This window comes from the organism of the source record quoted next, unplaced genomic scaffold, assembly GCF_019419815.1.
Source record: "Pyrus x bretschneideri cultivar Hongxiangsu unplaced genomic scaffold, Pyrus_bretschneideri_v1 Contig5, whole genome shotgun sequence".
Classification (NCBI taxonomy): domain Eukaryota; kingdom Viridiplantae; phylum Streptophyta; class Magnoliopsida; order Rosales; family Rosaceae; genus Pyrus; species Pyrus x bretschneideri.
The window spans coordinates 5,026,917-5,098,678 of NW_025999787.1; the positions used below are offsets into that span (position 1 = coordinate 5,026,917).

The 71,762-nt window shown below is 36.6% G+C and overlaps 4 protein-coding genes, 1 non-coding gene and 1 pseudogene across 7 annotated transcripts; 1 reads left to right on the plus strand and 5 right to left on the minus strand.

Moving 5' to 3' along the window:
• Window positions 1-15,355: 15,355 nt before the first annotated feature.
• Window positions 15,356-21,901, minus strand: LOC125470414 (serine/threonine-protein kinase GRIK2-like). Its single transcript, XM_048569387.1, has 13 exons — window positions 21,745-21,901; window positions 21,082-21,290; window positions 20,325-20,709; window positions 20,173-20,247; window positions 20,039-20,083; window positions 19,719-19,793; window positions 19,309-19,396; window positions 18,121-18,245; window positions 17,301-17,396; window positions 16,705-16,771; window positions 16,144-16,259; window positions 15,952-16,030; window positions 15,356-15,803 (listed from the first exon to the last, which is right to left on the minus strand). Exons 3-13 carry the CDS (start codon window positions 20,643-20,645, stop codon window positions 15,643-15,645), a joined length of 1,248 nt encoding a protein of 415 aa, XP_048425344.1. The 5' UTR covers window positions 20,646-20,709; window positions 21,082-21,290; window positions 21,745-21,901; the 3' UTR covers window positions 15,356-15,642.
• Window positions 21,902-26,118: 4,217 nt separating this feature from the next.
• Window positions 26,119-28,382, minus strand: LOC125470349 (annotated as a pseudogene).
• TRNAK-CUU lies at window positions 27,260-27,332 on the minus strand. Its single transcript has one exon. It is a non-coding gene; the product is annotated as a tRNA-Lys (tRNA).
• LOC125470411 lies at window positions 27,990-32,177 on the minus strand. Its single transcript, XM_048569379.1, has 7 exons — window positions 31,949-32,177; window positions 31,448-31,503; window positions 30,462-31,351; window positions 30,064-30,259; window positions 29,779-29,961; window positions 28,769-29,145; window positions 27,990-28,522 (listed from the first exon to the last, which is right to left on the minus strand). Exons 1-7 carry the CDS (start codon window positions 32,125-32,127, stop codon window positions 28,382-28,384), a joined length of 2,022 nt encoding a protein of 673 aa, XP_048425336.1. The 5' UTR covers window positions 32,128-32,177; the 3' UTR covers window positions 27,990-28,381.
• Window positions 32,178-40,803: 8,626 nt separating this feature from the next.
• Window positions 40,804-46,773, plus strand: LOC103938725 (isovaleryl-CoA dehydrogenase, mitochondrial). Of its 2 annotated transcripts, none has more exons than XM_048568930.1 (14): window positions 40,804-41,088; window positions 41,703-41,844; window positions 42,531-42,655; window positions 42,755-42,799; window positions 43,352-43,400; window positions 43,513-43,622; window positions 44,273-44,349; window positions 44,610-44,660; window positions 44,767-44,831; window positions 45,430-45,584; window positions 45,675-45,715; window positions 45,820-45,874; window positions 45,985-46,055; window positions 46,339-46,562. In XM_048568930.1, the coding sequence occupies exons 1-14, from the start codon at window positions 40,981-40,983 to the stop codon at window positions 46,352-46,354; spliced, it is 1,110 nt and encodes a 369-aa protein (XP_048424887.1). In that variant the 5' UTR covers window positions 40,804-40,980; the 3' UTR covers window positions 46,355-46,562. The 2 variants fall into 2 exon arrangements, with proteins under 2 accessions (XP_048424887.1, XP_009347036.1); XM_009348761.3 differs by having other exon boundaries at window positions 40,810-41,088; window positions 45,999-46,055; window positions 46,339-46,773.
• A 147-nt stretch (window positions 46,774-46,920) lies between these two features.
• Window positions 46,921-52,149, minus strand: LOC103938724 (auxin response factor 4-like). 2 transcript variants are annotated; one of them, XM_048568929.1, is made up of 12 exons: window positions 51,262-52,149; window positions 51,117-51,173; window positions 50,758-50,940; window positions 50,581-50,665; window positions 50,414-50,504; window positions 49,752-49,916; window positions 49,278-49,397; window positions 49,115-49,184; window positions 48,627-48,789; window positions 47,805-48,550; window positions 47,528-47,718; window positions 46,921-47,380 (listed from the first exon to the last, which is right to left on the minus strand). In XM_048568929.1, exons 1-12 carry the CDS (start codon window positions 51,598-51,600, stop codon window positions 47,197-47,199), a joined length of 2,394 nt encoding a protein of 797 aa, XP_048424886.1. In that variant the 5' UTR covers window positions 51,601-52,149; the 3' UTR covers window positions 46,921-47,196. The 2 variants fall into 2 exon arrangements, with proteins under 2 accessions (XP_048424886.1, XP_009347035.2); XM_009348760.3 differs by having other exon boundaries at window positions 49,115-49,190; window positions 51,262-52,148.
• Window positions 52,150-71,762: the final 19,613 nt, after the last annotated feature.

Sequence of the window (71,762 nt, forward strand, 5' to 3'; positions counted from 1 at the left end):
CATCATCTTCTCAACTTTGATTATCGTGAATTGAAACTCACGAGGACATTGATTTTGTCGGATTACTTACTAAAATGCTATTTTGACTGACTGATGGCATAGATTTGTAATTGTCGAGGACGTTCCAAACTTTTTTTTGTGCATGACCTTTACCATTGTAACTCACTTTTTCTCAAAAGAAAAAAAAATGACTACTTTTGAAGAGTTTCTACAAATTTAATGTTGCTTACAAATTAAGGAGAGAAGTCTATTAACAAGAGGACTAATGACGAATGAAAATTAAGCTGATTGGGATAGAGGAACGTGTTCACTTGCAAACTCTACCTTTAAAGGAGAGATGGGTACAAGTTCCTAATTTTAATGGTAACATGGTGTGTAGTTGCAAAACCCAAAAACCCAGGGAAACTCAAAAACCCATATTCCAAACTTAGAAAAAAAAAAAAAATAATCAAACTAAAAAAAATTGCATAAATCGATTCATACCTGAGTTGGAGGGTTCAAAACTTCAAAAGCACCATCCATCGATAAAAAAAACTTGTTTTTCTGTATGGGAGCTTTCAGGGTTTTAGCAAATGAATGTAGGATAAAAATTGTGTGATGGTGGGGTTTAATTATTGAGTATGAGTTTATTTATGAATTTTAGTTTTGTTGTTATTTTCACATTGTACTTGATAGTAATTATGCAATAGGATAAAAAAAATTAAAAAAAAAATGGACAAGTCATATTTAAAATTTAAGTTAGGTATAGAAAGAGGTTATATGGGTTCAAATAAAATTTCTCTTTGATAAATTATAGCGTTAAAAGTGTTTTTAGCAAAAAAGGATGCGAGTAGGATTGTCAATATGAAAGTTTCATTAATTGGTATCGTTCACTTGTTTCTAATGACAAAATTTTTATTTTTATTTTTTATAGAATTATCTTCTACTTTCTGTTGTTTTGGACCTATATTTTGAAAAAAATTTAGGCAATCCCAAACCAGCTTTTCATTCAAAAAAAAAAAAAAAACCAATACATAGGCCTTGTGAAAATGAAACCAATGGAAGAGAGGTCATTGAACCTTGTGAACTAGAAACTTGAGATTGCCTTCAAACTTGTTGTGTGGTTGTGGATTAAGAGTAAGAGAGGCGATACTTGAATTCAATTGGCCAATATACACAATCCAGATACATAAATATAGATACATTAGTTATTATAAAACTTTAAAAGCTTACAATACAAAAGTAACAAAACACATTGAAAAATAAACAAAGAAAGCCTGCAATGTGAATTACCTTACATTGGTATTGTGGGACCATGATTTTCCAAGGCCAAAGTAAGACGGATAGGAGTTTGCCTACCTCAGAAGTCCAGTCATGGACTCAACAACCTCCATTGTGGGGCTGACTAAACGGATCAGTGGTGCCACCATCATTTGCTCCAGAATCAATGAGCGAAGTTCGTCAACTTCGTTGAGATAGACCATTCTTGTTCCACAAGTTTCAGGAACCTAATCTAGTATGGATTCAACATGATTTGGAGCCCTTACAATTTAAGAGTTAGTGTGCGCTGCAAGTAATCATACTCCTAAGATGATGTAATATCTACTTCATAGATATCCTTATGGACCCTTCTAGGTTCATCTTTGGTAACGTAAACGTTGCACACTTACTTTATTGCCCATTGCTTGAGTCATAATATTGCTTACTAACTTGATCATCTGAGATCCTTTAACCGGCACACCCTCCCCTGTCTTAGGCTTATTCACGGTTGTGTGTTCTTTTACACGTAAACCAATTCAAACATCTCCACCACTCATAGCGGTGCACGAAATTTGATTCCAACAATTGGTGCTTTCATTGAGAGTTGAACTGAAGAACCCCTCGACCAGATTACTCTACTACTATGACTGCAGTAATGCCCTCATGGTGTAATTGTACCAACGAATATGCTCCACCCATGGATAGAAGTTGGGTGAGTCTGCAACTGGTTTATGTAACTATAAACAAGCCACTAACTAATTATTGAACTAAATACAAATGTAATACGTCATTGGCATCCATGTCAATCAAACCATAGTTTACCAATTTTCTCCTTTTATATTAAGAGATCATTTCATATTATGGCATATATATCCATGACAAATTGTTTTAATTTCAAGAATGTATATATATGTTAAGCTACAAATTAAACAGTTGAATAATTAAATATTTTTCTAACTCCACTTTGTTCCCAATTCCCACACACGTGCATGGTGCATTTTCCTTCATTCGTAAAAGATTGAAAATTTAAATCATTTAAGGCTCCTTTTGGAAGGGTAAGAGGTTATAACTTAAGTGATTAAGAGTGTTTATATTGGCAGCCTAAGTTTGTACTCGAATCCCCCACATTTTTCTTGTGTAAAAAATGTATAAGAATTTGAATGAAATGATATGAATATGGAGAACTATGCTAAATTTGATACAAAATCCAAAAAAACATAGATTCTACGTATTTCAAGTAACTAGACGCGATATACATTTAATGAATTAATTTTAAACGACTACGTGTTTAGAATTTTTTCTGTAGTCCATAAGTTTATTCCTTTCATGCTAATGAGTAATTAGACTTATTCTAGTCAATAAATGTTAATATAATTTCTCAAATTTAAGAGAATTTTGTGAAATCACAATAAACCTCATCAAATGTAAGTGAAATTAACCCAAAAAAAAAATTTAATATGTTCGTTTAAACACATTACCGTAACGAGTTTAGTAATGCACTTCAAAATAAAGGTATAGATTGATTAACAAGACAACAAAAGTTAAATTTAATTAAAAAGAAGAACAACACTAATTATAGAAGAACCAACAAACAATGTTGATCAATTGTTCAATAGAAAACTATTGTGGTTTAATTAATCACGTACATAATTTATAACGAAACAACGAGTGAACTCGCCATCCACAAATGACCACAAGTCAATTGGAACGTCAGCCTCAAGGTGATTCCTGGAAACAACAGTTTCCCATTCACCCTCAGAACCCAAGGCATACCTCCCACCTCCCATTTTAACCAACTTGATTAGGGAAGTATAACCTTGTTCAATGAGCTTCATTGCCAATGTGTCTCCAACATTGGCGAGTTTTTCTTTGTCAGCCAGTGAGAGAATAAGACTCAGTAGAAGCTTTTCATGTATTATCAAACGCCTACTACATTATCCCTTTGGAACTTCAAATTAAGCCGTCCAACTAGTTTTATCTGGCCACCATTCATGTCATGGATCCTTTTCATGGTGTTCTTTGTCAAAACAAAACTAGCCATCTCTAAAACTTTATATATATATATATATATATATATATATATTCAAGATATAACCATGTGGAATCGAGAAGATTAATAAACAAACCATTGTACTATGTTCACACTGCCCAACCTTATTTATAGCTTCACCCTGGAAAAACTGACTACCAATCTTACTTGTCTAAATTAATTGCATGATCTTTTATATATTCATATATACAGAAGGAATGGTGACAAAGAAAAACTCAGTACAAAGTTTGATAATAATCTGGAGTATTGATTTTTTTAATCAAGCAACTTAGTATAAAAGTCACTAAACCTTAGATTATTTTCTTACAAATTGTACTGAGAGAAGATTATATTCCTTCTTTGTAATATGGATATACATGCATGCAAGATCATGCAATTAATTTAGACTACAAGGATTGGTGGTCGGTTTTTTCAGAGTCAAGCTATATTAGGTTGGGCATAGTGATCATATACAGTACAATAGTCAGTTTGCTTATTGATCTTCTCGATTCCACAAGGTTAATTATATTTTGAATATATATCAAATTTTAAAGACGCCTAATTTTGATTTGACAGAAGACACAAAGAAAAAGATCCAAGAGATGAACGGCAGCCACATAAATCTCGTTGGACGACTTAATTTAAAGTTTCAACGAGAAATATGTAGAAGGTGTTTAATAATACATGAAGCACTACTACCGAGTCTTATTCTCTCCCTGGATGACAAGATAAAACTCGCCATTGTCATAGATACACTGGCAGTGAAGCTCGTCGAACTAGAAGGTTACACTTCCCTAATAAAGTTGGTTAAAATGGGAGGTGGGAGATATGCCTTGGGTTCTAATGGTGAATGGAAAACTTTTGTTTCCAGGAATCACCCTGAGGTTGACGTTCCAATTGACTTATGGTCATTTGTGGACGGCGAGTCCACTCGTTGTTTCCTTATTGACTATCTACGTAGTTAATAAAACCACAATATTTTTCTATTGAACAATTGATTAGCATTGTTCTTTGGTTATTCTATAATTAGTATTGTTCTTCTTTTATTTAAGCAAATGCAAGTTTTTGTAGTCTTGTTAATCAACCTGTACCTTTATTTTGATGTGCATTAGTAAACTCATTATGGTAATGTGTTTAAACGAACACATTATTTTTACTAACACTTGATGAGGTTTATTGTATTTTAACAAAATCCCCTTATGTTTGAGAAATTATAGTAACATATCTTGATTAGAATAAGTTAATTAGAATGAAAGGAATAAAGTTATGGATTACCCAAAAAAATAAAAAATAAAGTCTTTTTTTCAATAATTAATTACACATATACCATTTCTAGCTACTTGAAATGCGTGGAATCATTTTTTTTTTTTTTGGATTTTCTAGAAAATTTAGCATAGTTTTCCAAATTTAAATATTTTCATTCAAATTCTTTTAAATTTTCTTTACAAGTAAAATGAGAGGGATTTGAGCACATACTTAGGGTGCCAAAATAAATGCTCTAACCCACTTAAGTTACTAGCCCTTGCCCATTCAAAAGGAGCCTTAAATGATTTAAATTTTCAACGTTTTACAAAATAAAGAAAAATGCATCATATATTATACCATATAAGTTTTAATTTGATATTTTTTTTCCATGTATTTATAAATATTTTCTTATTCAATAGAAAGTAGAGCTTTTCTTTAATTATAAGGGTAAATTAGTAAATTCATAAGAATATTTTTTTTACTCAAGGGGTTACGATACGTGAAAGGAAATTAAAATCTTAGGGACATTTTTTTGCTCAAGGGGTTACGATACGTGTTAGTGTAATTTCTCAAGGGGTTACTATACGTGTTAGTGTAATTACTCAAGGTCAAATATTTTTTGTAGTTCATGGGGTGATCCTAAACTTTTAGGCCAAATATTTTTCGCAGTTCATGTGGTGATATAGAAATTTTGAATTCATACTTTAGGTTGAAGTTCGTTAGCAATAATAGTCAAATCAAAATTTCATCTTTTGTAAAATGTAAGGGCAAAAACTAACCCATATCTCCCCCACCTTCATCTTATTCCCCACCCGACACGACCAACGGAAAACCTTCACCCTGACAACCCGATCTAGTTTCTACTCTCTTCACTAAGAGGCGCACAACCGTCAAGACAAAGAACCATTTAGTAGACTTTTCAAGCAAAAATGTGATGTTAAGAAGACCAATTTTGTAAATCATATGACGTGATTGTTGATGATTAGATTATTACTTAATTATTGATTGATGCTATTACTTATACTGTTGGCAGCTACTTTATCAAATCTGGATACACGCTCTACATTGTAGTTTCCTTTATGCAGTAGTAAATTAGTGAAGAGTTCATGAATAAAAATTTTGAAGTTATTAGGATTACAATTAATTTGAAATATTTTTTCTATTTAATTTAGGATTTCTTTCCTAAAATAAGTTTTTACTTCTATTTCTATTAGGCACTAGAAGTAAAGTAAGCAACAACGATCATAGCTAATAACTATTTTGAAAGTTGTCTTTGGGGTAATAATGATGTTGCTAATGAAAAAATGTGACAAAAAACCAAGAAGTAGGTAATAACTACCCCCACAATAATGATTACTGCATTAAAAAATAGGGAGCTTTATTGGAAATTGATTGAGTTAAGTTTATTTTAATAAAAAACTTTTTTTTTTAATGGGAAAACAATAAAAAACTTCATTAAAGAGAGAAGCCCCTTCAACAGCCAGAGGCCTTTTTTTTCCTTTTTTTTTTTTTTTTTTTTTGAGAGAAAGACGATATTAGATATTGAATTCAAACAACGCAGAACAAGTACAAACTGACAACAAACTAAGGATAGCATGCATACTAGGCCTCAATAAAACCTTGCCGAAACAACCCGGTTGAAGGAAAGAGTGTCCCGCACAAACAAGGACCTATCCTCAAATGTCAATATAAAGCAAATTACAAGGTATCCCTAAGCAAATCAGGGGAATTTTCCACCCACCAAACATGTAGCATATATCCATTGCTGTGCTGTGAGCGTCAACTGTGCGGCAGAGCAAGCGACCATGGCTTCCATAGTCCTCTCCACACGCTGCAAAACCAACCTGAACCACCAGTTGAAAGCCTTCATATAGGTGCACTCCACATAGAATCAAAATGACAGAACAAAGGCAAAAAGACAAAGTGAAATCTAACAAAAAAAAAGGCCACCACATGACTGGCCGCCTGAAAACCGAGAAAGTAATGGCTCATGAAAAGGAGAGATAGCTAGTGAGGCAAACAACGTCTCTACAAAGCCCAATACATTATTCAAATCCAATATAACTGGAAAACATGTGCCCATAATATTTTAATTATCTTGCTCCAACCCCCGACCCTCGCCGATCGACCCAACCATAAGCAACTTCCTGCCGCCACTCTCTTAGAGAAGCCTAGAAACTAGGGAACTCTAAAAAGCAATTAGGAACCTTTTAGCATAAAAAAAATAAAGAATTCAAAGAGGAGAAAAGCTCAGTGCAATCAAATAACAAGGCTAAGTTGGCTTTGACAGGAAGACAAGCATCCTATATACAAAGATTATTCGTTTTCAGCCCAATAAACGCCATTGCATCTGCAACAAAGTTCGCCTCCTTGAAAACATGCCCCCATTTGATATCCTGGAAAAATAAGGCACACCACCTGATATCTTCAATGATTGACCTTAAGTTCCACGACGCTTCACAAACTCCACAAACGGCATCAATGATAAGCTTAGGGCTGGTTCGATATTTTTCGGGACAAGGTTTCAGAAACCAAAACCAAACCGATATTTTGGTATTCCCAAATTTTTTCAGGATTTCGGTATGGTTTGGGATTCATCGACCTTCCACCTTTCCTGCCAGCCCACACGACCACTTTATCCCAAATTTTTCGATCTCCCCAACCCCATTTCCATCCCTCTCATTCCTGGGCTCGTCTTTGCTGCCTACGGGAGTCAGAGGGCTTTGCGAAGTGCATCGAATAGAATTAGGTACCGATCTTCGTCGATGTATGAGCTTTTCCACGTCTTATCGAACGAAATTGCCACAAACGGCTACTCTGCTTTGCAGCGATGGATCTGATGTCTTGGAAGAACGATTAGGTTCCTCAGACGAAGGCTGCAATGGGTATGGCTTTTGAGGAAGAACATGTTGCAAGTGTGGCTGTTTTTGAAGATTGGGAAAGCATTTGGAGGCCTTGGGCTTGCTTCTGCATTTGAGGGAGTCGGTGGACGGAGAGAGAAGGTGGCTATCTGTGCCTCTGTGGGAGTGCGAATGGTTATCAAAAAATAAAAATAAGGAAAGTAATGGTGAGTGAAGTCTATGAAGATGACAGACAATACATAGCCCCCTACCCCCTACTCTAGTTAGCTTTCTAACTCTTTCTCCAACCTTCGAAATGATAAAAAAAAGGAAAAGGTGGTGAAGAAAGATATCATTGGCTAGAGGAACGGCTTGGTTGATTAAATTATATATATATGGTAATTGTTATTGGCACTTCAAAAATTACATTCTACACTTCAAACTTTCTATATTTGGAAATAAAAATACACTTGTGAGGAGTGTAGAATAAGATTTTTAGAGTGTCAATAACACTTCCCATATATATATTGGTTTGGGATTCCCGAACAAAGAAAAGTGTGAGACCGATTCTTGTACCGAATGGTTAGGGAACCGTTTAGGATTGGTACTAAAAATTTTGGGATTTTTTTCGTTTGGGATTGGGATTTTTTCGGTATGGTTCGGGATTTCTAGGATTTTTTTTCCAGCCCTAGATAAGCTTAGAGTCACCCTCCACACACACATGCGTCAAGTTTCTCCTCTTAGCCCATATTAGGGCCTCACGTAACGCCATGGCCTCAACAACATTGATGGTGGAAGACTCCAAACTCATAGCACCAACGATAATAGGCTTACTACTCCAATTCCTGATAATAAAACCTCCCATCGCCATAAAGTTTGATACCGAGCAGTCGAAATTTATTTTAAAATATGGGTACGAAGGGTAAATCCATTTAATCACGTTATCATCACTTGTTACCTGCGTATTTTTCTGACTCTCCACATTTTCCTTGAAATAGTCATTAACCATAGCCATAGCACGGAGGAACGCTCTGTTATGAACAGGATTTACCTTCCTAAAAATGCTTCCATTTGTATCATTTCAAATTTGCCAGCAAATATAAACAGCTTTGTTACAACATTCGAATTATTGTGAGAGAGGTTCACAAGCCAATCACTTATCCTAATGTTGCTATCAAAATCTGACAAGGACATAGCACAACTCTAAACCTACATAGCATAATGGCAGTGGAGGAACAGATGATCGATCTCTTCCTCCTGGTTGTCACACATGGGGCATTGAGTATTTATGTTAGGAATGAACTTGTTGAGTTTCTTTCTAGTTTGAAGCTTACCTTTGATGAGACTCCAGGCAAATAACTTTAATTTAGGAGGCAAGACTTGCTTCCACACTCTATTTATAAGGTTTTGAGACGGGGAATGGCCAAGATCCTCCATTTAAAGCCAAGTAGCAGATTTAACTGAGAACTTACCATTATTACTAGGCCCCCAGACAACCGCATCCTTGGAGGAATAAATAGGAATAGGAATACTACAAATTTTATTTGATGTAAAGGTGTTTATTACTTGAATTAAACCGGCCTTGTCCCACTGCCCATCCACAATAAAATCAGCAACCTTGGTCCTCCATTGAATTTGATGTCTTTGATTTTTTGGGATGAGATGGAAGAGAGGGTGAGGAAAAACTCAGTTGTGAGTCCAAAACAAGATGTCCTTGCCATCACCTACCACCCACTTCATACCCCTACTGATAATGTCTCTTGACCCTAGGATTGCTTTCCAGGCAAGCAAGTGGTTTTATTAGTTTTGCTCTCTAAAAAACCCTCATGTCTAAGGTATTTTTTCCTGGCTATGTTAGCCCACCAATTATCCTTAAGAAAAGCACTTTCCAACCAAGTTTAGCAAGACAAGCCTTATTGAAATGGTCTACGTTCCTGATACCTAAACCACCTGCACTCTTTGGTCTACAAATTTCCTTCCAACTCACAGGGTTACACTTATGACTCTTGCCCCAAAAGAATTGTCTACACTTCCTATTTATTGGCTTGTTAGTTTATAAGGGTATTTAAAACAAGACATGATATGATTAAGCATACCTGAAAGGTTTGATTGAACAAGAGTAAGTCTTCCCGCCTTTGAAAGAGTGTGAGCCTTCCAACCGACTAGCTTCTATTTAAATCTCCTGATTAGCTCATTCCCATTTAGAGGGTCCTTCCAAAATACAATGTTGTGTATACCAAGATATTTCCCAATGGTCGTCTTGTGCTGAATATGAAGAATGTTGACAATTTCACTTTGAATCTAGTTAGTTGTATTAGAGGAAAAGTATAAAGAAGATTTGTTGAAGTTTATTTGTTGACCAGAAGCATTTGCAAAACAGTTAAGAACTTCTAAGACCTTCCTGGCACCCCTTATAGATGTCTTGCCAAAGATGAGGCAGTCATCTACAAAAACAAGATTAGAAACTTTGTAGCCAAAAGGGGAAGTGAGTAGACCAATATGGGATTTTGGGTATACGCTAACTCATTCAACTTCCTAATCAAGGGTTCCATGCAAAGAATGAAAATATAGGGGGATAATGGGTCCCCTTGCTTGATACCTCTACTTGCATAGAAATAGCCATGAGACTCACCATTAATGTTAATGGAAAATGAAGTTGAAGATATACATTCCATAACTAGATTTATCCACTTAATATAAAAATCACTTAATACAAAAACCAAACCCTTCCAACACACATTTAATATAGTCCCAGTTTAAGAGATCATACGTTTTCTCCAAGTCTAGCTTGATAACTAGCTCCCCGGTTCTACCTTTCTTCCTGTTAAAATTAAAGAACAATTCATGAGCAATAAGAATATTATCTTGTATTGACCTACCTGGAGCAAAGGCACCTTGGTTAGGCGAAATACACTCCTGCAAAAGGGGCTTTAACTTGGTGATGATAACTTTCATTATAATCTTGTAGCTAACATTACAGAGGCTAATTAGGCAATAATTATTGATTGTTTTTGGATTCTCCACTTTTGGGATTAGGGCAATATTTGTATGGTTGATTAACTTTAGGCTTAAGTTATTTACAAAAAAAAAATATTTCACCATGTTGGGCACCATATTGCACACTAATAGCCCTACATTCTCCCAGCATTCCTGAAAGAAACTCGCATGGATACCATCCAGCCCTGGGGCTTTAAGAGCTCCAATGCTTTTAACAGCATTCCAAATCTCATCATTTGAAGGAACCTCAATTAACTTGATATTCTGATCATTTGAAATGCATGGTTTTATTACCTGAGAGATTAAGCTCGAGTGCTCAGCAGTTGGGGGATTGGATCGATTGGTGAATTCCATTTTTAATTCCTACACAAAAACTTGTTCCAAGCCCTTTCCCCTATACCACCAGATACCATTGCCATATCTGATTTTATTAATTTCATTTCGCTTTCTCCTGATAGTCGCACACAGTTGGAAAAATCTTGTATTTTATCACCATGCTTTAACTAATTAGACTTTGCTTTTTGCGTCCACGTCACTTCCTCCTCCTTAAGGACTTGAGTTAGCCTTTCATTACTTTGAACCTCTAGGTGAACTTTCTCACTAAAATTGTTTGAAGAGTTAACATTATAGTTAGAAGACATAAGTTCCTTATGGATACCGTCCAGCTCCATTAAAATTTTATCTTTTTTTCTCCCTGACTACACCAAACACCGTGCAATTCCAATGTTTAACAAGAAAAGCGAAAGTACCTAAACAACCCCTGAAATGATCAAGAGAGGAAATCCCCTCACTACATTTCCAAGCCCCCTTAACAAATTGTTTAAACTCAGGGTGAAGGTTCCACCTGACCTCAAATTTGAAACACTTCCTCCTACGATTAACTGGAGAGACAATGATGTTAAGAAACATAGAATTGTGGTTAGACCCCAGAATAGGATAGTTGTGAAGCACGTAGCTTGAGTGCAATTCAAACCAATAAGAATTAGCAACAACCCTGTCTAATATCTCAAAAATAAGCGAGTCATCATTGTGTTTATTATTCCAAGTGAAAGGAACACCCGAATCTTGTAACGAAATTAGCCCCTTATTGTTCAGAAAATCCACAAATTTATTCAAATTAGCATTAACACTTTGAATCCCTCCCCATTTTTCTTGAATGCAAGTAATATTGTTAAAGTCTCCTAGCAACATCCAGGGCTTATAGTCGGGGCTTAAGGATGAGAATTCCTCCCACAAACTATCTTGGAAATACTTTTGAGGATAGACATAGACAACAGTAGCGTAGTACTCAAAATTTGCATGCACATCTTTAACTAGAGCATGAATATACCTAGGAGAAGCAACAATCACATTTAGATTAAGAACATTAGCATTCCAGCAAATAAAAATGCCTCCCGATCTCCCCTCAAGGTTAAAACCAAAAGATTGATCAAAAAACCTTCTAAAGCAACTAACGGGGGCCTTGTCCACAACAGACTTAGTTTTTACAACATAAAAGACATCAAGCTTAACCAAACTATTAAGAAAACTAAAATAACTAGTAAACTCATGTCTTCCCCAACCCCTACAATTCTAAATGATACCGTTCATTAGTCAAGTTCTTCAAGATAAGCGGACGAACCAACTTCAGCATCTTCCTCCTCGCGAACTTGTTTTCTTGGATTCATCAATCCAACAGTTGGCCTAGCACTCACGGAAGCTGCCTCAGCCACAAGCATGGCCTCAACAAAGCTTCCCGAGCTTTTCTTAGCTTCAGACTCACCACTTCCAACGTTTGACATCATCACATCCTGATTTTTTATCAAAACACACATTACATCAAAGAAATTTACCTTACTTAGCCTAAAGTCATCATTATGGTAAGACTCAAACGGAAACAATAACTCAACCAAATCATCAAACATTTGTAAATCAGACAAATTCCAATCAGTTATAAAATTCGTGGCAGTTTGAGAAATATTATTTGTATTGCCTCAAAAAACCTCTTTATTCCCACTTACCTGATGCTCCATCTCCTTTGATTTTCCAACTCTTTTCCAGTTTTGCACAATATCAGCCTTTGCTACCCATTTTGGCTTAGGCCTAGCAACCACTTCTCTATACGACCTATCATCCTCGGAACTGTCACCCATTTTCCTCTTATCCATTTTCCTCCTCCATCTTGGAATAACCGTAGTCCAGCCCTCCTCATCAGGCCCCGTATCCTTAACATGCTGCCAAATTCCTCAACTTCCGTGTACTTCTCCTCGACAATTGTGGGATTTAGAAAGCAACGTATCACATCCTTTTCTAAACTCGCCTTAACATCATTATCAATAACCATGTCCTTCGGATATACAGACAATTCATCATAAAAAACCTTGTCAATCATGAAACATCCATCATTCGCTTATGCCCCTCAAGCCTTCTTCTCCCGCAATAAAAACAGACTTCAAAAATATTTTCATAACTAATAAAGATTGGATAGTCATCCTCATGGTTGACAATGAGGACTCGCTTTAGGGGAAACGTAAGTCGACTTCTAAAGGACTTTTACAAACATGTCAGTTTAACCGCAAAATTACCTCATCTATTCTGATCACATGACCTAACGGCTATGTGATATCCTTGATAATCTTCTCCTTTTTGTATTGCACAGGGACTCGAGGTAGACGAGCCTAGATCACTAGCTTGGTAATGACGTCGGTGTCCTTAAAGTTCGTTGTCCACCGTTCCAAGTGGAAAATTTATCCACGAACATACCATGGTCGATTCCTCATAACGAATTTCAAGTTATCCTTATCCAAGAATTCCCACTTCCTCCCGAAATAGTCTAAATAGAAAGTGTTCTTCACCTTATTTTTCCAAAGCAGCCCTAGATCAAACGAGCGGCAAGGGTCTAACCGAACATCTTCCCCATGAAAACCCTAGACAACATATGTTCCACATTGATGGACGAGCATAAATGGGTGTTAACACGAGTCACACCACACTCCATGGTAAAGTTACTCATAGCCCTTTCAACAACAACTGGTTCTTGTTTAGGCTGAGGAACAGGAAAATGATTCTCCCAATTAGGTATATAGCTCTCAAAACAGATTCTAAGCCTGGGTGGAGTGCTAGAGAAAAAGGCAGCCAGTTGAGGGTTAGATATTCTAAATGAACTAGTAAGTGAGGGAAATGAAGGCAAGTAATTTGATGGGAAATAGAGGCACCATCGAGTCTGGAATATATAGGGACGTTTAGGAGGAAACCAACCATCAAAGCACACCAACAAAATAAGGAAAAATAATAAAAAGAAAATTTCAGAACCTACTCCATAGGTCATAATACCAAAACTCAGCCAATTACTGGGGGTGGCAGCCACATGCAATAAACCGACGTCTAAAGCATCCCAAAGCATCAACCTATAGCCAATGAGAGAACTCAAGAAGGGCTCGGGAATGCGAAACGTCTCCACATCCAGCAGCCCCAAAATGAAAGTTAGCCAAATTCTACACCTCAAGTAACTCCAGTCATAATGAGGTTTGCTACCAGACACCCCAAGATATTGAGGCAAAAACCAAAAAACACATCACTTGAAGCATCACTCAACATCCATAACCAGCCAATTAAGAGCCAAACCACCAACACAGTAGAAAGCCCACGTGCTCTACGTCAACTTACTCGTGTTGTCCACGTGTTTGGCTTGAAAATTCGTTACACGCGAGGAGGTGTGTGATGATGAAGGTAAAAGAATCTCACATCAGTGAAAGGAAAAATCTTGCAAGGGTTTATAAGATAATTGACTTACTCCCCATTTGTCAATTAATTTTACAGTGGAACGTCAACTTTCTTTAGAAAATATCAAACCCACATTAAAGAAAATAGGGACATTCCATGTACTTATAAATCGTTGAGTTACTCTCTGTATTACTACCTAATTATGATGAAACCTCAACTTCTCAACTTTGTGAGATGGGAAAGAAAGTCTTGTTTACAATTGACGGGTCATTCGTTCTATCAATTGAGCGATGTGTTATCTTTGTCGCCCTGCAAAGGTAGTTTACGAGTTATTCATCATGGCACCGATCTTCCTATCCATATGGGTTGTGGCGTTTAGGCAACCAGATTTTTTCAGCCGGTGGCATGAGAGCAAAATACGACCCAGTAAAGGGCCAAATGAGAGATCATCCGTGTAAAGATGTCAGGTATATTGATATGCGTAGGTTCGACGCTCAAATGGAGCTAACTTTAATACAAGGGAAAACCCAACCACTGTTGTGCCAATGCGGCGACAACCCTTTTGCTCTTGCATGTTGTCCCATCCCAAGAGATGAGAATCCGGTCTCTCCGCATTTTCTTTATGAGAATTTTAGATATTCTCACATCTTATCCGTTTATTGTATATTGTGTGATCAGTTTTCTTTAGGTATTGTTTATATTTAATTTAAATAAAAAATTCATAATGATTTCTTTTAAATAAAAATTCAAAATGATTTTTGGTTGCACGATCTAAATGCCATTGCATGAGCCATGCTAGCATCCGTTGAGATTTCAACTTTGAAGTCCCATCCAATCCATGCATATCTCACAATCTTGGTAACTACTCAGATTGTATACCACCATTTTGGTAGGATAATATTGTAATCTTCTTCAAAAAAAAATAGGTGTTAAGGACATGCTAGCACGTCGAGTTTGGACCTAAATTCAAGTCATCGCTACCGAAATCAAACCGCACTGGCAGAACTCAGCTGATGGACTTGATCGGTTCTTAACCAATGTGGTTTGGATTTTTGACAAAACCATGTGGTTGGATTGCTGTTTGCCCCAAAGTTAAGCTTTTGATTGTCAAAAAGCACTTTCAGCTCTTCGAGAAGCAGTTTCAAATGCTTGATTCTCTCAACTTCGAATACTTTGAATTATGAAAGCATTTCCAACTACCATGGACGCTTTCGACAAGCCAGCCCTTTTACGACAAGCCAGTGGCACCTTTATTCTATCTATGGACGCTTTCGACAAGACAGCCCTTTTACGTGGTTCGCAATAAAGGAAACTGATGCATCAATTCTATGAAAACTGCTATCAACAAAAGCGCTTTTGAACAAAAGTATTTCCTACAAATGCATTCAATAACGGTTGACCTGTGTGATACCAACCGAGCCTAACAAATAACACGACACCAGAAAAAAAAGCAAACCCAGAGAAGAAACACAACAGAGAAAAAGGTTCTCGCCAAAATCATGACAAGTCCGAAAGCCAGAGTAACCAGAACGATGTTTGCAACTCGAAAACCAAAATTGGAAAGCCAAAAACAAATCCAACCTAGACACTCTAGTCAGTATGGGTTATGCTAGAGTCATCTTTCGTCCCATTAGATTCCTCTCGCAAACTCTTACCCTTGCACCAACATGAAAACTGAGGTATCGGCCCATCATCTCCAATAACCCAAGTATGCTCTGCGACTGCCTCCAGTGTCAACCTCATGTTTGGGTCTGCATAATAGAATATCAAGCCATAATCATGAGACATACAACAGCGGGGCGGGGGCGGGTAACAAAAAAGATGGGGAAGAATAAAGATGACAGAGTTGCAGAAAAGCTGAAGCACCAGCCATAAATCAAAATATTGCATGTCACCAACCTTTGCAAAGAAGACCTTCAAGTAAATCCTTTAAAAGTGGGTTCATATCATCTGGAAGTACTAAAGGGTTATTAACAATCTGCAAGGAGAAAATTCCTATCAGATAAGTAATAGGGAAATACTGTAAACACCGGGCTTAAAGTTTATGACATAATTAGTGGTTTTGCACAGGAATACTGGTGTTTGTCATACCTTGTCATATGTATCCTGAAGTGTGTCTCCAAGGAATGGGTATTGTCCCAATACCATACAGTACAAAGTAACCCCCACGGCCCATGTGTCAGCAGCTCTACCGCGATAGGTTAGCCCTGTTGATCACAATAAAATAACTGTACGGTAATCATCTCCCTGAGTTACTAAACCATAAGATTTTCTATCATCCTTCTATGAACTTTAGCAGTTACAAAACCATAAAATTTTCAATCTTCCTGAGTTATTAGATTCGAGATGCTGGAAAAATTCATAGCCAACTGACTTAAGTATAGTTGGAAAATCAATTACAGCATATGCAATTATGCATAAGCAACATTTTATAATTATTTAGCCTTCTAAAACCACAAATACACACACACACACACATATATATACAATATGCTCGTTTTTTTTAATTGCCCGCACACTCATGCCAGATAGATTGAATCCAGAAACTTTTCAAGGAGGATGTGCCCTTGGGCAGGCCACTGGAAGAACTACTAGCACATTTTTATATCGTGCGAAGCAAATTTGACCTATCTTATAGCAAGAAAATCTAACCTAAACAACATTCGGGTGCAGTAAAAACAGGAGTCCCCGGTGATCGCCGCAGCTCGTCATGGTCACCCTGCAGGTGAAACCAATACAACACCTCAATTGTTGTGAACTATTATTATGCCAAACAACATGGCTTAAACAAAAGTAAAAAAGAACAAAACAGATATAAAATCAGAAAAACAATCTATTGCTCTAACCCTGTGTTGCGCTAAATTCATAAGAATGTACTAAAAACTTAGATACGGCTTCAGAATGACTATACATTTGAGATAACTTTCAAATAACTCCTTCATAGGTGTCATTATGAAAGTCTTTTTTTTAGTACAGTCCTAGTGTTTTAGTAGTAGTTTTGTAGTGTTTGAATAGTTCATTGGTAGTCTTCTTATAGTGCAATTTTACCAATTCACTCTAGAGTTCCTTCGCACCATGAAAGTCCCCCCCACCCAAACATAGGTTAAGGTTGTACATCCACCACAACAATAACATCAAGTCAATGGCCATAATACAACAAGATCGTTCTTATGGTCTCCTTCAGCAAAATTGCAGAAAAGAAAAATCCTAGAGTGTCTAAACTTTATAACATTCAGCAGTTCCATTACCTCAAAAACCTGGCTGACACTAAAATCCCCAATCTTCACCATACCATCGCGACTAACCAACAGATTATCAGGTTTGATATCACCATGCACTATATTCTGTTGTCAAAGGAACCACAAGAAAATCACAACAGTAATAATAGAAAATCAATCAATGTACGCTAAGGTGAAGATATAACACATATATGGGGAAAAAGCTACAGTGCTGTATGGGTAGTCCCTTTTTTTTCTGGGATAACCTAAATAGTTGTCATGCATTTGCACAAATGGGACATCATTCTTAGTTATGTGCGCATTTCAAAATAATCATTAAACAGTTTTAACAATCAAATAGAAAAATGCACGAAAACTATCAGAAAGCGACAGCCCCAAACAAGATATACAAAGAACAAGTGCCTTAATGTAAAGAGTAAAAGGCAATGTTCTGTGACCCAGAGAACTCAATTAACATCCCCATTTATAGTATGTGTGTGCGTGTGCGTGTGTGAAAATGAGCTGTAATGTCCTTTCTATGTGGCTTCAGCTGTTTCCATCATCAATGCAAGCTAGTAAGCACACATACACTTGCAATATAAAGAATTTTGTGCTAGCTCTATTAAGATGGTTTTATCTCTTAAAAAAGATGGTTCCATTATTAAGAATTAAATAAAATCCAATACCCTGTGTTAGCCACCACAAATATATATGGCCAAACTGATACAAGGATTAAACTGATTTCTGTTACAAAATGTATCCCTGTCAAAAGCAGACAATAGATAACTAGAGAGAGGGGGAGAAGGGTTCAGCCAAGAATATATACAAAACCGAAGTTTAAGGATCATACATGAGCGTGGAGGTACATTAGCCCCGAAACTATGTCCCGCAAGTACTTCCTTGCAGTATGTTCTCCTATTCCACCTGGTGGACCAGAGCCATCACAAACCCATTTGCCTTCAACATATTCAAGAACTGAAACAAAAGAAGGAAAAGTAGCAGTCAAGCACGAGCTAAACAAATGGTATGGGTAAATATTCAACACTTCAGCATAATTACTTTTTTAATTATTCTATAGCCCCCTCACCATTTTTTCTACAGAACGTATGATTACTTTTCCTTTTCAGTTATGCCCATCATCTACCGGGAGGACCATTGTCATTGTCAAACAATTAAAAATAGGATAAGTACCGAGAACACCATTGTCATTGTCTAACAATGAAAAACACTAACCAATCCTTTTCAGTTTTATTTTATTTTGTCATAAAAGTTGTGCTTTTTGAAAATAAACTTGTGGAGATCTATAAAACAAGACCCATGATAAGTATTAAATTACATATGAGAACATACGATGATAATGCATTGTACTATATTTATGAAAAGTAATCCCAATGTGAAAAAGTGAACTATGTTGCAATAGGATAATCTCACAAACACAAGATATTTACTTTTTCTTTCCGGATAGTTTTTACTTAGTATGTGTCTTATTCTATGCATCTCCACAAAATTGTCCAAAAATCCCAACTTTATATAAATATTGATACTTTAAATTTGATAATATTGGTGAGAAAAAACTAAAACATGACAGTGGTGCCCTTCAATTTTGGCAAGATCATATTTTTGTTGATCTTTTACTTTTTCTTTCCGGATAATTTTTACTTAGGATGTGTCTTATTCTATACATTTCCCCAAAATTGTCCAAAAATCCCAACTTTATATAAATATTGATACTTCAAAGTTCGAGAAAATAATGATAATGTTGGTGAGAGATACTAAAATGTGACCGTGGTGCCCTTCAATTTTGGCAAGATCATATTTTTGTTTATCTTTTTGTACTTATATGGTGAGTTTCCATAGGAACTCAAACATATATAAACTAAAAACCATTAGGGTTTCCAAAATAATCTTGCAAGAGACCAGATTCTGAAATCATTTTTCCTTTTGAGATAGCAGCATACACCCTTGCATGATCAAGCAAATAAGTTTAAAAGTGACTGGAGAGAGAGAGAGAGAGAGAGAGAGAGTAGGCAATAAGTACCCATGTAGAAATGATCTATTTCTGGGTCGTCAATCACCTCAACGAGATTAACTATGTTAGGATGGTGCAACATTTTCATAATAAGAACCTGTATGGTAAAGGAAAACAATACTAGTGAGCATTCATCAATAGATTGAATCTGACTTGCCTACCACAAAGTACGACACACACTAGACTCTAGTAGAGTGGCATATGCAGCATGGTTGGGAACTACTACAACAACAAAAATATACATTGTACACCCACAGACCCAATAGATGCACATGAATAAACTGATATGACACTGAACAAGAAGAAACAAAAGCAACTGGCAAGAGATAATACCATCATAATCTACAAGACAACTGTTCAACAGTTCCCCCCCCCCCCCCCCCAAAATGAACTCACACAAAAAGACAGAAAATGCATACCTCACGAAGAACATCCGTCATAGCTGTCTCTGAAGGTGCAACTCGGAGCTTTAATAAATGAGATTTATGGAAAGCCTGTAAAAATTCAACTCACTTTTAAATTCTATAATAAATCTCTACCTTAAACATACCAAGAAAATACTAAATATTACCTTACCTTTTATCTAAATATATTAGTTTTACAAAGTTATCATCAATCCAAAGTGTTTTCATCTACTACACAGCAATTCCCTCGGAGCAGGAAAAACACTTCTCATAACTATAGTTATCTCTGTCATCCAAAATACTGAAGCCAGTAATTTAATACGAAGAAAAACTACCTTAATTGCATAATGCTGTCCATCTACAAGACTTCGATACAGAACCTGTTGCACACATCAATACAAAAAGAGTAAAGAAACATTTCCAGTAAGCAGTAACGGGAAAAAAAATACCCTATCAGTGACAAAATTACCACTTTCCCATAGCTTCCAGCACCAATCTTACACTCACGAACATAATCATTGACCATCTTATTCCCATTTTCATCCTGAAATTTCATGCAAAAATGTATGAGAACTGAATTCAAGTAAAACTATGTTACCTTACCCCAAACAAAATATTTACCTCAGTGCGAACGACTTTTCGGGTTTCCTTCACAGGGCATGGCCTACAAATCATTCCATTCAGTTCTCTGATGTGTAGAATCTCCTCAGAACGATTAACGCAGCTTTGTGGCTCGCTTTCATCAGCGTGAGTAGTTCTTGTAACCTCACCATTGTATGAACCATCATCATCATCTTCTATATCATCATCCAACAACCGCTCCTGGGAACAGTGATTATTAAATCCATAATTAGGCTTTGGTTTCCGCTTGGGCATTCTGATGAAGCCAAAGCAATTGCAGCAACCCATCATTCTTGCAAGAGAGGAACTCTTAAGGAACATGAGAAACTCAATATTTGTAGTTGTTACTATAGCTCCCACCAAAAAACGAGACGTTTCCAGAAACCTGCACAAGATCACATCAAATAATTTCACAAATCATAAATTTCCCTACTGCATGTATATGTAACGCATGCGCACACACATACACATATATATGTGAAGTAACTTTAACATATTAGCCTTCACAAAATGCAAATAAACCGAAACAGAAATTCAGAAAGAAAGGTTCGTTTGATCATGAAGTAGTTTCTGCATAGCCATATCAAGTAGCAGCAAAAGCAAACCATTCTGTTAGAATTTCTTGTTCATTTTACTTTTCAGATAAGTACATTCCGAAGTATTCTTCATGTTAAGCTAAATACTAATTCTGAAGCAGCAAAAATCCACATTACTGATCACAATTTTTCTATCTGGGTTTGTGGCAGTGAATCCAAACCTGAGTTAACAAAGGGAGAGGAGAGGGCGTCAAAAGCCCGATTGAGCTCTGCTATTCAAGTGGATGCCATTCTGCCAAATGAAAGAAAAAGCTCGTGATATTGAAGCCATCACGATTCAAACCCGGCATGGCGATGACTCCAGTTTATATATACTCCAATGCAGGCTGTTACCCACACCTTCCCCAACCAACCATACGTTGATCCTGTCCTGAATTACGTACACAAACACACAGAATTTCAATAATTTAACATCAAATTATTAAAGATTTAACAACAAACACAAAACAAAAAATTAACGAATACAGCACACCCCATTAAACAAATACAGCAGAAAGTTACAGAAGGACATGTTTGCGTGGAACTCTCAGACCACAATCATCACATCAAGCACCTACGACAACGATATAGTTTAAAATAAACAAATAAAAAACCCCAATTCCACCATTTATTTTTCAAACGAAAATATGGGTGTGATTGACGGAAAATCCAAAATTTCAAAATCCCAATATTTTCCACTCCATCACAAATCAACCCAATTTGAAAAGAAAAAACAAATTTCAAACCCTCCACATCTAAAAAAAGAAGCAAAATTTGGGATTAAACACCTAATTTGGAATCAAGGAGGATGCCATCGGAATATTCGTAGTGAAATGGGCAATTACCTGAAGGAGAGGCGTCCGGAACGAAAGCCCTAGAAATGATGCAATCGCGAGAACTGAATTCTTCCCAGGGCAAGCGGTGGGGGTTGCGAGGAGGGATTTGAAAAGAAAAAAATCCTTGAGGGCAAGGATGCAAATTGTGGAAATTTTATTTGTGGAATGTGGTTATATAGGAGGGGCAGAGGTGCTGAGGTGGGCAAAGAAAAGTGCTTTTGCGGTTGAAGCGCTTCCGAAGAAGCAGTGTTGGGGGCCCCCGCGAGGAGGGTTTTTTTTTGGGGGGAAGGGGGGCGCGCGCGCTGTTAAAGGATTCTCTGCTCTCTTTTTTCTTCCTCTTTCTTTTCTTCCTATTTGAACAGTTAGGATTAAGACATGTTAACATTTTATATTAATTTTTTATAGTAAAAGAAAAACAAAATAAGAGAATGTGAGAGGAGGGGATGAAAAAAGGGGAGAAAAGAATTCTAGTCCGGTGTAAAAATGGTTGCTTGGCTTGTCGTTCAATGGGGAAAATATGATAATTGGAAAATATGGAGGAATGATAGATGGGTAGGTGTGTGACCGTTCGATTTCATTTTCTTCAGGTTTTGAGTAAATGTGTGTTTTTTTGTAGTACATCGATATTTTTATATTAAGGAGATAGGTTGTTTGGCTAAGTCACACAATGGACAACCTAATTTGGTATCAAATTCGGCATCCATGAGATTTGAACTTAAGACCTCTCACTTCCAAGTGAAAAGGAATACAATCAGACCGTAGTACTGAATGGCAAATGTGTTTACCCTCAACAAAACATCTCAATCTAATAATGCATTTTTATATGAAGAAAAGAATTAACATGTAACAATGCATCGTTGGACCGAACGTCACATAACAGTGAACTCATTTGATGTCCTGTGTGACCGTTTGATGTTATTCTCTTGAGGTTCTGTGTAAATATGTTTACCGTCAATATAGCATCTCAATTTAATAATGCATTTTCATATGAAAAAAAAGGGTAAAGTACAAAAAACTACCTCAATTATTGGTGTCACGACATTTTCATACCTTATCTTTTAAAATTGACAATGGCATACCTCATCTTTAGAATTTGTGTCAATGTTATACCTTCCGTTAGTTTGGCCGTTTATTTCTCAGTTAAATGCTGACGTCCTCCCTCCCCACCCCCCCCCCCCCGACGGCCCCCCCAAAACACATAAACGGCAAGCTAACAGAAGGTATAACATTGACACAAATTCTAAAGATGAGGTATGACATTGTCAATTTTAAAAGATAAGGTATGAAAGTGTCGTAACACTACTAGTTGAGATAGTTTTTTGTACTTTACCCAAAAAAAAATTATCATATAACAATACGTCGACGGAACGAAATATCACATAACAGTGAACCTGTTTATTGTTTAAATCTTTCTCTTTTAGGTCTTTGAGTTTTGGAAACCATTTATTTTCCCTTCACAACACCGATATTTAGCCAAAAAAGAAGAAACACACATTGATGGAGTAAACCTTTTTGGGAAAAAGTTTAAAGTAGGCCACAATTTTATTCTATCCTACAACTCATTTGATGTGGATTGTGAAAGAACCCACAATTTTATTCTATCCTGCAACTCATTTGATGTGGATTGTGAAGGAACCCACAATTGGAATGTCTGTAGCACTCAAATCAATCGATCGTTCTCAATATAAAGAATGTCAAACTTATTTCACGTCCAGATAGATCCTAAAATCTTGAATACATTAAATAATAATATATAAAATATACTTGGTGCATTCATATATCACGTAAATAATTTGATTCTTTCCGCCATCCATTTGATGTGGATTATGTGTGCAAACGAATATTGATCGATCTCAATTTAAAGAATGTCAAACTTATGTCACGTCCGGATAGATCCTAAAAATGTTAATACATTAAATAAAATATATAAAATACATGTAGTGCGTTCATATTTCACATAAATAATATAAATTTGTTAGTATTCATGAGTAATATGTTCAACACTCAAAATTATGACAAGCGAGCACATTACGCATTATGTATTTATATAAGAAAAGTTGGAGTTTCACAAAAACAATGTCAAAATTATTGTTACACAATTTGCACTCCATCCTTCCACTTTACTACCCCGAATTCCATGATACATGGTAGTGTATTATGAGAGCACTGAGCAATTCCCGTGCAAAAATCTCGTTAATAGCGAGTTTGAAACTAATTTATTCTCTTTTCTATAAAGTTTGCAAATTAAGGGAGTGGGAATGAGCTACAAGATTGTTAAATAAATGGTGAGTAAAGGTATCTTTCCAAATGTGTGCACCTTCAATGTTTTGGTTGATACACTTTGCAAACAGGGGACAGGTCGGGAAAGCAAAGAGTGTTCAAAAATATTGATTCAAAGAGATATCGAACCTAATACAATTACGTACAATTTTCTTATTGATGGTTATTGCTTGCGAGGAGAGATGAACAAGGCAAACAAGGTTTTAGAACTAATGCTTTGTAATGGTTGCATGGTTGATGCTTATAGTTATAATATATTGATAAATGGCTATTATAAGCATAAAGGATGGATGAGGCCAGGAAGCGTTTTCTGAAGATGTCTCATAAGGGAGTGGTTCCAGATGCAGTTACTTATAGCACTTTTATGGATGGGTTTAGTGGGACAGGGAGAACACAAGATGTACAAAACTTGTTCTTTCAAATGCAAGGTTGTGGCCTACTTCCAGATGTTCATATTTATAATATTTTATGGATAAATTACACAAAACTACCTTAATTATGGGTCAAACCATAATTTCATACCTCATGTTTTAAACATTGTAATGTCAAACCTCAACTTATGAATCCGTTGCAATGTCAAACCTTTACTAAATTTTCTGTCAAACTGTTAAATGATGACGTGGCAGGAGCAGGACCCACTCATTTGTTAACTAGAATGAAAAATAAATTATTATATTTAATATTTAATAATTAAAATTAATTGAAAAAAAAAAATCTCTCTTTCTATCTTCTCCCTAGATTTCCGATCATCTACTCCCCTCGCACCTCCTCCCCTGCAAAATAAAAATTCCAAATCCACATCCAAAGACGACTCACCCGGCTCGAGTACTAGTTCTAGCAATAGCAGTAGATTCAGTAGGCAGAGTTGCAAGCTCGACTAGCACGACTACTAAAAAGTCATATGCGTCATCAGGGGCGGCGAAGTCGGCAACTTCATTGTCTCTCATTTTGGCATCGTCGATGGGATTGAATAGGATAAAGACGAGATCGGGACCGTTGCCACAGGAGAGCCTTTTTGGGTCTAGGGGCGACAAAGGATCAACGTTGAGCTCGAGTAATTTTTCGAGGCTAGGCGTCAGCGATCAGAGTTTAGGGTCGAGAAGTGGGGTGAAAAAGAAGGAGGCTGTGAGTTAGAGTAGGATTGGGGTTGGGATGAGATGGTATAGAGAGGAGGGAGTGATAGAGGAGGAGGGAATAAGGGGAAGAGACGATCGGCAATCTAGGGAGGAGAGAGAGAGAGAGAGAGATTTTTTAATTAATCTTAATTATTTTAAATGAAAATTTAATAATTTAATAATAATTAATTAACTGTTTCAATTAATTTAGTTAATTAATTTTTTATTCCAGTTGGCAAAGGAGTGGGCCCCACTCCTGCCACGTCATATTTAACAGCCACATTGACATAAAATTTAACGAAGGTCAAACATCGCAACGAATTCATAAGTTGAGGTATGAGATTGTGGTTCGACCCATAATTCAGGTAGTTTTGTGTAATTTTATCAATTTTATTAGACAGCCCTTGTAAAAGGGTAGTGCTATTCACACACTCCTTTTTTTTACCTCCCACACACCCTTTTTTATCTCTCACACACTCTTGTTAATTTATCCATTGATTTTCTTCAATTCATTCAATCCTACGGTTGAAAAGTGAGAGAAGTATGTAAAAGGTAAAAATGAGTGTGTGAATAGCACCACCCTTGTAAAAACCAACAAATCTCTATGACAATGGATTTGTTAAGAGAAATGGAGAGAAAGAAATTGGATCTAGATAGTATTCTTGTAGAAGGTTTGTGCAAGCTGAAAAAGTTGGATATGCATGGGATCTCTTTCGCAGTTCATCATCAAAAGGAATTCAACCTGATGTAAAGACATATACTATAATGATTAGTGGATTTTGTAACGGGGAGCTAATAAGTGAAGCAGAAAACTTGCTTAGACAAATGGAAGAGAAAGGTTGTTCTCCAAATGGTTGCATGTACAACACAATTATCCGACGGTTATTGAACAACGAGACATCTAAGGGCGGTGAGACTTATTTAACAAATGGCGTAAAAGGGTTTTTATGCAGATGCATCAGTTTACCTTCTAACACCAGCAAAGATGTTAAAAGGCACAAGCACCACAGACTGACCTCCAAATCGCAACATTAACAATATTGCAGGAATCTTCAAAGCCATTTTTTTTCTGCTGCTTCTAATCTCCGTGCCCTCCCTAGCATGTCTATTAAACAACCGTAGTGCTTGATATCCAGTGCCATTTCATACTCATTGATCATCTTCCAAAAGAATTTCAGCCCCTTATCCATTAATTAATCCTCCATGGCTGCAAGCATTGAAAATACTCAAAAATGTCACTCGATTAGGTTTGAGAACAACCTTCTCCACACTTGCAAAATTCTCGACAGCTTCTTTCTCCATTCGGTGCGTTGCAAAACCATAGATTATGGACATCCATGACACCAGAATTCTTCCTTTAGGCAGGTATCTCCTAAAAAAATCTCAATGCACACTCTTTGCAGCCATATTTTGTATAGTAGTCCAAAAGGAAATTCGCGACAATTATGTCAAACGCATTAAACCCTCTGTTCTCACCATAAGCATTAAGTGATTGACAAATCTTAAGAGCCCGAATAACCGAAACAGCCGGAAATATGGCCAGAAGTGTAATTCCAGTGGGTACAATAAGATCTTCAACAAAGTTTCTCCTAAATAAAGCCACAGCTTCCCAGCACTGATTCATACGCTAGTATGCATCAATAATGGCAGTCCAGGATACAACAGACAGTAGGCTCCGACATTTGATCAAACAGAGACCGAACCAATTCAAGTTCACCTCATTTGAATAAACAGAATTCCTCTGCACATTGAGAGCAAGCACCAAAGAGCCATAAGAAGCATAGATATTAATCAGGGCAGTTTCGACATAGACATGGAAATGAAAATCCAGTTTGTGAGTGAGGGCTTGGATGTGGGAAAGTTTACGTTGTTTAAGTAAAAATGATACTGCCAGAGGTGTTTGTAGAAGGCAAGCTTAGTGAGGGAAGTCGCCAGAGAAGTAGCAGCGGAAGACAGTGTTGAAGAGGAGAAGTTAAGCGGAGGTGAAATCATGACAGAAGAGTAAGTCGAAGGTGAGATGTGGGAGTGGATTTGCTGGGTGGCTGTGCCTTGGGTGTGAAGGCAATGAAGAAGAAGACGACAAAAAGTGCGTTTTATCTAAATAATAAAAAAATAAAAAATAAAAAGAACGCCCACCGTGGGGCTCGAACCCACGACCACAAGGTTAAGAGCCTTGCGCTCTACCAACTGAGCTAGACGGGCTGTTTAAGAAATGTTGGAACCAAACATATTAAAGCTATTTTAATTCGTGATTCCATTTTTTTTTTCCCTATTCCTTTTGGTTTGCAGATCAATTTTCTTTAGATTCCTTGTTCTCCTCTGCTCCAAAGACTTCAATCTGAGTCCTACGGTTTTTTTTCACTCCTTGCTAAAATGATAGACGTTCATTTCCGACCCTTGCAAAGCGAAAACCTTTATTGGCTTGTGGCCTTGCCAGAACGATACCTGAGGAGTTCTCCTCGTTGGATTTTGATGAAGCAAAGTTTAACTAGCACTAAGAGATTTGGATTCAATTTTAATTCACTAAGAGATGACCTAACACGCTAATGGACAATTGACGACATTCGTGGTAGGTCCCTATAACTTGATTGAAACCAAGGGAGGTGCAACAATTTACCTGTCTTAAATCATAACCACAGTGGAAGTACTGCTGCTAGATTTAACGTTTATTTTCCCGCATGTGATTTGTCTGTAAGCAGTCAAGACTCCTTAAGGTGAGGAGCCAAGTAATTTTCTTTCGGTGATATGATTATATAAGCAACACAATGCAAATAACTAGATCCAGAAAAATTTGACGCAGCTTATGTACAAGTCCTTCAATTTGCTTGAGTTCAAACACATTTTTATGAGAAAAAGAAATGGAAATAAGATATGACATTGTTCTAATACTTTAAATCCATACAAAATATATTGAATAGTTTTTTTCTTTTTCTTGTTGAACTAACCTATTCATTTTCTCAAATCCAATTCATTTCTTCTCATCTATCTCATCAAAACGGAATCCAACTTGTGACTATGGAGATGCCGAATCTCAGGTATCAAAGTCAATCATCTGCCGGCTGAAAGAATAATCTCCAAATAATCCAAGTCAATTGTCTGCAGAATCATCCAACATCAAAAAACGTTAAACAAGCTCCAAACAGTCCTCTCCAGCAGTTCAGCATTGAAACAAATGCCTTGAGTTGTTGATATGTTCACGAGTCCATTTGGTAATGCATAGAAGGCAATTGCAAGGAAATGTTTTGGGTCCATCAGTCTTCCATTTCTGAGTCCAGAACAGGGAGGATGCTTAGGGCTGAAGAACTAAGATGCATGCCCCGAACAATCCCCCCATACTCAACCTTAATCCTGTGGCATAGAAGCAATATGGAATCCCACAATGCTGTCATTCCCTGAAACAAAGATCGTATCTCTTCGTCAGTTCAAATGATAATCAAACAACTGCTGTTTCCAAATTCTTTGTATATTGATGGAACAAATTCAATAGCACTGGCACAATAAACAGACTGAATGACTAGTAAAACACCAGCAACTTAGAAGAACTCAATTTGGTATGAAAGTGGCATTGATCGTTACATTTATGCCTTCTCCCAACTGACGATGTTTAACTAAGTGAGCACATACTAGTAAGTACCTACCTGAAGAGAAAGTTGTGATTTCTTATCCCAATACAAGGCAAAAACTGGTGGACTTTGCCTTCCAACTGCGAGTACACAAGCTCCTGGGTGGACAGCAGAAGGGACACCAGATACAACGGCTATGTACTTCTCAGGAAACCTTTCTTTCGGAGGTAGGATTCCCAAGAATAAGGGATTTTTGCTCGAACGAGCACCAGCATAGGATGTAGGATCAACATGCAGCATCCATTTTGGATGCTCCAGGAAAGCACAGAACAGATACAAGAGCAAGTGAGAATCAGTTGGCAGTTCAAGAGTCCACTTCTTGTTCTTTTTATCGTATACCTCTCCACTTCCAAGATATTCATAATTCTTCAAGCATGTTCCTTCAGCAAGCTCTGTGAAACTCGCCCAGAAAAGACTGAGTTTATATTATAAAGGCAAATGATATCCATAAACTCTATATCTCAAATTAACATAATTAATTAGGAGACAAGAATAAGCCCTTGAAACTTTAGAAATACGAACAAGGCAGATTAGGCAATCTCAAGCCTGATTTCGTGGATAGTTCTGATAGAGGTCTGACCCGGGATTTTTGTTACTGCAAGACAGTGTTGACAGTAGTGTAGCCTGAGTATAGTTTACAATATCATGTAACTTAGGGTTTTTTGTGGGTCCATTTTGTAACAGTTGGGCATCTTTTAGTTGTGTTTGGCAAATTACAATCATGTGCTCAAGACTTGTTTTATTCAAGAATACTGATTACGGTTGTAACAATCTGGATACATATTCAGACTACTCCCATGAATGAAGACTGATTTGAGCATGCAACCATTTTAACTCTAGTGAACCCTAAGTGTGGTCTTTCTACCTCTCGGAGTGATCCAAAAGACCTACTGGTTTGAGGCTTGAAGCAGAACTTTCTTAAACAATCAAACCCTAATTGACAAACTCCCAATATTTCCCCCTAGCCATCCTACGCCGATGCCCACATAAAGGTGATGCACAATGAAAATCACTAATTTAAGTACCTCGAATCCTTTGTACTGTATATTCTGCTCGAATACTGCTCTGTGGTAGCAGACCCTTAATCAACTCTCCCTTCATTAATGCATGAAGCCTCTGGTGTTCAGTGATAGCATCCAGACACTCCTGCATAAGAGGGACCAATGCATTTTGTGGTGGGGTTTGTTGCAGACTGAATTGAGGCTTGGCTGCATATGATGAGAAGTATCACATTAAAACATTGTCACAACCATTCAAGAAAATTTTAAATGAAATGTGATCGTAATTGAAGAACAAGTTGAACAACTTACAGGTGGAAGCATCAATAGCCTGGACAAGACGAGCTCGCAATTGATGCAGAAGTCCATCTTCATCAAGAGTTAATGTTGGCTGCCATTCCTTAGTCCCATCCATTGAAGACACAGTAGCACTTCTAGTAGTTGGCAAATCGCTTCCAACTTGACTAACTGTGATCGGCATCCCAAGTTTGGCAGCTGTTTGGATTACCTATAAATTTACGAATTTTATATAGATTTAGTATCAGACAGAATATACATTATACAAAAACATCTATTCATCTTGTCATCAGATTTCAGCTTCTGCAGTTGAAACATTACACTTTCTTACCAACCACCAAACATTACACTTTCCTCGATATAAGACTAGGAAGGGAAAAAAAACGCAGGAGGTGGAAATGGTGAATATAAACCTGAATATGACTGGTTTCAATCTTGTTAAGCAGGGGATTAAGCAAAACCGAAGAAAACCACTGCCTGAGGTTGTCACGCCACTGCTCAATTTGAGGATATATTCCCAAACGCTCAAATGCATTAATTGATTCTTCCATGGACATAGGTGGAGGAAGCTCACCCTCTCCTTTCTTTGGGGGAGTGCTGAACTTCTGGGAACCTGGAGACATCCTGACAGGCCTCAATGGTGTACTCCTAGTAGTTCCAGATGTATTAGCTGAACTGGGACTGGTTACACCAAAGCCTCTAATGGTGGGTGGTGGAGTTGCCAGTTTCCCTGCTGATTCCGTGATTTTCTCATCCACGTCTGCCAAGAACTGTTCAAATTGTTCTTCTGACATTATCTCTCTTGTAGAGGCTCGCTTGCTTGACCAAGGGGTGGAGAGGACTGAATCCACTCCGGGTGAATTCTGGACAGAAGACAATGGTGAAACACCCCCTGACACAAGATACAAAGAAGATGAAGAACCAGGTGATTTAGAAGTGTTACTGATAGATCCCATCTTAGTTCCTCCACTGGTGTTTGACTTATCCATGCCAAGTCGGGACACACGACTTGAACTGGTGATAGGCTGATGAAGTGGAACAAGCACATCTGAAGGAGAAGACATGTGGGGTTTGGACTTGGGAGGTTTCTTCGAAGACTCAGATACGACTTGTTCAACCTTTGGCTTAATTCCCAAAAGTCCTAATTGGCGATTTGTAAGGGGTTTTTTATCGCCATTTCCTTTTGAGGGAGATTTAGTTGGCACGACAGCGGCATTTCTCAATGAGATGGCTCTGAAGAGTGCAAATAGAGTTCCCAAAAATACTAAGCCCACCACGGTATGTATTACTTTGACAAACAAATCTGAAAGCCAAAACAAGATGTTCAAAACGAGCTAGACCAATCAAAGCATCAAGTTCAAACCAATCAAAGGTATCTGGCTCGAATTTAACAACTTACAGGCTGCCTCTTGGGAAAGACTTTTGAGCTTCAAATTGTCAATAAATCCATTTTCCCTTCAACAATTTAAGGCAGTTTATTGCGTTAGCCAACACGTAATATAGAGCCGAAACCAATTTCAATGGCCCAACACATTCTTCTTATTCAAATTCTTTCTTTGATATATAACATAAACATAATACGAACAATGAAAGTCTTGAATTTCTTCTTGGTAGATAAATACAGACTCGAACAAGATATGCACATATAGTTTGCTCATTAGGTCTTAAAAATCCCAAAACCCAAAGAACAAATCTCAAGATTCAAAAATTGAAGTTTTTATTTTGTTCTTCTTCCTATTATTCAGTTTCTTAGATTCTATCCCCATTCTTTCTTCCTTTTATCAGCAATCCAACAGAGCAACGTTCCCAAACTAAAGACACAAAAGAAAAAAAACCAAAAAAAAAATCTTGGCTTAAACCCTCTTCAAACCCTAGTTTTTGAAATTCGGCAATTGGGTACCTGGAGAACATCGCAATGAAGGCCACGGCGGTAGCGGAGGAGAGAGAGAAGATGCAGAGGACTGCATGCTTGGAAGGGCGGAGGCTATTGGCGGTGAGGGCAGCGGAGAAGGATGGGTTCTGGTACACTGAGAACTTGGAGGGCTTCGGCGGAGGCGAGCCTTTGTCTCTGGAATCCATGGCTGGTGGGATGGAGTGTGAGTGGACTTCGAATGTGTTAGCAGCGCCCACTCAGCGACTGTCTGAATCTCTCGCCTTGTGACATTGGTGTGAGCTTCGTGCGTTTTGGGCGCTCTCGGTTTGGCTGCGGTTTGAAAAACAAAAATTTTCAAAAGCAAACAAAATAAGTGGGTGTACTAGTTGATTTATGAATACAAAAACTTTTTCGGGTTTAATTGATTTATAGAGATTTTATGTCTGCCCACAAAAAACCTACTCCAATTTATTATTTTTCCACCCACAAAAAATTCTAAAAAAAAAAAGAGAAAAATCTTACTCTTTTCTCACCCACTTTATCTCTAAAATATCCTTACTATGACAATGTAATTAGGTGACCCAACCCAATACAGCTCACCAGCACGACCTTCCGACCGTTCTAAAATTCCATAAGACCCCTAAGACTCTTTCCAACCACGGGCTAAAAGCCAAATTACCCCATTTAGTCCCCCCCCCCCCACCAAAAACACCACCCAACCTAAGCTAAAACATTGGGCTACAAGCCAAATGCCCCCTATACGCATCGACTCGGTGGAACTTGGGCCAGTCTCGACCCGCCCACACGCCAACGCACCACACGCGGTAGGTTTGAAATTGTTTCCTGACAGCGTGGGGTCCACTGTCAAGGCCCCTGTCGGCCACTTCCTTGAACCCAACGGCTCTTTTGCGCATCCAACGGTCCAGATTCATTTTTTTTAAATGTTATTTTAAAATACATTGAATCTAACGGCTGTGATTGAATATAATCAAATCTAACGGTAAAAAAAAAAATCTAACGGCCCAAATTTAAATCCAATGGCTAAATAATTAAAAAATATATATTTATTTGTTCAAACATCCACACAAAACTCAATTTTCTCCTACAATTCTTCCAATTTATCTTTCTACCATTTCTTTCCATTTCCAAATTGTTCAACATGGCAAGAGAGCATATTAGAGGTCGTAATTGGACCTGTGATGAAGATGTTGCTTTATGCTTGGCATGGGTTTCTATTAGCGAAGATGGTGCAGTTGGCACAAATCAAAATAAAAAAGTTTTGTGGGATAAAATCATTGCAAAGTTTCAACAAAACTGCAACGGCGGCGGGCGGGACGATGGTGGTGAGTCGTGGTTGGCATGGCTAGTGGAAGGAACGCCACAAAAATTGTGAGTTTTGTTCTTGATATTTTATTTATCATGTACATAATATTAGTTTGCAACTAATTATTTTTATGTATTTTTTGCATAGGGTGACAAGGCAATGGAAATTTACAAGACAAGAGTAACACCAAAAAATCAAGTTTTTAAGTTGTAACATGCTTGGGACGTCCTCAAGGATTGTCCGAGGTGAGGAACCGATGCGGACAAACAATGGGGAAGATTATTTCAATGTGAAGCCGCACAGACAAATGCCGGAGATGAAGGTGTCGATGAAATGACCCCATCTCCTTCTTTTGCAAGGCCCCTGGGAAGGGATAAGCAAAATGAAGCAAAGAGAAAAGGGAAGTCCCAAGATCCGATTAGTGGACACTTTGCTACCAGAATTGCAAAATTGAACGAAACTCATAGCGCTCACCAAGAAGAAACGGCCCAAATGCATTTACAAATGAAGGAAATCTCGAATAGGGAGCAAGATAGGTTTGAAATTAATTTCATGATAGAGGATCTCAACAAATACACTCCAGAGAGGAAGAAGTTCTTAAGTGGTAAGCAAAAGGAAATTTTGCGAAAGTCTGCCTCAAGGAGTATGTTTCAAGATGATGAATCCTCTGAACCCTGTATCCCAAGTCAATCACGAAGTCCATCACCAAGTGAAGATGGTAGATATGATTATTAAGTTTATGTAGTGTATGAATTATGTGCTTTATTAATTAAGTTTATTAATTGTCATTTGTATTAAGTTTATGTAGTTTATTAATTATGTGGTTTATGAATTATTGGTTGTATTAAGTTTATGTGGTTTATGAATTATCGTTTGTATTAAGTTTATGTGGTTTATGTACTTTATTAAATTTATATCTTATTAATTATTGTACTTATTATTCCACACTTTGATGTAGAATAGATGCCTTCAATAATTTAACCTCCATTCAATAATTTATCCAACGTAGTAGATAAAATACTTTGCACAAGAAGACACTTAAATTTATTACTAGAAAATAACAACATAGTACACTTAAAATTATTACATAAATGCTTAACCAACATCATCAACGTTCACCTTCTTAGCGCCATACATGCTCAACCAAATCCTTGCGGAGTGTGTCATGACATTGAGGAGCTTGAATTCTATTTAAACGTCTCATATACTCACTCAAGGTGACCCTATCCTATCGGGTCTCATATGTGGTTGGAGCGAGATATTCAACATCTCTTGCAATAACTCTCGCATGTGTTGGTTGGTTATCATCTACATCTTCGTCTAAATTTTCTTCAATTTTGATGTACTCATCGTCCACATCATGTTGTGCAAAATTATGCACGTCATCGTGATTGAATGGAGGTCTTCGGTCTACCATTGACAACATCATCGAACAGAGGAGAAGACTAAAGAACGTTGATATCATTGTTTGATCCAAAATCGTCGAAGAAAGCATGCCAAATGCATGTGTTGTAAGACGCCACAGCCTCGAGCACGATGGTTGACTTATTATAACGACCCTTGAATTGGCCAGCCCAAGCAGTAGGACAATTTTTCCACTCGCAATGCATACAATCGAGACTTTCTATCATGCCAGGAAAGCCTCATTTGTCTGCCTTGTGTAGAAGCCTCTTCAAGTCTTCACGATTTGGCTTACAGATGTATGTGGCTCCATATATGGCTTAAATTGCCTGACAGAAATGCTTTAGGTTCTCAAAGCAGTACTCTTCGCAAGTCGGCAATACTCGTTAGTTGAGTCTGCAGAGTACCTATTAGCTAGCATGCGAAAAGCAAATGTAAGCTTCTGATGAGGTGATAGACTTTGTCAGCCTACGACATCTATCTTCCTTGCAAAGTAGTGGTCATGATTGACAACTGCGTTTAAGATGCTTTCAAAAAGCTCTCTCCTCATCCAAAACCACCTTCGAAAATCATGAGCAAGAAATTTCGGACGCTTGATGAAATAATCTTTCATCATTCAGTGGTAACACTCTTCTCTATCACGCTGCACAAATGAACGTCCCGTGACAGAATCATGATGGCTAGATTCATCATGGTGCTCATATTGCATAAACGAGTTTACAAGTTCAGCTTCGGCGTTGATCAATTTTGCATCCTCAATCTCAACCTTGCTTGGTATTGTACCATTTGCATTGTCATGCTATGCCTTCTTCCATCACTTATTGATGAGATATTGAAGATTTTTAGGAAACAAAAACTCTTTGAAAGTTGAAAGATTAGTGAATATAGAGGATGATTGAAGGTTGAAAGGTTGTGTGATCAACTACTATTGGACATGTGTTTATATAGAGGATGATTGATGAAAGTTGAACGGTTGGTGAAAGTTAAAAGTTTGGTGTTGAACGGTTGGTGAATTGAAAGTTTGGTGAAAGTTGAAGGCTTACTTTGTGGAAAATTTAGTGATTTTTCAATATTTATCGGAATTTAAATATTTTTATATTAAAATGTTTATAAAATTAATTTACGATAGTCTACATATTTATTAAAAAAAATAATTTAAGAAAAAAAATTAGCCTAAGTTCATTCTTTAATAATCCCGGACTAAAATTTTAGACCAGAAGGATTGGAGCAAAAAAACTGTTTTTAGGTTAAAAGCTAAATTTTCCGGGCTAAAAAGTTTGGCTTTTAGCCCAAGGGTTGTAGATGGTTTAAGAGCATCTTTAAAATAAATGTTAAAATTCTAAGTGGAATGTTCCTATACATATTTGACATCAAAATTATTTCCAATCGAATTGTTATTTGCTGACTGGTTCTAAGGGCTTAGTGATTTGGAGTCAAATTTGACATCAATGTCAAATTTATTTTTAATTCATTTTAATGGTCGGTCGCTTATTCCACTAACATTTCAACCAATAAAAAAAAATTTGAACATTTTAAATAATTATAGCCATTTAAAGATTTATTTAAATAATAAAATAACATTTGACAGTTCGGTTGGAGAGGTCAAAATTTGACATAAGACTCTAGATTGTCACATTAGTCATCAATTATAATTTGACATCTCATTTGAAATTGATCTAAAACTCCAAAAAATCACAACCCAAAACCCCTCTAAAAGGGTTGGACTCCAAAAAAAAGTCTCAGCCCTTCGATTCTTTCATTTGGTTTTCCATTTTTCAAAAATTAATTTCACTATTGTCGTATGTATTTTACACTAAGGACGAAGATGGGGAGTTTGACTACGCGAAGACAATAGACAACCTAATTTAATCGAATTTGTTAACCTCAAGATTTGAACCTAAGCTAAGACCTTTCATGTACAAGTGAAAAGAAATACAATCAGACCATAGTATTGAGTGACATTGCAATATTAAAAGTTACAAATGATAAGACATGTGGGTGAGCATATCACCACTAAAAAAAAAGTAAAATGGTTATTTAATGTTTTTTAATATGATATTCTATCTAGATATGACAAATCAACTTATTGAGTTGTTTAATTTGATATCACTATAATGGATACATTCATTTGCATGACACTTCAAACAGGTTCATTTGAGGTTTATTTGCAAATAGAAAGTTCACAGTTAAATTAGCTACTTGAGTACAAAATGAAAATCACTAAAGTTATACAAGGCATAAACTTTTGAATAAAATGTGAAAGCTTAACTTTCCGCAAAAGGTGAAGATGTTTACTTGGTTGTTAATTAAAGGAAGTTAATAAATGAGAAAACGCCTTGATAGATTTGTTCAAGATTTAAATAGTAAGTGTCCCTTGTGTGGCATGGCAGAAGAAGATCAAAACAACAGTTCCAATAAGATTTCATTTTGAACAAAAATCTATTTTTTGATTTATTTCATCTATTCCATGACCGGAACATGAGGGAATACAATCTTCCTTAACTGCAATTATGCTAAGGATGTTTGGAGCTTAGCTCCATACGATCCCTAAAATGCAGATCTCAAGTTCAAGTGTTGATATCTTGGATTGGCTAGAATCAGTGCCAAGCTCTGAGGCTACTAAGGTCATCTCCAATCGAATGGGCTATGTTTAGCCCCTTTCCAAATTATAGCCCTACAAAAAATTATTTTTTAATAAATATTATGTTTATATACCATCTCCAACTTAGACCATCTCCAACAATGGCTTATAACCTAAAATTCCCCTTTTTTTTCCCCTCAAAACTCACTCCAACCCATGTGCTAAATAAAACCTAAAACCCAAAACTTAAAAGAAGGCCAAATACCAGCCCATTTTTAGGCCAAAACTCATTATGGGTCCTACCTGTTGTGAGTGAAACACGGGCTGTGAAGCCCAGTTTCCTTTCCGCCAGACGCGCACGCGCCGCACGCGCCAGCACCAAGTCAATGGCCGACAGCCCCACGTGGGCCTATTCCTTCCGGTTTCAATGCAAAAGTAGCCTAACGGCTACTTTTTGTAATCCAATGGTGAATTTTAATGGGCCGTTGGTTAATCCAACGGTCCAGGTTCAAATTTTTTTTTTTTAGTTTTATATTTATGTATTTATTGAATCCAACGGCTTAGATCAAATATAATTAAATATAACGGTAAAAAAAAAGATCTAACGGTCCAAATTTAAATCCAACGGCTAGAATAATTTATAAAAATTATTTAACTTAAAATTCAACCAAAAACTCTATAAATACCTATGTATTTGTTCAAACATCCACACAAAACTCACTTTTCTCCTACAATTCTTCCAATTTTTCTTTATACCATTTATTCTCATTTCTAGAATTTTCAAGATGGCAAAAGAGCATGTTAGAGGTCGTAATTGGACCTTTGACGAAGATATTGCTTTATGTTTGGCATGGATTTCGATTAGCGAAGATGGTGCCGTCGGCACCAATCAAAATAGAAAGGTTTTATGGGGTAAAATCGTTGATAAGTTCCATGAAAACTCCAACGCCGGTCGAAGGGAAGTTGGTGGTGTTTATGATCGGTGGAAGATTATCAACAAAGCGTGCACTTTGTGGAAAGGAAGCTTGGAGAGAGCCATGGTTGACATGCCTAGTGGAAGGGGCGCCTCAGAAATTGTGAGTTTATTTGTTGATATTTTAGTTGTCATGTACATAATAGTATTTTGCAACTAATTGTTTTTATGTATTTGTTGCATAGGGTGACAAAGCAATGACAATTTACAAGACAAGAACTACACCAAAAAATCAAGCTTTTAAGTTGCATCATGCTTGGAACATCCTCAAGGATTGTCCGAGGTGGGGAACCGATGCGAACCAACAATGTGGAAGATTATTTCATAATGAAGCCCCACCCCCAAATGATGTCAATGAAGGTGTGAATTTTGCCGACAATGAAGGTGTCGAACAAATGACCCCAACTTCTTCTTTTGCAAGGCCCCCGGGTAGAGATAAGCAAAAGGAAGCAAAGAGAAAAGGGAAGTCCCAAGATCCGACACGTGCACAAATGCTTTTGGCCATGAAGGAAATCCAGTGCCGTTGGCAAGAAGAATCGGCCCAAATGCTTTTGGCCATGAAGGAAGAAGGGGATAGGGAGCAAGAAAGGTATGAAACTAATTTGATAATGGAGGACCTCGACAAATACACTCCAGAGAGGAAGAGATACTTACGTGGTAAGCAAAAGGAAATTTTACGAAGGAATGCCACAATGAGTATATTTCAAGATGATGATTCATCTCAAGACTATCACCCAAGTCCATCACCAAGTCAAGATGGTGAATATCATTTTTAAGTTTATGTAGTCTATGAGTTTTCGATTGTATTAAGTTTATGTAGTTTATTAATTGTTTTTTTTATTTTTTAAGTTTATGTGGTTTATTAATTGTCTTTTTTATTTTTTAAGTTTATGTGGTTTATTAAATGTCGTTGGTATTAAGTTTACGTTGTTTATCTTGATTTTCATGTATTGATTTAGTGATTTTTCAAAATTTATCGGAATTTAAATATTTTTAGGTTAAAATGTTCATAAAATTAATTTAGGATAGTCTACATAAATTTTTTTTTAAAAAAAAGTTAATTTAAAAAAAAAATAGCCTTAATTCATTCTTTGATAATCTGGGGCTAAAATTTTAAGCCAGAAGGGTTGGAGTAGAAAAGCTGTTTCTGGGCTAAAACCTAAATTTTCTGGGCTAAATATTTTTAGGTTTTAGGTCACCATTGGAGATGGTCTTAAGGGGCTATTTTTTAGCCCCCTCAATAATTTATTATTTTAAGTTTGTTCTTTAATTTTATTGGTTAATTGAATTAAACTACTACATTAAAATAAGATTTCCGGACATATTTTGAGTGACATTCGTTGCTAAATAAATAAGCTTCCAAACATATTTTGAATGCCACTTAAAAATGTGGCCATTTGAAAATCATTGAAAAAATTAAAGGAAAGATTATTGGAAGAGGTAAGAGATGGGTGTGTATGAAAAAGAGTGTTTAAGGTAAATAGAATGTGAAGAATTAAAATAAAATGAGTTAAGATAGTATGAAAGCATGAAAAAGTTAGGAGACATGGTATTGAAATGTTTTAGGTATTTATAGGAAAAAATTAGAAATTAAATTTTTTTCTTTTAATTTTGTCTAAAAAAAATCTAGTTGGGCCTAATTGAAAGAGTTGGCTGGCTAAAGATGGCTAGCCTGCTGGCCATATGGCTGAATTTTCGTCCAATGGGTCCCATGATTTTTTTGCTTAGACCTCCATCGGAGATGGATTTTGTGTCAAAAAGGGCTATTCTTTGGCCAATGATCCTATGACCAGCTCAGTTAGAGATAACCTAACTCTCTCCTCTTAGCACAACTCTTTTAATTTGTGGGCAACTTTGGAATGATAGAAAATTTGTTAATTTTCCAAGCTATTCGTCCGAACCCTGCTCATTCTATTACTCTCGTTGTTGTTGCAGATGTGAATTATTTCAACATCCATGTTAAGAATGTCAAGAAGGGGCATCAAGGGTGATAAAGGTCAACCTATCATTGTTGGAGTGCTTTGAACCGAGGTGAAACTACTATCTCAGTGGTTATTAAGGGAAGCACTTAAATGTGCGAGATAAAAGGCCTTCTTTGTATTTTTGTGCATGGTGATTCAAAACTGGTTATCAATGTGGTTCAAGAACTTTGTGGTGTTCCTTGGAGACTTAGACAGATCATTGAGGACATTCGTTGGTTGACATCTTCCTTCTTGTTGGTCAAATGGGCTCGTATCTTCAGGAAAGTAAACTTTGTAGCAGATGCCATTGTGAGTGCAGATCTCTCTTTCCAAAATATGCACATTTGGGATACATGTATTCTTGATGTGGCCTACAATGCTTTTCTTTTCGATGGTATTGGTATTTGGTTGTATGATATGCTTCTCTCTTTAAATGAACTTTTTATTTATATTATAAAATTTTTCAGATTATTTTGATGGAATTTATAAATTATAATCTTATCCGATTCAATTTCTAAATTAAAAAAAAAAAAATTGAAAACATTCCTTCCCAAACGCAGATAAGGAAGCCAGCATGGTTTCATGGATAAACAATGACATGGTATGGTCTCCGTATCCGTCTTGTTAACGCATCGTCAACCCCCACACGTAATTACGAATTGATTGAGTACTTAATTACGGAAATGACACCCGCCCAGCTCCCATTTTGGCATTTAGCATCCATTGCCGCTCTGCACGCCATCTTCTTCTTCTCTGAAACTCTCTCTCTCCCCCTATCTCTCTCTTTCTCTCTCTGTCTAAAAAAAGGAACCAGTGAATATGCAAAGGCTATTTGCTGCGAGGTCTACATGCGCTGCGATTGTCAGAAATCAGAGAAAGTTTTCTTCTTTTTCTACCGCCTTACTCTTCGATGATACTCAGATTCAGGTCCTTCTCTCTCTCTCTCTCTCTCTCTCTCTATATATATATATGTATGAATTAAAATTCACGAGTAGAAGTTATAAATATTGGATTAAACTATATGTGTTGATTGCACTTCTCTGCGAAAACTTTCAAGAGCAATCTCGAAATCTCCGTTCAGTGATGGAAGTGCTAATATAGCAGACGACTGAAGTGATTTCTGTGGAAAATAGTAAAAAGTTGTTTCCTTTTTTATTTGAAACGGTCAATTTAGCAGGTGGAGAGTAAAAATTAGATTGCTCCGAGATACAAATAGGAGCCCATTTGAAAATTCATGTATTCAGTAGTGTTCTTTTGACCTCTGTCAATTCTCTCTCTAGGAACATTGGATTGAAGTATTTATGTTGATTGCATTTCTGGGTAAATTTTTAGAAAGGAAGTGCTGCTTTAGCCAGACGATTGAAGTAAAATTGCAGTAACAGTGAAAAGTTTTCGTCTGTTTCGATTGGAATGGTCAATTTAGCAGGAGGAGACTACAATTAGAGGGGTCCCAGAGTACAATTTATATGTTGTTCAGCTCTGTGTGACTCCGTGAATTAACTGTCTTTCTTTTTCTTTTTGTTGGTTTGTTATGAATGCAGTTTAAAGAAAGTGTTGCTCAGTTTGCACAAGAAAACATCGCCCCTCATGCGTCGAAAATAGACCACACAAATTATTTACCTCAGGAGGTCAACTTATGGAAACTCATGGGGGATTTTAATCTTCATGGAATTACTGCACCAGGTAGAGTTTTCATCATACATACAAGAGCTCTACTTATTACTTAGTTTAAATTCTATTGGAGATTTTGACTGTCTTATCCTTTCAAAGTTTATTCTAATTAGTGTTTGTGTAGAGAGGCATGTTTTTAGTGTGAATGTGATGATGCTGTGTGCTTGTACCTTTATCTTTATTCTCTGAAGCTTTCCTTTCCTTCTTTGTTGTTTTAATTGAAAACATATATCAAGGATGAATTTTTCTTTGGGCGTGCTTCTACCCACGACATTTTTGGCTTTCTGTTGTATAGGGCCATGTCTTTATATTAACTTGTAGTGTAGGATTCCGTGAGATAGCAAATTGCTGTAGGATGCCGTGTTATTTAACACAAAAGTTTTCATGTCTTTTTTGTTGGTACTAAGTGACTTAATATTCATTCACAAACTGTAGTAGGATCATGAGAATTTTCATTCATCGGTTTGGTAGGATGGGTAAAAATTAATGGGAATAATGAAGAGAAGGGAAAAGATATCAATGCTCTATTGATCTTATTGGTTGGTAGAAGGAAGTTATCAAGTAATGAAATGGTTAGATTGATTTATTAAGAATCTTTGGATTGTAATTTCTTTCCTTCTTCAATCATATTTATGCATTTTCATTCAATATACTGCAGATTCATGAATTTAGAAATTTGACTATGGGTTGTCTTGTAGAGGAATATGGAGGGCTTGGTCTTGGTTACTTGTATCACTGTATAGCTATGGAAGAAATAAGCCGTGCTTCAGGGTCTGTTGGCCTCTCATATGGTGCCCATTCTAACCTGTGCATCAATCAATTGGTAAACAAAAGACTGAGTGCATTTGTGATAACATGTGCTTGTATCTCGTAAGTTTTTACTCTACCATTTGATTCATTTGTTGTTTGTTTGTTTTGGTAGGTGAGGCATGGAAACCCTACTCAGAAACAGAAGTATTTGCCAAAGGTTCCATTTTCATTTGATTAAATATTTATGTATGCGTAGTGTAATGTAGCGTAGTATTTACAGTTTTCAGATATGCTTAATTATAGATGACGAGTTCTATCTACCCACAATGTTCAGTGCAATCATTAGTTTGTAAAGCATTTCGACATCTTTTTACTCCATAAACTGATTTTTTTATTTTTATTTTTTATTTTTATAAAATTTTGCCTCACATGTTATTGCTCACTGTTTTGGTTGGCACCACACATTCAAACGCTAATTTTATTCACCCGGCATGAGATGATCAAGAATTATTCGGTTTTGAACTTTTGAGTCATTTATCAACAGTTTTTGTGTGGGTAAAGCAGTGTATGCTAATTTAATATTGATCAGAAAACTTCCTGGGTAGCTTGATATCCTTCTTCCTTCCTCACTTATTTTCAGACCAATACAAGTGGTCATTAGTCATGTCGCATGAAACTGTCTTTCCTCTGTTCTAGGTTATTTCTTAATATTGTTAATTTTCAATTTCTTCTATTCCTTTTGACTAAAAAATTCTAATTATTTATGTAGCTTATCAGTGGAGAGCATATAGGGGCTCTTGCAATGAGTGAACCCAATGGTAACTTATGTGTACTATGTGTACTACTCCACACGTTTCATCTTGTATTTACTTTCCGTGTATAATCTAGGTTTCCTTAAGTTGATTAGGCTGACCCTCCTCTCTCTTCCAGCTGGTTCTGACGTTGTTAGCATGAAATGCAAGGCTGATCGAGTAGATGGGGGTTATGTCTTAAACGGGAACAAGATGTGGTGCACCAATGGCCCAGTTGCTCAAACATTGGTATGTTTGTTAGAATCTCTTTCTTTTAGCTATTACTGGCTATTGTCACCACTCTATGTGAAATTCAGTCAAGCAACATTACGCTATACCTTTGTTAGGTAGCATGTGCTTCCAACATCATTTTTCATGAATGCTAGAGATTGAGAATTTTCTAGAACTTTATTTAGGATTAGGAACTTTTAAAGTAGGGAAATGCACAAGATGATGCTGTATGCTGCAATCTCTTGATGATCATTAACATACCACGCATGCTCCCAAGATTTGTGTGTCATCATTGAACTGCAGAAGACATGGACCTTCATTGCTTAAGATGCTATTGCCAATGCCATACATGTGAAGGGTTAAGTTTTATCACATACGATTGCTAAGAGGTGAAGCTGTCAATGGCATATATTCTATAGTATATCACCTTGTAATTGTTAACATTTTATATGGGGCCCACTCATTAGGAGTCATCGTTTAGTGTGTTGCTATTAGTATGGAATCTTCAATGCAGTTTCTGCACCATACCCACTTTAATGGTACTAAATTTACATTTCTATATTTAGTATAATCTCATTGTAAAGTTCATACATATAAAACCTTGATATATGTATGTGTGTACATATGAATTTATCATATCGTTTAACTGATATTTAGAGTTCCATCAGGTTATTTATGCAAAAACAGACATTGCAGCGGGCTCAAAGGGAATCACAGCATTCATCATTGAGAAAGGAACACCCGGGTACGTTCACACAGCTATATTCTGGTCGAAACCAGATGTACATACGCATAAGCTAGTAATAATAAAGAGCCCTCTAAATTTATATAGAGTTAAGAGTGTTCCACCTATTTCTAATGCGACACCAATCTCCCAAAATAGGTAGGACACAGGAGAATAAAATGATTCCTGCTTGTAATTACATAAAATCAAAGTATTCTAACAAAGTGCAATCGGAATATTATGAAATCTCTCTTTTTATGAAGTTATTTATGCCCGTGCAGATTCAGTACCGCCCAGAAATTAGACAAACTTGGCATGCGAGGAAGTGATACGTACGGTGGCAATGCTTTAAGTGAAATTATCTGTATCTGGAGTCCATTCTCTCTTCTTTTGCTCTTTTTTCTACTAAATTACTAATAGTGGCAATGCTCTGAGCAGATGTGAACTTGTCTTTGAGAACTGCTTTGTTCCAGAAGAAAATGTTCTCGGGCAGGAAGGAAAAGGTGTAGTGATGCTTTTATTACAACTTTGTTATTGGAAGGAAAGATCATTTGGAGTGGTTGCATGTTAAAATTCACAGCAAGAATTGATATGTTAGTTATAACCTGATTGCTCATTTGTCGTATGGCTTCTGAGCTGCTGTTTAGTATTAGGGTGATCAAAATTTACCATTAGCAAAGACTTTCACCATGGGACTTATTCCTGTATTGCTGGAACTGCTCAACCAGACTTGTTCTGGTAATATATGATGCCAACAGTTTTGTTGCGCCACTGACCTCCCAGATTATCACCTAAAGCAAATAGATGACTTTATGCTTGTAGTTTGAATGATAAGTTGATTACTCTTTGATTCTTGAGAAAAATGGTCTGTAGACGAGAAATTAATTGGATCCCATGACAACTCTTGTTGAATATAGATACGGTTGATATTGGAATAAGAAGCAGCATCTTTAGCTTGTCAAATATTATCATTTATCCTAAACACATAGGTGTTGGTAGAATGAGTGTGTTATGCTGTAGTGATTATGCTTCAGCTGTGGAGAAAAATTCTGCTTCCATCTTATCACTTTACCAGAACATTGTTATTGCCCTTTCTTTCAGGTGTCTATGTCATGATGTCAGGGCTGGATCTAGAGAGGCTTGTTTTGGCAGGTGGGCCCCTGGGTATTATGCAGGCCTGTATGGATGCTGTCCTTCCTTATGTTCGACAGCGAGAGCAGTTTGGCCGACCCATTGGAGAATTTCAGCTTATACAGGTTTTTTGTTGTATTTCACAACTAGTCTTACTGTTTTCTAGCATTGTATTTGAATTATACCCTTTATGCGTTAACGGCTTTCAATTCCAGGGAAAACTTGCTGACATGTATACCTCTTTGCAATCATCAAGGTAAAGGATTTGTATTATTTCTTGGACTGCCTTTTCTTTCTTCTAATATTCAAATGGTAACAGAGTTATCCATCTCTTTCTTCCTCTCTCCCCTTCGTTTTCAGGTCCTACGTGTATTCTGTCGCAAGGGAGTGTGACAATGGAAAAATTGACCCTAAGGTGCTGTTGGTGTTTCTGAATTCTTTTTTCACTTTAGTTTGTGATCTTACAAGTTCGTCTTTGCATTTGGCAAAAAACGATTTGGCTTAGGCAAACAATAACTCTTCTAGGAACGAATTTTCAGGATTGTGCTGGAGTTATACTATGTACGGCTGAAAGAGCCACGCAGGTTGCTTTACAGGTAAAAGATTCTGCACAAATTCCATTTGATCTCTTACTTGTGCAGATGTATAATTTTTCTACTCAAACATAAACCTCATTCAGGCCAATCAATATAGTCCTAGCTTGGCCAGACGAATAGTATTCTACATATTGCTCGAATGCCCATAACAAAGTTAATAATTTTCGTTGCCATGATTTTTTCCAAGAGTTTATCATAACTAGAACTGGGATCTGTAGAACAAGTCAGAGCTGTGCATGCTAACTTTACAACTGCTCTGAACAAATCTATTTGAACGTTGCAGGCTATACAATGCTTAGGTGGTAATGGTTATGTAAATGAGTACCCAACTGGGCGTCTCCTTCGAGATGCCAAACTGTATGAGATTGGAGCTGGGACTAGTGAGATCAGAAGGATGATAATTGGCCGTGCGCTATATAAGGATCAGTGAGAGACGATGCACGTGTTAAATTTCTGAGCTGAAATATTTGCAGCTCTTGAGCACTGCATTCAAGATACTCCAGATGTTGCAGTCAGTCATTTGAGTTTCCTTCACTCACAGAATACAGAAAACAGAAGCACCACGGTTCGTAGTTACTGGTGTATCCATGATCAGTAAACAAATGGCCGAGCGATTGATCTTGCTTGGTCGTTCATAGTTTTAGTAACCGATGTATCCATGATCAGAAAACGCGAATCAAGTTTTCTTCGGGTAATAAAAACAGTAAAAGTTTGGAAATTTGATTTGCTTTTTCACTTTGCTGTAATACCATGTTCATCGTCTTTACCCATGGTAGCAATGAGGTTCAGCAGTCGTAGAATTCAGAGTTCGTTTCATCTCTGTAAGGCAGCATGATCTATAAGTTGGAAACCTAGAGAAAAAAACTAACAGCACACATCCAACAATTTATACTCATAAAATGTCACAGTACTACGTAATCAAATGTCAACCGGAAAGAGGTTGATCCCCGAAGGCCGAACGTGTTTCAATCGGAAAGAGGTCGATCGCTCGAAGGCCGTAGGTGTCTCGTTTTCAAGACTAAGATAACCGGAACTACACAACTAGGGCCTCGGAACTCCATACAATACATAATTAGGTTCTGGTGCATATGCAGACTTAAGATTACAACAACACAATAACAACACTGAATTTTATTCATGTTTAGACCCGGATTACTGTTGGGGAAGAATCTGGCTGGCTCACGGATGAGGACTTTGACACTTCAAGCATGACCGGCGCTTGTTCCAAACTGCTTTGAGTATCATCACTGATCATTCCGACGGTCATCTTCTCCACTTCTTCCTGGGTATATATATGGATTTTGGAGGCCACATTGCAAAACTCGCTGCATCAAGAACCCATCATTTCCAAAAGGTCATACACAAAAAGTATTGATATGGACTGCTCAGAAACACAGATTAGTTAAGATGCATGAGTTTATCGTGCAAAAGAACTAGGTACGGAAATTTTTTTACTTCAGAGAGAGACTTACTGCCATGGGTCATCCCCAACAACCATCACATCGTTCTCGCTATCAGTGTACAAGATCCGCCATCCTTTATCAGAATCTCGAAGAAGGCCTTCCATGCCAAATAGCCGCTCCAGTTCAGTCAGAAGGTCCCCATAGCCATTCAGTTTTGCGAGATCAATGGCTCTTCCCACTAAGCTGCCTTGCTTGTGAACCTTCACTCAATATATGTAACATCAGTTGGCAAAGATGTCCAAGGCATGGCAAGTTACAGTCCAACCTGAGGGCTACTATAGCTTACCTTTGTACAACTCCGCTTACTGGAACTCTGAGAGTTTGGAGAGGGATTTTCCCCAGTCAAGGAAAAACCGAAAAGTTTACACCCAGTTACAGTCCCGTTATAGTCTTCATCATTTGGATTTCTTGGATTTGGTACTAAAGCGGGAAGCGCAGAAGTACTCTCCTGTGTCTTATGCTCACTAGGTTTATTTGGCCGTCCAACTTCATCTCTTGTAACTCCCATCTGCATAGAATATGGGTTGATTTGCATATTCTCTCTGGTTAAGTTAGTAGCATTAGAGCACATCGTGGGTTCTTGGCCGGCTCTGTGAACGTCACCATAAGGAAAGTACATATTTGGAGGGGATTCAGAAACTAGAGAGAAATGATTTGGTTTGGGCGGTTGATAAACGTTGAAAGGCATGCAACCAATGTTGGATTCCCAATCACCTAGGGTGAAATTTGTTTTTCCTGTCAACGATCTCAACGGGCATATTTCTTGACCTTGCAAGACTTTTGGAAATCTATCAGATTCCGCAAATCCTGTGTAAGAGGTGTGGCGAGCCCTCATAAGCTCATCAATAGTAGCCTTCTGTGTTGCATTTGATGCAAGACTTAGATGTGCTGGGGCATGCATCTCAAAATCTTGCGAGCGGTTTACAGTATCACACCCATAGAGGGGTGATATGAAACCTATATTTTCTTGACCTTGCAAGACCTTAGAGGATTTAACTGATTCCTCAAAGTTCTTAAACCCAGCCCCTCCAGCTGCAAGAAAATTCACTTATTGAGGACAAATAAGTAATGTGAAATATTCTCGCAATGTTATTGTGGAGTATCATACCAGTGATGGAGTGGATGGGTTGGGTTCCCTGCAGACTTGTCCGCAGTTTCTTCAGTCTTGGAGAAGCCTGAATGTTCATAGGTGGGAGAGAAGCAGAAGGATCAACCTCCCATGGCGAGACTCGTTCTTGATGATCATTTCCTATATCTTCATCCCATCTAACCTGGTATGCGTAAAAATAAAGGTGTAAATATCAGAATTTCTGCAATACCGCAGTAATAGAAATATAGTTTGTGAAGTTGTCAATTCTTTACACAAAGTGCAAATGCAGTGCATGCATAAATACATTTCAATGAATCAGCAGTGCCAATTGATACATCCTGCACAAGTACTATAAATGAAAGATAATGTAAGGTACCGATTCAATGATAGCACCAAATAATGCAAATCACGAAATTAAAATACAATGACGGGAACAATTTATGAATAATGTTTGGCACACAGTTCATTATTGATCTTATGAAAGGAAAATAAAATACGAAGCATACCATCAAGCATCTCCATTTTGAGTTTGGCCATCGAAACGGATCCAAGTCGGTGATACCTGTCACTACACCACTACACCTACAAGAAACCAAAATCTGTATTGTCCAAAAGAAAGTCTAACAAGGAAAACAGGCTGGCTATGCCGTTGAATCAACTTATAAATACCTTCTTTCAGGTGAATCATCCCTATCGAATCTCATTTTGAATCTTGTCCCGGAGGTCACTGGATTAGCGATGCTTCTGACATATTTTTGGTAGGGAATGACAAACTCTGAATGGCTTGCTCTGCATCACAGAAATTTAAACAATTTAGAAAGATTCTCCAATGCCTAGGAAAATGCATAAGCCGGTCCATGCATGTTTACGAATCTTAGCGAAAGAAATATCTGTTTTTGTTTTCGTAAGAACAACTTTGATTACAGGTTCAAAAAAAAATGTTTGATTGATAGATGATTTGAGCAAATGAAAAGAAGGGTCACTGCCATTAAGCATACAATGAATGAAAGTAACCATACCCATCTAAAGAAAGAATAATACTTAAAGAACCGCATGCACAAAATACAGGACGAACAACTTGGTAGATTCTGAAGTAAAAAATACACATCACATGATAATATTTCCAAAGGGCCTTTGTACTACCTTGGACTGTAGAATACATGAAACATGCTCTTGGTGGATATTGCATTAGCCACGAGAGAAAGAACACTGGGATAAGTATTCTGGTTTCCTACAATTGAATCAGGAAGACAATTTCTTGGTCGAACAGCTTTTCTAATTCCCAACCTTAGCTCTCCGTTTTCACCCCTACAAAGACCATTGTAAATCGTTTTAATTATCGAGGTTAGCAGACAATGAAAGTCACGGAAATTTTTAGCTCCACATAGAAGTCAAATTATTCTTGTTCTAAAGACATAATATTTTTTCATGATAGCACACATATATAAGTTTATATTGTATCATGTGTGAGAACCTATTTTCGCCTTTGAACGTAAAGAAGTATTTGCATTTCAACAAAAAGAGATTCTGATAAACAGAAGCATACATGTATATAATCAATCTAGTACTATACGGCAAATCAACACTTTTACGATTCCTAGTAATGTTTAATAGGTTCTTGACAAAGAGATCTCCGAAAAGAGGAAAAAATAGGCATTAACGTAATTCATATAAAAGGCCTATATTTTGGCCACTTCTCGCCTTTTAAAAGATCAAAGGAGCCTTCCAATTGGTAAACAAACAAATTTGAATGATTACCAAGCCATGCTCAGTTGCCACAAAAATAGTCACTTAATTGCAGTTACCTCAAAAATAGCACAGCATCACCCGATACAAGATTCTTTTGGCTTATAAATATACTCCATCCGGTAGTGAGCAAATGTCGCCTTGGCTGACCTGATGAGCAGAACTCATAGAATTGTATCAATTTAATCCTCAGTGAAACTACACAAAGGAATTACAAATAGCTTACCTCTATAAATATGCCGAAACCTCCACTCCACCCCATGAAGGTCCTTTGCAACAAGCTCTTGAGAGGGCCTCTGCTGCTTATAGTCCTACCAAAAAAATAAACAAAATCTATTAAAAGTTACAAAAGCTAAAAGCTCGTCTACGAAGACCAGATAAAAATAAAAGCATTGATTCATACCAAAGGAGGGAAACAGTCTTCAGCAGCTCTGCGAGGAACAGAGAACCCTCCGTGGGTACTGGTATCGGAAGCTGTAAGCGTTTTGCAGAACATGTGAGGGGTTGATTTTGTAGGTGATCCTCCATCCCCCTCATCCACTCCCAACTCTTCAAGCTCTTTCCCTTCCAAATTTGTTCCTACCAACTACAGAATTCCCACAATCCACATCCTAATTAGTAATTATAACCACAATAAAAGGATAAAACTCAGCAGCCTGTACCAGAAAACAGCATTCCAACACAAAGTGTACAACCATAAAAACTCAAGAATTCACATTGACCAATTCCACTCCAAATTTAAGTGTCAACAAAAAATCATACCTCAGGCTGAGGAAGCAAAGTGACATGTGTGTAGACCTCATCATTCTCCTTGTTAGCCTGTTAATTCAAGAAACAACAAATTAAATAACCAAAACATATTTGTAAAAAAAATGGAAATTTAAAATTTTATATGGAAGGTACTTACAAGCAGCTGGACATTGACAACCTTGCAGAAGATCTGAGGGTGGAGATCAAAGGTGGGCATCTCCATGGGAGAGAAAGGGGAGGAGGAGGCAACTTGCTCCAAGTGGCCTTGTGGGAAGTAGACAACCACATTCCCTTTCTTGGGGAGTGAGATGAGAGGGCCAGCACATGCATGCCAAAGCTCCAGATAAATTGAGGAAGCCACAGGAGCTGAGGATGAATTGGAAGAAGATGAAGAACTTGAAGAGGACAAGCAGTAAACACAAACACCACCACAATCCCCATTGCAATAAGCATTCTTTTCCACCTCACTCACTGCATGGTTGAGATCAATTTCCATGAATGCTCTCAGACAAAAAAAGTGCTTCCCAGATAAGCAGTTCCACCAGAATATTTGACAAGAAAATGAGTAACCAAATGGGAAAGGTGAGGAGAATCCAGAAAGCAGAAATGGAAAGTTGGAAATGGGAAGGCGAAATTCAAATCAGTTCAAGGAATTTTGATGATTTAAAGGGAACCCACAAAGCCAAAAGAGGAGATGAACAGAAAAGAAGAAGAAAATCATGTTTGGTTTGGAGGAAATTTCAGCGAGTGAGGGAGAGAGAAAGGCAGAGAGAGAGAGAGAGAGAGAGAGAGAGGAAGAAGAAGAAGAAGAATAGGATTATCAAATGATAACAAGGAATTCAAAGTATGATTTCACTTCCTCCTCCCCCATTTGCAGGTAGTGAGAAGAGGGAGCAGAAGAAGCAGTAGACGTAGACAATTGCATACGAACACAGAAACAAAAGGCAAAAAAAGCCAATGTGGTGAAGCCTTTTTCGACTTCGACTGTTTAACAGGAGAGAGAGAGAGAGAGAGAGAGCGAGCGAGCGAGCGAGCGAGAGTGAGTGCTGGTAATGTATTGTCTTAGCCCTGTCCCCCCCACCCAACACAGTCTCTCTCTCTCTTCTTTCTCTCTGCTTTTGCACTGCCTTTGGCTTTATCTTTTTTTTTTTCCTTTTAATTAGTAATCCTCCCCTACTGAATGTGGGACGTGGGTGAGGCCCTCCACCAAAGACAAAAGGAAGGTTTTAGCAAGAAAATATATTGAAAAGACAAAAAGGGGGTTTCATTCATTTTCTATTTTCTTATATAAAATTCTTAAAAATGCAATAAAAATGCTTCGCGTTTTGGATCTTGAGAAACTATGCACACAAAAAGGGCATTAAAGAACATGAAGGCACTCTTTGACAATGAGCAAGCACCAATTCCAAAGAGAAATCGACAAGGAACCAATTATGCCCATACCAACATGAAATTTGTGCTCAACACCATTAGCGAAACCACCAAAAATAGCGAAAGAAACAGTGAAGTAGACAAAAAAATACCCGATAACACACGAATACAAAACAAAATAATTAGCGGGAGATACTCACAAATAGCCCCACCAAGGAGGCACTTATAAATGGAAATACTAAAACATGAAGAAGAAAAAACTGCGACAATCCATGAGAAGAGGAAGAAGAAAGGCTAGGAAAACTAGAGAAAGGCTGCTACCAACCCCAAGCCTAAACAAGGGACCAGCGACTTTGAAGTTTTTAGACCTAGGGTTTTTGTATGAAAAGGAAAGCCCATATTAATTTGAAAAGCGGAAGCCAGGTAAGCCAATATAGTTTGAAAACAAAGCAGCACGAACCGCTATTGTAGGAGAATCATGTCATACAAAAGTTGGAGAAGACAAGCCCATATTAGCAAAATTGTTTGCAACTGCATTGCCTTCGCAGTATATGTGAGATGCATAGAAGGTCATCTTCCGAATGCGGTCTAAACAGATAGACCACTGTGTACGAAGAGACCAAAGAGGATCAAAATCAGTCGATTGGAGGGCAGAAATAACACTAAAAGAGTCACTTCCAGCCAAAGACAATGACAACCCCACTGGTATATGATATGCTACCTCTTTATGCTAATTTTTTAGTTTCTTCTTTTGTTTAGTTTTCAAATTGAATAAATCAAAGAAAACAAAATAACAGAACATATGTAGAGAGAAAAAAGGGAGTTAAAAATTACTACCCTAATTTTGGGATAGGCATTCAACCATATGCATCTTGTGAGGTAAACAATGTGCATCTCGTTCAAGATGTTATGCTTGAAAATAAATGTATATTTGGTTGAATTTCATAGTTATCCGTTTATTTAAGGGGAAGAAAAAGTAAACAAACGAACATTAGAAAGTAGTGTCATCTCAACTACATTAGCAACAGTTAATAAAATCAGTGAATGATGTAATTACGAAAAAACTTTGTCACTCAGACAAATATATTCTTCTCTGTAGAAATATGACTCATTGTATTAATTTGTGAAAAGTATTAAATGTATATAGAATTACATAAACTTCTATTTAGGTAGGAATCCTACCTTACAAGGGAACTTACATTCTTATAATACATACAATAATTACGAGAATTTCAAACTAATTAATTCTACTCTAACATCCTCTCGTGCTGCTTCAATTCTATCTGAGAGATTCAGATGGAAGAACCCCTCTTGTTGTTGATGTTTTGCTTGGATCTCGAATAAGTGGTTTCGATAAAGTTGCTTACTGATTTCATTCATGCAACATATACAAGGTTCCTTAGAAAACTGAAAATTGTTATTCTGAACTTTACACATCTAATTATTTCATTTGAAGATACTTATCACATCTATCAAATAGCAAATTTACTTTTATTGTTTAGAAAAAGGAACCAAGTTGGTGGCGAAGCCACGACAGTTTATCATTTCAAGGATTGAGAAGACTCACAAAGACATTTCAGCCTTTCTCTGACCACCATCAGGTAATTCACCAGCATCACGAACCTAATTACTTATGATGATGGCATTATTGATTACAAACATCAATTATATTATTCCACATGTTATAGTTTATCGTGCTCCAAATATAATCTTTTATAGTCTTCATTTTGATATTTCTTGAGAAGGATGCCCTCATGAATTTTCTTTGGAATTTATCTTTTCTTATGAAGAAAACTAAACAAATTACATAACATCCCCGTATCAAATCTATGGATAGTTTAAGAACTCAACAAGTACGTGCAACAATTAAAGACCAAAATTCTTGGTTCAAGTTAGGCAACGTTTTATTGCTAGCACCACTTAATCTTTAGAGTAACGAAGTAAAACTTACACTTTTTTTTTAGGTAAAATTGGATTTCATTCAACAGATATCAAACAACATCATAATGTCAAACGACACGTGATCAAAGAATGGCCTTTGAAGAAACCTTAATCGAGTAAGACTTACTCTTTTATTAAGGTAGCTACCTTACTGAATAACAAAAATTAAGGCTCAAAAATCTCCCTCGTTCTTAAAGTAAGCAAGTAAATGACTTAATTTGTTTGAAGTCACCCACACAAAACATAGGTTTTGAAAATGTTCATGCTAAATCAAATAGTGTTAAAAATAAAACTTAAATCATTTAGTTTACCTATATCACAAATTTAATGAAAACACAGACAATATTAAATAAAAATGTGTAAGAAAATGTGCAGTTATCACTTCTCATGCAAAAAGGAAAATGACTAATAACTAGAGTAAAAAAACCAAATAACCATGTCATTTGGCTTTTCTTTTCTTTTTTTTTACAAAAGTTTTTTTTTGTCAGTACAAAAGTTTGTTTAAATTGTCCATGAAAATTATCAAATTAAGTAGGATAAATTACGGTTTGACCTCATGAACTATCACTCCAGTTGAAATTGACCCCCCTAAACTTTTTTTTTTTAATTTTTTTTAATTTTTAATTTTTATAAATTAACTCCTTGAACTATTTAAAATCAGTCAATTAACCCCTTGCCGTTAGATTGTAGAATCAATTCTGTCAAATTCAAGGGCAAATTAGTCATTTCAACATCAACTATTATTTGTCAACTATAACCACCAATAAAATTTTGACATATGGACACAGAATAATTCAAAAACATATAACATAATGAGAAAACATAAAAATACCAAACGTTTACATAACGGACAATCTCACATTGTCATTACTCATTACTTTGTTTTCATATGTCATAATTTCATTGGTGGTTATACTTGAGAAGCAAGAATTAATAAAGGAAAAACTAATTTTCCTCTGAATTTGATGAAATAGTGAATGAAATCTACCGACAAGATGTCAATTGACTGATTTCAATTAATTTACCAAAGAAATAGTTCATGGGTCAATTTCAACTAGAGTAATAGTTCAAGAGATCAAATGGCAGTTTACCCAATTAAGTATAGTGATCTTTTTCAATTATATAATTTAGTTGATGATAAAGCTATACTACTTGACTCCTCGCATGTAAGAAGCGTTTCTATCTTACACGATGATGTGACACTATTTCGTCGAACAAAAGGTAATAATCAGAAATACTAAGAACATGTAGACGGTTAATTGTGAGGATCTTATATGTTATCATGACAATCGATTTGTTCGACCATTAATCAGTCTTCAAATTAAAAAAAAAAATATTGTAAATGTGATATTTTGATGATGATAAAAACAATGATTCGGATTATAATATTTATACAATAAAAAACATTACGTCATCATATAAAGAAGAACAAGTCATTAGAGGTATGGATTCTCCACATGCATGTGCATATACGCTTTATCTACAAATATCTGAAGGAAGAGAAAAGAAAGAAATAAAGATTAGGTTTGATAAATTTTGTGTCAGAAAGTTTCTGATTATTACCTTTTGACCGAGTAGTGGTCCGGTGAGCTCCATATTTACGGTACTCATTTACTGGAGAAGATCATCAGTATGAATCTGATGATGATAATGATGAACGATGCAGATTGATCCACATGTTGTAATTTTCACTAAACGCCGCAATTTCTTCCTCTTATCTTATTAAGAGAGATGAGAGGAGAGTGATCAATATGGTACAACATCCGCAGAGAGAGCATCGAGCATCCAAGCATGGGCTTAATTGGGACTTGAGTGTTGCCATGTTGGAGTCTACATATATAATTACTATACATTCGTATTTGGTATTGCTACGTATTACTGGTACGACTATGCGTGGCCCCGTATGTGTACATAATAACCATGCATGCACTTGAGTTTACCGCCTCAGTTCGCTGCATGAGAAGAAAGGGATGTAGAACAAATGACGGAGTTAACACGGAACAACACAAAACGCCAGCAAATTCAAAGTATTACAAATTTAGACTCCATGCTCATATTTGAGCCTTTAAAATACAATTTATCTTACTGTTTTGAGGATAGTAACGTCACCAAACTCACCTTTATAATGACATGTGTACTATTTAAGTCAAAGTCTGTTGTTAAACTTTCTCCAAAAAAAAAAAAAAAAAAAAGTTTGTTGTTAAACTAGGAATTTTTAAGTTTTGATTGAAGTTTGTTTATTTCATGTTTTGTCTCCAATTATAATTTCTTGTAATCCTACTGGTGAGGTAGGTAGTTAAATCTATTTTATGTGCAGTTACTATTCTTATGTTTTATCTTATTTTATTATAATTTGGAGAGTTGTCTCTTACTTTCATAATAGTTTTTCGCTTTTTAATTTTTAAAATTAACGTCTGATTTCATTTTTATTGTCACATCTGATTTGGACCTTGAATTATTATTACCATAATGGAATTAAATCCCAAAATTATTTTTTCAGCGATATAAGTCTGTAAATTTGTCAAAAATTAACAATTTTCATCCTTAATATTAGAATCGAAGTTATTTCATTCGATTTTTCGTCAATGTAATTCATATGATATACTTTTAAGGAGAGATTGATACTTTAATTTTAATGAGTTCAAGGACTTATTTTTTCTAAAAAAGATAGTGTATGAAGTTAACTTTGGAGCGTAAATTAGCATTTATTTTTTCATTCTATATCCAACATTAAAGACTTGCGGGTGAGAAAATAACAAATAATTATCTTCTAAAGGGTTTTACATGTAAGGCACGCAACTTAAATTTGTTGGATTAAAGGGAATATCTTCGAATCTAATGGTAGGGACGACATTGGTAGTTTTTAATAGTTTAAAGACTTTTTTTTTTTGAAAAAAAATAATTGAGGAACTTAATTTTCGCTTATGTAATAATTGAGAGACCAAATTGGTCGTTCCCTTTAGAAACTTATATGTAACATGAATTAATACACTTTTCTTTGTATTACCCTATCCTATTATAACATGCGATAAAGATTTTAAAAAAATACAGAAAAAGGGTATATCCAATCCTTTACGTGCAAGGATATAGCTTGCATGTATATAAACATCCTCTCATATCTTCACTATAAGTTTATAACGACGCCTAAGCAACCTTAATTTCTCAGCAATCATTCATGAATATATTTTGATCTTTAACATCTGCTAATTAAGAATCATGCACTGCAATTAACATCGGACAACAGTAATATGACTTTTTATAAAGAATCGTATATCTTAAGGAAGTGGATAAATATGAAAATTGAAATAGGCTTAGAAGCAGGTTTCATACAATTTGAATTTGGAACTACTTGCACCTCAATTTGTTTTTATTTTTATTTTTTTTTATAATTAATAGTTTGTTAATAATTATAGATTTAATCTCGATTCCCATACTTGCGAATAACTTTCGACCGAAAAAAAAAAAAAAAACTTATGAATAACGTGCAGGTAAAGCCGTTTCAACATTATTGGAATAAGAACTTTCAAGAGTTGACGATAATGTTTTAACCGTTCAAGATGAAAATTATTTAAAATTGTTGATTAGACATCCATAATCGTTTACACATTCTAAGTAATCATACAATATTAAAAACATGTTTCATGCAAATAATTGATTACCTTTGTGCAAAAATATATGATGGGCCTAATTTGTCTTTGAATTCAAGAACTGGTAGTATCTATTTAAATAAGTACATGAGGCATTATAGGATAATACGTTCTCGTGCCACAAATAAGTATCTACAACAGGATCTTGTTACACATCTTTGGGCCAAAAGAAGCATGAAGTAGACTTTTTTTTATGTTGTTAAATGTTTTTAAAAATGTTGTTTAAGTTTCATGTTGTTAAATGTTTTTTTTTATGTTGTTTATTGTTATTTAATGTTGTTTCATGTTACTTAATGTTATTTAATGTTGTTTAATGGCTTATGAAGTTATAGGGAAAAAAAATAGAATTAAAAAAAAATTTTAAAGAAATTTTGTATAAAAAAAAAATCAAATATAACAGCTAGCTGACATTTTGTATAAAAAAAAAAATTAAATATAACATCTAGCTGTTGCATTCAAATTTTTTGCCCTGCCAGGCTGGGTTGGGCCAGTCGGTTGGCCCTTTGGCCCTTTTTTGTCTCGTGGGGCCTACAAACCTTTTGGTCTAGTCTTCAGTTGGAGACGATTTTCAGGTTATTTTCGACTCTCTAATCTTTTGGATCCTTCGATTGGAGATGACCTAAGTACTCAACAAGGAGAAGAAAATAAGTATTAAAGGACACCACGACGTGGTACCGGCCGAAGAGCATTTGATGCTTAAATTAGCAAAGTACGTTGAAGATGCCTCGAGTAGACAATGTTTAGTGATAACTAGTGGTGATTAGTAACAAACAATTACTGGGGAAAGAGACTAGTGCTTTTGCTTTTACGGAGGAATTCTCGTATTGATTGTGCAACAGAGAGTTGAACACAAACACCACCCCGAACCCCATTAATTTTTTTTTCTAATTTAATAGACTGCCGGGTTTCTTTTGGAAAAATGTGAGATCCATAAGATGGGTAAAGTAATATATATATATATATATATATTTTTTTTTTTTGAACAAAAAAGTAGTATATTTTTAAAATTTTAAGTGTTTAGTAAACATAGGAGACTTTCTTAAAAGTCAAATTCTCTATAAATCGTTCATGAAAAGTTTTATTTTGTAAGAGTCTCTTTAGCTTTTCTCGTATCATGATAGAGTAATGAGTAGTGATAGAGAAACTAAAATTTTTAGACAAAGTTTTGAAAATTAAAAAACATGGAAGTTAATGATTATTTTATAATCTACACGTTGATAAATGTATTTATTCTTATTAGTAACACGTCATTTTATTTTTAAATTTAATCTCTTTAGCATTACTCTTTCTAATAAGAGTGTCTGTTATTAAAATATGTTAAACAGTTGCCAACCCCACAACTGTCGAAACAGGAATCTTGGCATTGACGAGAGAGGGTTGTCAATGGAAAATAGAAAGATGAGGGGCCCTTGGGACATTTTGGCAGCAAATATGGTGGGAGTGTTGTTATGAGAAGTAGCCGGATTCCCTTCATACCTAAATAAATTGAGTCTTTTGAGTAAAAGATTCGAGTTGTTGAAATTTGATTAAAAAATTATAAACAGCAAACTCTTTAAAAATTATAATAATTATAATTATTAAATTAAATTTCAATCATTTAATCTTAAATTCAATTTATTTAGATTTGGAAAGGATCCGGTTTCTTACGAGAAAGACTATCCCTTCCCTCCTTCCTTTCCCTTCCGCAGTCCCACTCCCATCTTTTTTGCATCTCAAGTCCCATCAACCCTTGTTTTCTTTTGAACACCCACCACGTTTTCTGACAACGTTTGTCCACAGCCGCTGACGGGAGCGTAGACCGCATGGAAGAGATTCTCATGTCTTTGGCCTGCGCCTTTGGCGCTGCGTCATTCCCCCCACCACCCTAACCCCATGCATTCTCTCTCGCTCCTCGATTACCGATGTACCGAATTTGCCGCTCGTGCGTTTTCGTATTCACTGAACTGCCACTCTATTGGACTTCTGAGAGACTGACAGCGCACGGGCATTTTGAAAGACAGCATTTTTGCTCATCACAGTAACTATACTTTATGTTTACTAAAACCTTTTTATCTGACACTTGTTTTTTCAATTACTTATGATTAATTTTAATATTAAATGTTTCTTTTTCAATTTAAAAAAAATTAATTATGATTGAGTAAAAATTACGTGTCAAATAATAAGATGTAAGATGAGCTTACACCATAGTTTATGAGAAGAAGTAAGAATGCTCACTTTACGAAGCTGTTCCCGAACCCCTTCTTAGCCCTTTTGTATTCCCCTCTTTATTTGCCTCGAGGTTCTATTGCATTCTCGGTGGACTCTTCCGCATGTAATTATGACGTTTAACTTAGCATTTTGATTAGTCAAGTAATTAACCCTTTGATTATAAATAGTTAATGAAATCCTTCTTATCATGGAAATTTTTTTTAATAACCTAATTTTCCTTCAATAAGTTTGAAACTATTTACTTATGCCTAGCAGTCCAACGTTTGATTCCTATTATTTATTATTGCTGTCATAAACAACTTAATTTTTCATTTTTGCACCCCTAACCACTTAATGAAGAGTAAAGAAAAGAGATATTCACACTCTCACTTGTACCTGGAAATTAATTTGAACACCCCTTTTTTTCATTTGCACAATAGATGCTTATTCTATAGTAGGATTGCATCAACCCTAACCTTAGAAGAGTCACTGCAATACATCCATCCCTAAAGATGAAATATAGTTTGAGGGCAAGAAACCTTAGGAGAAGAATATGGGTTCACTAAGAATTTATTTTTTGATAGTTCACACTTTACTACCCTTAAGTATCGTTATACCTAAAGTTTTTTACATCTCACTTTGATACCTAAAGTTTGAATTTTGTGACACTTCCATAATTCCGTTAGCCTTTCCGTCGGAGGCTTTGTTATCTGCCTACGTGGAGGCCGCGAGTCCCATAATATTTGTGTCACGTGGATAAAAAAAACAAATACAATATTTTTTGAGAAATTCTCACTTTACCACCTCAAGTATCGTAAATTCCAACTTGCATACCTATGGATTTTTATCCCACTTACATACCTAAAGTTTGTGACACTTTCATACTTTCGTTAGCCTTTTCATCAAGGGCTCTGTTATCTACCTATGCAGACGTCACGGGCCCTATAATATTTGTGTCATGTGGATAAAAAACAAATAAAATAAATTTTTTTGACTACTCACACACCAATACCATTTTCCCGAGCGCCACCACCTACGCCAACCCCAAAGGCCTTCAACAGCGTACCCGAAAGCTTGACCCCAATGGGTCACCCACTCTCTTCCTGAATCCGCTTAGCCCACCCCACTGACGTCCCTCACATCCACAAGCTTATCCACCAGATGCCCGTCTTTGAGCGCCTCATTGACCTCTCCATTGCCACCGAGTCCTCCCTCTCCTCAACCTTCTTCACCTCCCATCCCTTCTAATCCAACAACTATGCACAATGATATGCCCATGTGGGGCCCACAATGCCACATTTCTAATTAAACATTCATTGTCTAGTGGTGTGCCACATCATCAGTTAACTGAGCCCTTGACGGAAAGGCTAACGAAAGCATGAAAGTGCACAAAATTCAAACTTTAGGTATGAAAGTGAGATGAAAAAAACTTTATGTATGCAAGTTGGAATTTCATGATACTTGAGGGTAATAAATTGAGAATTACCCTATTTAGACACAAATGTATGAGGCTCGTGACATCCACCTAAGCAAATAATAGAGCCCTTGACAGAAAGGCTAACATAAGTATGAAATTCTCACAAAATTCAAAGTTTAGGCATCAAAGTGGGACAAAAAAGAATTACGTATGAAAGTTGGAGTTTGACAATACTTGAGGGTAGTAAAGTGAGAACTACTTCTTTCAAAGGGTGGGTGTGTTCAGATATGTTAAAGTGGCAATATATATATATATATATATATATAGGTAAGGCCATCTCCAATCGAATGGGCTATGTTTAACCCCTGTCTAGATTATAACATTGTAAGAAATTATTTTTTAATGAACAATGTCATACCATATTTCAATACCATCTCCAACCGAAGGGGGCTATTTTTTAGCCCCTACAATAATTTATTATTTTAAGTTTGTTCTTTAATTTTATTGGTTAATTGAATTAAACTACCATATTAAAATAAGATTTCCACACATATTTTTAGTGTAACTTCTCGCTATATGTTGTTTTAAGTTTTGTGTTATTAAATATTTTAATTTTACTTGCAAGTTAACAACTTAGACATTAAAATGAGGTAAGATAGTATGGAAGGGTGAAAAGGATATGAGAAAGGGTTTAGAAATGGCTTAGGTATTTATAGGGAAAAAAAATAAAATTTCTATTTTTTATTTTTTATATTTCATCTTGCAAAAAAAAAAAAAAAAAAAAAAAAAACAAAGGCTATATGATGTCAACTAGCAGCACAACTAGGCCCAACTTTTTGGACTAACTATGTTTGCCCAGCTCGTCTGCCATTTGGCTGGATTTTGGCTTAGTGCCGAGCCCTCAATTGGAGATGAGTTTTGTGTAAATTAATGCTATGTTTTGGCCTATAGCCAGCTCGGTTGGAGATGGCCTAAAGCAACAATTTTTTTTTTTTTTTTTTTGTATAGATATGTTTTCTTACATTAAGTACACATTAATCCTTTAGAACATTAAGAATAGTCACATGGTACTACGGTCTAGTACTTTACTAGATTTTCTTTATTTGTAAGTGAGATTTTTCAAGTTTGACTTTTCTAAATGATGAGCTCAATAACCTAATTACGAATTTACGACTCATTCGTCCAAACTGAAATTGACATGATAAAATAAAAGTAACTATAGGTAACTACAATATATACCAATAGTACATAGCACCCTTTCTCATCTACTACTCCGCCACATGCATTGTTTTTTAAAAACTAGATTTGCGCTACTTGCTAGTACATCAGTCTTCATTAGAGTCCAAATGTGGAAGGAGAGTTCTATGCATGAGTAGCGAAAGTAGCAATGCAACTTGGCAAACAAATACAACAGCCTGCAGTTACTATTATACTTGGCAAACAAATACAACAGCCAGCAGTTACAGATAATAGTAATGGACAAAAAATGGCAGCCACATCTTCTTTTCTATTTTGAGAATAGAAAAATTACTACCAAAACAATGGAAACCATTTGGGGCATCTTATATATGTAGATTTGTATTTACTGCGTTATCTTCAAGTAGAAGCATCATCTGAATAATTCTCTTTGTTACTTAAGAATTAATTTGTACTATAGACCGTAATCCCCCAACCTTCGCAAAACAGGAAGCTTTGTTGGCTTGAAGTCACCTTCTTAGTAAAAAAACTTAGTTGTTTCAAGTTTAATATTGCATTTTCTATTCCTCACTCATTATGTGACCAATCATGTGATGAAAAAGAAATTAGGAGTTAGTTCTTATCCTTAACTTGAGACCGAACCCTAAACCAACTATTGGGTATCAAAGTAAATGTGCATTTTTGCATTTTGAGAATGCTTCTTTTTTTCTTTTTAGGTCAGGAGATGCTCTCAATGTTCACATGTTCAAGAATTGGAATTAAAGACAACTTTGGAATGGACATGACATAATACTGTTTGTCTCTCTGTTTGGGTTTGGAATATGTAAATACGAGATTGGACCGGCTTGGTCCAAATCAGGATGTACTACAAGACCCTTAAACGGAAAAGCTCAATCAAAGAGAATAGCGTTTTACAGCCGGATATTGCCAATATTCTATTTACTTCGACTGTAGTTTTACACGTATATTGTATGGAGTGTGATATCCATATACCCATTTTTACTTTTTACACACCCTTTTAATTTTCGGCTGTTAGATTATATGAAATGAAGAAGATCAACGGACAGAAATTAACAAAGGAAGTGTGAAAAGTAAAAAAAGGTGTGTGGATAGCACACCCCTATTGCATCCATAATATGTATGGATCAAATCATTTAAGGAAGATCACAAGCCACCTAACATAAGAAATCAGGATTTAACATACAGACGCTTTATGGTTGAATTTTTTTTCAGTGAAAGAATATGTTTAAACTTTAGTTAACAAATGATTTTGTTTAGATTGTTTTATTCACACTCCACATATTATTGAAAACACCCCACATAAAAGCATTACTTTTTTTTTTTCAGAGCTGATGAAACATTTTGTCAAATTTGTACGCAGTTAATTTTACAGGGTTTACAGGCTTGATCCAAAAATGGGAAAGTATTATGCTAAACTTGCTCATTTTTCACAGAAGTAAAAAAATCTAACCAGTACGTCCTTTGTTGCATGCATGGAGCTTACAGGTCCATTAGTGTGTCCTTTATGTATGAGTGAGATGGATCGAGATCGATGTTGGTTTAGGTAGAGTTAAGAGAAGGATATAATGGTGTTCTTTTTTTAACTAAAGAAACGTGATGGGGTAGAATTTCTTTCTTGTATTGATCGAAACTAGGATTGCAGTTTTATATGAAATTAGATAGATTCCTGATCCTAAACTAAAGCCTATAAATAAGGAAGTCAAATACAAAATAAGTAAGTAAATAACAAATTGACAATTTAGAATATTTACTTAATCAATTTGAGATATCTTTCTTAACACTCCCCCTCAAGTTGGAGTGTATGTTAATTACACCCAACTTGCTGAGTAATGTTTCAACCTACGTTGAACTCAACGTCGTGCTAAAGATGTCAGCTGGTTGATCAGTCGTTCGTATGTATGCTGTACGAACCATTCCTCCTTGGATCTTTTCTCTTACCAGATGACAATCAATTTCTATATGCTGTGTCCTTTCATGGAATACCGGATTCTAAGCAATATAAATGGCTGCTTGGTTGTCACAAAACAATGTGACTAGTTGTGGATGACTCACCTTCAAATCCTTTAGAATGTTCTTCAACCATGTAATCTCACAACATGTAGTGGCCATGGAACGGTACTCAGCCTCTGCACTGGAGCGAGACACAGTAGTGTGCTTCTTTGTTTTCCAAGAAATTAGTGCTTGACCAAGTTGAATATAGTAACCCATTATTGATCTCCTCGTGTCCTTGCATCTAGCCCAGTCGGCATCACAAAATGCCCTTAATTGCAATGATCTTGTAGACGGCAAGAAAATACCTTGTGCCGGTGCATTTTTGATGTACTTGAGAACCTTGTGTGCTACCTCAAGGTGTGGTTGTCGAGGCTTTTCCATGAACTAACTCAGCATGTGAATGACATAGGCTAAGTTGAGCCTAGTTATGGTCAAGTAGATTAATCTACGTATAAGCCTTCTGTATGATGAAGCATCGATCATGAACTTTCCTTCTGTCTGCGTGAGACAAATATTTTGCTCTACGGGGAATCGTGAAGGTTTGGCACCTAAAAACCCAACATCGTCTAATATATCCAATGCATACTTTCGTTGGCACAAAGTGATAGCACGTTTGGACCGTGCAACCTCTATCCCCAAGAAATGTTTGAGTTGGCCCAAGTCTTTCAATTTGAATTGTTGCAAGAGAAACTGCTTTGTATCTTTAATTTCTTGCAAATTATTTCCTGCCAAGATTACATCATCAACATAAACCAGCAAAACGATGAAGTTACCTTAACGACTTCAGACGAATAGTGAGTAGTTAGACCATGATTGGTGAAACCCAGCAGCCTTGAGAGCAGTGGAAAGTTTAAGAAACCATTGTCTTGAAGCTTGCTTTAAACTATACGAGGATTGTTTAACTTGCATACTTGAGTCTTCCCCTTTCGTCAGAAACCAGGAGGCAAGTGCATGTAAACTTCCTCATCAAGATCACCATGTAAATGCCACCCACGCACGGCAGCCACACTAAGGAACACACGGACAATGGTTAATTTAGCAACTGGAGCAAAGATTTCTCAATAATCAACCCATTTTATTTGACTATATCCCTTCTCAACCAACCGTGCTTTGTGCCGCTCGACGGTCCTATCAGGTTTGAGTTTCACCTTATACATCCACTTGCAACCTATCAGTCGTTTGTGGGGTGGTAGCGGGACGAGGGACCAAGTGTTGTTAGCCTGAAGGGCATCTATTTCGTGCTTTATGGTAGCATGCCAATTTGGATTTTGGACAACCTGCAAAAAGTTGGTAGGTTCTTGGATGGCTGTTACGTTAGTGACAAAGGTTTTATGGGTTAGAGAGAGGCGATGGTAAAATAAATAGTGAAAGAGAGGATGAGAAGTACCTGATGACTTAACCATATTCGTGGAAGATGAAGGAGCAGGTATTGGCAGGAGAAAGGTCTCTACATGAAAGTCCTGTAGAAAAGTGGAAGGTTTAGTGGGGGCATGTGCCTCAATGCGGTGACGATGGTGCAGCAGTTATGGGTTGGACTGGGGTGGGAGGTGTAGGTGAGTTGGTGAGGAAGGTAGTATTTGTGAGGTAGTGTCGTAAGGGGTGGTTTCATAGGATAAGGATGGTGTGGTAGCATGTGTGTGGGTCGGTGATATCAGAAGGGTGTGATGTTAGGTCAGTGAGAGGTAAGTGGGACATGGTAGGGGACATGTCAAAGGAGAGTGGAGAGGTGGGGTTAGGCAAAGAACTAGGAGTAGCGGAAGCATATGAGGTGTGGTGTGGAAAATGGTCTTAAAAAAATATGACATCCTGAGACACAAAAACCTTTTGAAGTGTGATAGCAAACAACCTATAACCATTTTGACCATAAGGATAGCCAAGAAAAATACAACGTCGTGCATGAGGGTCAAACTTTGAAGGTTTTTGTGCATGAGTTGATGCAAAACACAAACATCCAAAAACACGCAGATGTGTGTAATTGGGTTCTTTGTGAAACAATCTTTGGTATGGTGTTTGCCGTTGAAGGAGAGGCGTATATGTGCGATTTATGAGATAGGTAGAAGTAAGGATTACATCCCTCCAAAATAGTTTAGGAAGGTTGGCTTGGAAAAGTAGGGCTTGAGCAACATTGAGCAGGTGTCTATGTTTGCGTTCAGTGAGACCATTTTGTTGTGGTGTGTTGATGCAACTAGTTTGGTGAATGATGCCTTTGAGGTTATAAAATGGGTCAAGTTTGAACTCGGGACCATTGTCACTTCGAACCACTTTAACCTTAGTGTTGAATTGATTTTCTACCATATGAATGAACTGAACAAGGAGATCTTGTGTATCAGATTTGTGTTTCATCAAATAAACCTATGTGCACCAAGTATGATCATCTACAGGTGAGAAAATATTTTGCACCTGAAATGGAAGCAACTTGATAACCACCCCAAATATCAACATTTATTAATTCAAAACATGACTTAGTAGATATAGAACTTAATGGAAAAGATGATCTTGTTTGTTTGGCCAACGGGCAAATGAAACATTTATTTGAATCACAAGGTTTATTGTGCAAAAAAGGAAATAACATGGACACTTTATGTGATGGGTGCCCAAGGTGTTGGTGCCAAAAACTAGAAGTCATAGTTGTGATGGTGTTGCAGGTTCCTTTCCTTAGTGGGTCGAGATAGTAGAGTCCCTCCCATTCAATTCTCATCCCAATCATTTTCCCCAAGCGTAGGTCCCGCATGACACAAAATTGGTTTAGAAAAATGGTGATGTATAGGGAATCATAGGCTAGTTTGCTAATGGACATTAAGTTTAACCTAAACAACGGCACACACAAAACATTATCAAGGACAAGGTTGGGAGAGAAAACCACTTGGCCGACATGAGTCATCGTAGAAAGGGAACCATTTTAATTCGACATTATGGGTTTCAACACGTTTCGAGGATATGAGGAATTCAGGGCTACACACGATGTGATCTGTGGCTCCATTATCCAAAATCTAAATAGTTTGCTTTCCATTACGTATGAAAGAAAATGCTTTACCTAAAAGTTCTTCATGGTTCGAAGAATTACCCACTTGGTTGGCGAAAGATGATTTGCTTTTGTTTAATAGTTAAACAGTCTGCTTGCAGTCCTTCTGGGAATAAGGGAAGTTAGGCATCACATCCCTTTTGTCATGTGTCGTGACTTGGTTGCCTTTAGAAGATCGGCCTTGTTCAGCTTCAACCGTCGTCTTCCATTTACGGTAAAACTCGAAGGAGGGACCGTTCCATCCACATAAGGTGCACTTGAGATAGGCACGACAGTTCTTTGTACTATGGTTCGTCTTGTTGCACTTTCCACATCGCTGACCACTGTTTTCGGATTCAGTCTCTCAACCAGCACCCTTCACAACGAACATGACAGCTTCTGGTTAGGCAGTGCTCTTTCTACTTGAGACTTCGAATTGTTTCTCATGGCGAAGAACAAGTGCATAAGCCTTGGTAATGGTGGGCAATGTTTCTAGCATAAGAGTGTTGCTACGAACCGTAGCATATGAGTCATTTAGATCCATAAGGAACTTCATTGTTTTCTAAGTTTCGATATACGACATTATCTATTCCTTCATCTCACAACGGTATGCCGGGATCGAACACAAGACATCACGTTCATTCCAAAGGCTCTTAAGCTTAGTAAAATAAGAGCTTACTATCATGTTGCTTTGCACATAGTTATGGATTTCGTTCTCTATATGGAATAGTTAAACAATGTTCACATGGGAAAACCTCTCTTGTAGGTCGAGCCACATCTACCATGCATCCTTGCAGTGTATGACACTTCCTGAGATTTCCTTTGACATGGAACCGAGCAACCACGTTTTCACCAGGTTGTTGCATCGATTCCATTGCTGTTGTTTTTCAATCTGTTCATCACTTGGCTTCTTGATCGTTCCATTAACAAGCCCTAATTTTTTTTTTTTGACCATTAAGGTCATGGTCATGGATTGCGCCCATGTACCATATAGTTGTTTTCCCCGAGTGGCTATTGCACAAGTATTACGCTAGGTTGATTCGAGTGGTGGAGGTAAAGTGGGTGGTTAGGGTTTTCCCACTTCTGATACAAAGTCATGCCTGAAGAGGTTAACTTGTCTGGTTTGTCGCCCATGGCTATGTTTGCTAGGGTTTGTATTTCTTGCTTTGTGTTTTTCCCAGATCGATCACTCTGGTACCATCTAAAGAAATGTGATGTGGTACAATTTCTTTCTTGTATTGATCGAAACAGTTTTCTATGAAATCAGATACATTCCTGATCCTAAACTAAAGCCTATAAACAAGGAAGTCAAATACATAATAAGTAAGTAAATAACAAATTGACAATTGACAATATTTACTTAATCAATTTGAGATATCTTCCTTAACATTTAATGCATTCAAATCCACTCAAATAATAACACACGTTCATATGATGTTTTTACCGTAGTGACATCAAGTAATCATGCTTATGCATTTAGGTGTGGGTTTGATCCCCACCAATTTTCCCCCACACCCTAACAACTAACTATTTAAACCCCTTACACTATCACTCTACTAAAAAAATAAAAAAATAAAAATTATAATGCACGTATTACTTAGTTATTTCGTATCAAGTATGTCAACATATATACAGGACATCACACTCCCAGACTGTCATTCAACACTCAAAATTCAAATTTTCATTTCTTTTAAAGCATTCGTAAAGAAAGATGATTAAAAATAAGGAAAGCGAATAGCATTGTGTTGAATAGTCGGGTGATAATTTGTTGTGTGCGTGTGTTGAGTGTTGAAAAGAGAGAGAGAGAAGAAAAGATTCAAAAGGATAACACCATAATTCAAGTATTGAGATGCCACACTAAAGTTTGTCGCTTAATATAATTAGAACGACTTTTTTAAAGGCACAGACCCAAGTGACCCTACTGTATCAACAAGTAAGGTGTGATTTGTGCCTGCAGTAACTCTTTTTGTGCATGTGCGTGATCAGCTGAGGTCTCAGGGCATTCAATGTCTTATTATCTGCAGAAGTGAAAAAAGAAAGAGAAGAGTGATCAAAGAGGAACCCTCGAGAGTTATGCCGGTCACTTTGTGTGCTGCTTCCACTCATCACTTCTTGACAAATAAAATAAAAAGGTTGAAATAAAAAATAAATACTAATTTAATTAACTGAACACTCGATCTCTTGCTTTCCCTGCAGCAGTCAGTACTGTTTGTTTCGACTTTAATCAACTTGTGTTTGTCTGTTGATGTTGTAGGTCTTTTTTTCGACTTTATTTAGTTGTTGGCTTTTTCATGATCATCATCTTTTATTTTGTTGCCCGCATTCATCGTACCCCTTTCTCATATGTCAATGTCTTCTTCTCTCTCCCTATGCCCAAGGCTTTGATGACCAGGCGTGTGACCTATTATATCAACAAGTAGAAAAATTTACCCCCTACCCCAAACAAACAAACAAACTAATAAGAAGTAGAAAAACTAGCAAGCATTAATTGGTGGTTGACAGTGATTACACGTTACTAAAACGATGGGAAGAATCAATATCTAGCCAAAAACACGTCTAAACATGCCAACGGCACGATGTCTTCGTTTAAAGACGTTTTTAATTCCTTATTTGTTCGACAAAAAGAAGAAAAAGGTATAATATGTGAATTAGACGCTTTAAGGGTTCAAGGTCTGTGTTAATGGCTTGTTTCTCCAGCCAAGAAACAAAAACCCAGAGACGTAGCATAAGAACATGTGCCCAATCCCCCATCGTCTGAACCCATATCCTAATTAAAATTGTTTGTTTGTAAAGTTTGTGGATTTCTAATTTAGGATATATTAATTGGAAAACTAAATAAGTTGTTTTCAATTCAAGCAGAAATCACCGATGGGAAAGGAAATAAAATGGCAATTGTTATTTACTTTCCTAAAACCAAAATTTGGGAAATTAAGGAATTTTTCATTCCCTAGAAAACGACACGGAGATTGATGTATGGTACAATTCATCAAAAAGCTTGCATGCAATATATTGTATATCTGAAACAACGTTTTTGTCTCTCTATTCACTTAACAATCAGCATAATTATTGTTTATATGAACAACCCAATAAAAAAAAAAAAAAAAAACTTGTACATAAAGAGAGAGAGAAAAAGACGTTTATTTTTCATACAACATGCTGCGCGAGAGTTCCTCTTGACTATCTAGGTTTTGTGCCTTATTGAAAAGGAAAAAATAAATTGTAAAAAGGACATAATATATATGTGCCTTTTGAAATCATTGCCCATCGCATAATTTCTTGTAGTATTGCATGGCCGCACACACCGACACACTATTACCAGCGGCAAGGAACTTTGGTTGATATATGTTTGTGATGCCCTTGGCGGGTCCTATATAGGGGGGCAAATGGTATCCCCATGGCTAGTGGCTACGAGCTTGCAATCGGAGCATGACAAACAGAGTCCAGCTAGCTGCGAGTGGTGACGGACAACAATAAAAAATAAGGGGTCACCCCACAGAGTCATCATATTTTATGGATAATGTACAATTTTAAAACCGAATTATAGATGGGAAGATCTTGTTGTTTGGAGCTAAGATTTGTTTTGGAGTCCCTACTCTCACTTAATCATGATAAAAGAAGAATTAACAAGAGCCAAGAAGTGGGATCTACACCCAATCTATATCGAAAACCTACTGTTAGATCAAGATTAACAAATTCGCGCGATATAATATTTGATGTGCAACAACCAACTAAAAAAACTTAAAACAAATATAACTTGTCTTTTATTTGTTTAATTTGTTTTTGTACATTCAAAGGAAACCTGACAAAAAAAAAAAAAAAAAAGAATTACATCCTCGATCGGCTACACACTACACATTATTCATGATAAGTTCATAACTAGTCCA

What these genes read in the sequence shown, in the direction of transcription:
- LOC125470414 (XM_048569387.1), bottom strand. Translation starts at nt 20,645, where the DNA reads ATGTTCCTTAAGAGTTCCTCTCTTGCAAGAATGATGGGTTGCTGCAAT. An exon ending in GTGTCAGCCAGGTTTTTGAG is followed by an intron (nt 16,772 to 17,300) that starts GTAATGGAACTG and finishes TTTCACCTGCAG; the next exon opens with GGTGACCATGACGAGCTGCG. An exon ending in TGCACCCGAATGTTGTTTAG is followed by an intron (nt 16,260 to 16,704) that starts GTTAGATTTTCT and finishes TGTGATCAACAG; the next exon opens with GGCTAACCTATCGCGGTAGA.
- LOC103938724 (XM_009348760.3), bottom strand. Translation starts at nt 51,600, where the DNA reads ATGGAAATTGATCTCAACCATGCAGTGAGTGAGGTGGAAAAGAATGCT. An exon ending in GTTTCGGCATATTTATAGAG is followed by an intron (nt 50,505 to 50,580) that starts GTAAGCTATTTG and finishes TCTGCTCATCAG; the next exon opens with GTCAGCCAAGGCGACATTTG. An exon ending in ACCCATCCACTCCATCACTG is followed by an intron (nt 48,551 to 48,626) that starts GTATGATACTCC and finishes ATTTTCTTGCAG; the next exon opens with CTGGAGGGGCTGGGTTTAAG.
- LOC103938725 (XM_009348761.3), top strand. Translation starts at nt 40,981, where the DNA reads ATGCAAAGGCTATTTGCTGCGAGGTCTACATGCGCTGCGATTGTCAGA. An exon ending in AACAGAAGTATTTGCCAAAG is followed by an intron (nt 42,800 to 43,351) that starts GTTCCATTTTCA and finishes TTATTTATGTAG; the next exon opens with CTTATCAGTGGAGAGCATAT. An exon ending in ATGGAAAAATTGACCCTAAG is followed by an intron (nt 45,875 to 45,998) that starts GTGCTGTTGGTG and finishes ACGAATTTTCAG; the next exon opens with GATTGTGCTGGAGTTATACT.
- LOC125470411 (XM_048569379.1), bottom strand. Translation starts at nt 32,127, where the DNA reads ATGGATTCCAGAGACAAAGGCTCGCCTCCGCCGAAGCCCTCCAAGTTC. An exon ending in TTGAAACCAGTCATATTCAG is followed by an intron (nt 30,260 to 30,461) that starts GTTTATATTCAC and finishes GTAAATTTATAG; the next exon opens with GTAATCCAAACAGCTGCCAA. An exon ending in GGCTATTGATGCTTCCACCT is followed by an intron (nt 29,962 to 30,063) that starts GTAAGTTGTTCA and finishes CATCATATGCAG; the next exon opens with CCAAGCCTCAATTCAGTCTG.